The sequence below is a fragment of the Phyllobates terribilis genome, unplaced genomic scaffold (genome assembly GCF_046119375.1).
Source record: "Phyllobates terribilis strain yellow unplaced genomic scaffold, ASM4611937v1 Scaffold_1077__1_contigs__length_431683, whole genome shotgun sequence".
NCBI lineage: Eukaryota > Metazoa > Chordata > Amphibia > Anura > Dendrobatidae > Phyllobates > Phyllobates terribilis.
This window is the reverse complement of record NW_027363837.1, coordinates 196,592-268,680: the sequence shown is the minus strand read 5'-3', so window position 1 is coordinate 268,680 and position 72,089 is coordinate 196,592. Positions and strand designations below refer to the sequence as shown.

At 44.0% G+C, this 72,089-nt stretch overlaps 1 protein-coding gene across 1 annotated transcript; it reads left to right on the top strand.

Moving 5' to 3' along the window:
• The first annotated feature begins 32,962 nt into the window (after nucleotides 1-32,962).
• LOC141242786 (general transcription factor II-I-like) lies at nucleotides 32,963-69,601 on the top strand. Its single transcript, XM_073668868.1, has 5 exons — nucleotides 32,963-33,082; nucleotides 38,600-38,699; nucleotides 41,369-41,507; nucleotides 41,635-41,754; nucleotides 69,414-69,601. Exons 2-5 carry the CDS (start codon nucleotides 38,604-38,606, stop codon nucleotides 69,599-69,601), a joined length of 543 nt encoding a protein of 180 aa, XP_073524969.1. The 5' UTR covers nucleotides 32,963-33,082; nucleotides 38,600-38,603.
• Nucleotides 69,602-72,089: the final 2,488 nt, after the last annotated feature.

Genomic DNA, 72,089 nt, shown 5'->3' with positions numbered 1-72,089 from the left:
TCTGGCAGGATTTGTTGTATCTTCTGTATATGCTCCTCTTATTCTAGTCGATCATGTAGATAATATTGGCTGGAAGAAATATCTACACTCATTCATGTCTTTTTATCAGATTCTATGCCGCTGAACTGGTCTGTGGAATCCAGTACCTCCACTCCAAGGGCGTCATCCACAGAGACCTCAAGCCCGAGAACATCATGGTGGCTGAAACGGGCCATATTAAGATCACAGATTTCGGTCTCGCAATTGACAACATGCACGGAGACCGAACAGCCACCGAATACGCTGGAACAGCAGGCTACATGGCTCCTGAGGTGGGACAATAGTGCTTTCCTATTTAGTTTTCACAAAAATTACAGTCCATGGGAATGTTAACATTTTGACCTTTTTGTTCTCTCTTCCGTGATAGATTTTTGCTGGCGAGGAGTATAACGCCGGAGTAGACTGGTATTCTCTTGGTGTCATCTTAAAAGATATGGTTACCAGTGAGTGTACGTACCATCTGACACTCGATGAGGCATCCTCCGGCATTGATGACATCATTAAACAGGTCAGTATAATTCCAGGTTATTAGTACAATGGGTTGTACAATATTCATTTAAATGGTGATGTTGTGAGAATGTTTTATTGTCTCTACCGCTTACCTTCATGGGTTTTACTTTATTGTTTTTAGCTCCTACAGAAAGATCCTGCCAGACGCTTAGGAGCCCATGGTAACATCAGAGAGCACATGTTTTTCCAGTGTATTGACTGGGTCTCTGTGGAAGCCCTGAAAGTGCCTCCACCACACATCCCTGTAGTAAGTATATGGCCAGATCACATTGCACCATCATCTCTGTACAGGGGAACACTGATGGGTAGAGAACACTTATTGAAAGCTGATAGTTGTTTCTATCATTTTTTGGTGTTGACTTTCTGTTAAGTATTACTTACCGCTGACACTAACATTGGAAAATCAACATCATCCAGTGCTGCTGGTCCTTATCTGATGATTCAGATCATTTCACTTTAGCTGTATGCAAGTTAATGTGGACATCATACTTCTCCAGAAGGTTTAAGATTTTGGTCATTTTAGTTCAGCTTAAAACAAGGACTGTAATAAAAAGTCATAATCCCAATGTTATAATTCTTTTTTTTTTGTTTTATAGCCAACTAAAGCTCATCACAGTTCTCAACCACTCCATCTGGAGAATTTAGAAGCAGCAGAGGCCCAAAGGTCACCTCTTTCAGCAAAGGACCAGGCCATGTTCAAGGGATTTTCTTTTGTCAACTTGGAAACCCTTGACAAGACACCAGCTCTATAGTCACCAGAGCCAGCTGTCTTCCTCAGCCTCCAGAAGACCGAGAAGAACTGAAGATTGGACATCACTTCGATGATCATCTGGAAGCACTGCTGGAATGAAGATGACCATGGACATGACAACGGGGGGACCCCAAAGACAGATCCTAAAGATGGAGAAGCCAGATAGTGTAATCATATTCTGGCGGTAAGTATAAGCGCCACAACATCTGCGCTTCCCTATACTCCTAGGCATGTGCAGAACTTTTTACACTAACCGGTAATTGGATTTCCTCTTGCTCATGACAGCTCCATTTTTCGGTGCTGTCTTGGGCTAAGAAGAAATAACATGGTGCGCGATGGCCGGCTATTAAGGGGAGGAAGGAGGCCGGATTTTTATTTTTTTAAATAAACATCATTGCACATGTCTATGATCATTTTTAACATTACCGGTAGTAAGATTTCCTCACACTCATGAAAATTCTGTCATGGGTGTTGGGAAAAGGTGTGTGATGGCCGGCTATTAAGGGGAGGAAGGAGGCCGGATTTTTTTTTTTTTTTTTTGTTACAGGTGAGCATAAAGAAGACAGCAGATCCCAGTGGAAGACATGGAAGATAGAGATGCCAGCAGATCTACTCATACGCTGGCGGTAAGTATAAGCGCCACAACATCTGCGCGTCACTATACTCATAGGCATGTGCAGAACTTTTTACACTAACTGGTAATTGGATTTCCTCTTGCTCATGACAGCTCCATTTTTCGGTGCTGTCTTGGGCTAAGAAGAAATAACATGGTGTGCGATGGCCGGCTATTAAGGGGAGGAAGGAGGCCGGATTTTTTTTTTTAAATAAACATCATTGCACATGTCTATGATCATTTTTACCATTACCGGTAGTAGGATTTCCTCACACTCATGAAAGTGCTGTCATGGGTGTTGGGAAGAGGTGTGTGATGGCCGGCTATTAAGGGGAGGAAGGAGGCCGGATTTTTTTTTTATTACAGGTGAGCATAGAGATGACAGCAGATCCCAGTGGAGACATGGAAGATAGAGGTGCCAGCAGATCTACTCATACGCTGGTGGTAAGTATAAGCGCCACAATATCTGCGCTTCCCTATACTCATAGGCATGTGCAGAACTTTTTACACTAACTGGTGAATAGATTTCCTCTTGGTCATGACCGCTCCAGTCTTTGGTGCTGTTTTGGGCTAAGAAGAAATAACATGGTGTGCGATGGCCGGCTATTAAGGGAAGGAGGAGGCCGGATTTTTTATTGTAACTAACATTGCACATGTCTATGATCATTTTTAGCGTTACCGGTAGTAAGATTTCCTCACACTCATGAAAGTGCTGTCATGGGTGTTGGGAAGAGGTGTTTGATGGCCGGCTAATAAGGGGTGGAGGAGGCTGGATTTTTTTTATGCAGGTGAGCATAAAGATGACAGCAGATCCCAATGGAAAACATAGAAGATAAAGGAGTCAGCAGATCTACTCATGCACTGGCGATAAGTATAAGCGCCACAATATCTGCACTCCATTATAATAATAGGTATGTGCAGAACATTTTACACTGTCAGTCAGTGCCAGGGTGCAGTTACAGCAACCCATTACTATGTACTGAACAGTGGCTTTATTAAGCCCCGGGACGCCAGTCACTCACAGCCGCAGCTACTTACATTGTATGGCCGCTGCAGAGGGGGCCGGCCGCATCCTACATCAGTGAAGTCAGACGCTGCCGGCCCTCCTTTTGTTCCTAGGCTGTCGGCGCGATAGATGCAAATGACTCGCCCCCTGGGCCGTGGGGCACTCGGATCCGGGCAGTAGGGGAACGATGGGAATAGTAGTGGCAACCCGGTTCCGTGGCTCAGGGTGGTCAGGCCAGTGGTAGTCCGTTATGTGCTATTGATTATGTCCGACTACGCCACCCGTGGATTGCGGTTATTAGGAACCGCCGCTGCATGCAGACCGCTGGGGCTGATGAGGTGTGCAGCTAGGGTAGTATGACTCCCCACGGGAAGAGTGCGGCCCCAGGGCAGTATAATGGATGGTGGGAGTGATGGTGGTGAGAGTCCCAGTACCGGTAGTGCTGGAGGAGCAAGGAGCACGCAGACAACAGGTTGCAGTCCAGGGTCTTTACTAGAACAGGTAAATTGACCCACAAACAGTCCCAGCTAGGAGGGGACCTGGATGTCTGAGAGCAACGGGGAAATTGGTGAGGGTGTAGGCCTACCGTGCTTTCTGTGCTCCTTCTGGCTATCTCCTCGTTATAGGGTAACAGCCCACGCTTCCGAGCTTTCCGTGTATTCTCGCTTGTATGGCCTGCGACGTGGGTTCCTTTCTGCTCCCAGCCTTGTACGACTTTGCTGGTCCCTTCTGTTGTGGCAGGGCCTCCAGGCTTCTTAGGCCAAGGAATATACCGTCCCCTGCAGACTGGTTATCTGCTGGGGGATGTGGAATCCTCCCAGCCTCAGACACCAAAGTCTGGTAAATTAAGTCCGTTATCTGCCAAGACAGGCTCTCTTCGCCTCTTGTCTCTGGCTTGTGGCTCTCCTCCTGCCACACTTCCTCTTAGGTGCAATACAACTGTCCCTCTCTGCTCTGGGACCTGAATCCTGAGACAGGTCATCCAGCTCTCTCTAACCCTGCCCCCAGTACCAGCTTTTATAGGGGCAGCCAGCTCTCCCTACTGGCCTGAGACAGGAGGCATTGCATGCTAATGTTCCCCTGACTAGAGAACCTCCCCCTTGCTCTCAGACACAGCTTTATTACATTTTGTGGCATCCAGGCCAGGGTGACACACAAACGTCTCATCAAATGCTTGAACATACTGCTTCATCCAGTGAAGTGGCTGCCCCTTCAAGCATTTCTTCAGTAATGGAAGAAGAGGCTGCAACTATACCAACTGGTGCGGTAACAGAAGAATCTGCGGAAACACGGTCCAGTACCATGTCACCAAAGAGTCCTTCTCACAAAAAGCTCCCTCCCACTGTTTTTATAGACATGGAAGAAGTGCCAATGCCTTCATGTTCAAGTTCCATTTTAGAACATGTGTATGAAGAGCCATCTTGCGGCCAGAGTGCAGAGTGTCTTTCTCCAGAGGAGTGCACTCATGTAATATTACAAGAAGAAGAAATCGATTGGAAAGACCCAGCAATGTGGCCAGATGTCCTCATGGATAAGGAATGGGAGAAGATTGCTCTTTCAAGGCATTCTAATGAAGAAGAATTGAAGCAGATGGTACAATCTCTTCCTAAGGATGATGATGACCATACTTCTAGTGACTTTCTCCTGTATGCCAAGTCATCTAATCAGCATGAAAATTTTTCAAGGGATTGGCTAAGATGGAGCCCAAGTAGGAAAATATTGTAATGTGTAACGTGCATGGAGTTGGAGTTGGAGAACACTCGAAAAGGCCCTAGGTGGCCATGCTGTTGACTTTGAGATGCAAAGAAGCAGCCTTCTTGTGGCAATGGACACTATAATTTCTGATTTTTAACAGCACTTCAGATCAATGGAAGATGTCTGCAAGTTGTTTGCTCCAGTTATTAAGATGAGGACAATTAGTGAAGAAAATCTGATGGCATCCACTGAAGAATTGATCTCTGCATGCCTTGAAGATCTTACATCATCGTTACTTTCGGAGTTGCAACATCTTCGGAAAGTTTATGAAGCTACATTTACAGAAAACATGGGTCCACTGGATTTACTAAACGCCATCTACAAATTTGTGCTTCAAGGAATATTTGGAGAGGAGTGTATTGCACTCAGAATTTTTATCACCCTACAACTTTCATTAGCAGAAGGAGAGATAGCATTTAGCAAACTCTCTTTGGTCAAGAACTATCTGCATTCTAAAATGACGGAACAACGGTTGAACAGCCTAGCCCTTCTGTCAATTGATTATGAGCTCGCCAGATGCCTGAATTTTAAAGACCTGATTAAGGATTTTGCTAACCATAAGGTAAGATGACTGCCTGTTCCACACATGTAAATTTGCACTTCACATCTTCTACATGTAGCCTGTTTTACATTAGTGTATTATTGCCATGTACACGCGTGGTCAAAATTGCTGGTACCCCTCGTTTAATGAAAGAAACACCCACAATGGTTGAATCTGACAAAAGTAATAATAAGTTAAAAATCTATGCGACATGGTGTGTACCACACTCAACATGGACCAGAGGAAGCAAAAGAAAGAGTTGTCTCAGAAGATTAAAAAGAAAATTATTGACAAGCATGTTAAAGGTAAAGGTTATAAGACCATCTCCAAGCAGCTTGATGTTCCTGTGACTACAGTTGCACATATTATTCAGAAATTTAAGATCCATGGGACTGTAGCCAACCTCCCTGGAGGTGGCCGCAGGAGGAAAATTGATGACAAATCAAAGAGACGGATAATACGAATGGTAAAAAAAGAGCCCAGGATAACTTCTAAAGAGATTAAAGGTGAACTTCAAGCTCAAGGAATATCAGTGTCAGATTGCACCATCCGTCGTTCGTTGATCCAAAATGGACTTCATGGGAGACGACCAAGGAGAACACCATTGTTGAAAAAAAATCATAAAAAAGCCAGACTATAATTTGCCAAACTACATGTTGACAAGCCACAAAGCTTCTGGGAGAATGTCCTATGGACAGATGAGACAAAAATGGAAGTTTTTGGCAAGGCACATCAGCTCTATGTTCACAGCCGGAAAAATGAAGCATATCAAGAAAAGAACACTGTCCCTACTGTGAAACATGGAGGAGGCTCTGTTATGTTCTGGGGCTGCTTTGCTGCATCTCGCACAGGGTGTCTTGAATCTGTGCAGGGTACAATGAAATCTCAAGACTATCAAGGGATTCTAGAGGGAAATGTGCTGCCCAGTGTCAGAAAGCTTGGTCTCAGTCGCAGGTCATGGGTCTGGCAACAGGATAATGACCCAAAACACACAGCTAAAAACACCCAAGAATGGCTAAGAGGAAAACATTGGACTATTCTGAAGTGGCCTTCTATGAGCCCTGACCTAAATCCTATTAAGCATCTTTGGAAAGAGCTGAAACATGCCGTCTGGAAAAGGGAACTTTCAAACACGAGACAACTGGAGCAGTTTGCTCATGAGGAGTGGGCTGAAATACCTGTCGAGAGGTGCAGAAGTCTCATTGACAGCTACAGGAATCATTTGCAGTGATTGCCTCAAAAGGTGGTTCAACAAAATATTAAGTTAAGAGTACCATCATTTCTGTCCAGGCCTATTTCATGAGTTTAATTTTTTTTTAAATTCTGTGGAAGCAAGGTTGAAAAGCAATGTCTGACTTTCATTTGTTCATTTTCATAGATTTTTAATTTATTATTACTTTTGTCAGATTCAGGCTATTTCTGTGACCATTGTGGGTTTTTCTTTCATTAAAGGAGGGGTACCAACAATTTTGACCACTTGTGTATGTTCTCCCGTCTTATGGATGAGTGTCCTAGCCTGACTATGGGTTTACTGACCCAAAGTCATAGCATTAGAGATGTAACAGATCAGTTAGTAATGTTTCAGTTGTGGGACCTGCACCTGACTGACCCTGCGATGCACTGTCAGTACCCCAGATGACAATATACCCATTTAATATTAGGACTCAGTTCTTAGGATAGAGCGTACTATTGTTTGTTGTTCTTAGATATATGGAAATACGTCTTTATTATTATGGTTCAGCTCCTTAGATCGTGAGCAATACTGTTTGTTGTTTTTATATTATGTTTTTCTGACCTCACAATATGACCTTATTTTCATTGTATTAATCGTTTATAGATGTTGTCTTTGTTTTTTGTGTGTTTGGTTTGTTTTTTGTTTGTTTTGTTACTGGCACTATAATTTTGCACTTTACATAATTGACCAAAAGATTTAACTAAATGACTCTTATGAAAAATAGATTTAGTTAGTGAAATGTTTAGTGGGAATGTTTTTACGAAGCTTTTATGTTAAGGGCATTGACCACTCACTGGTTATTGTTAAGCAATGTGTTTGCAAGATGATTAAAAGGCACTTAGTGCAGAAATTCAACAAAGCCCATATTTCTATTTCCCATATTTCGTATTTAGTGCTGAAGTTCAAGAAAGGCCATAATAGTAAGTGCATTCTCATCATCTCATACACACTGGTCAACAATAACCAGAAAATTGCCAATCCTTTTAATCATAGTTTAATGTTTTGGAAGAATTTACTTTAAAGTTTGTCACTCCTTATATCATAAATAATAAATAAACAGAAACTGCTTTTCTAATAGACTAACAGGTCCAGAAGAGATTCCTTTGCAGCAGTCACCTCATTATCATAACAAGCAGGATTACAATGAGAGATAACAGAGTCCACCATTCACATTAGGTCGTGTCACAGCTCACCTCTTCCCTCTTCCTGCACAATGACATCTGCATGTCACTAAACATGAGAACATGTATAGAAAACTCTCCCTAGGAATTAGAGTCCCCTATTTTGTCTTGTGATATATATACATCCATATATCTAATGTTCACATCTCCAAACAAGCAAGAAAGCAGCTTCCATAAATGTACAGAAAACAGAATACAATAATCTGAAGAAATACAGATTATAAAAAAGTTATCACAGTCTGGTTTCAATTAGTTTAAAAAATGTATGTGACTCATTCCCTTAAAGAAAAATAAGTAAAATATACCTAAAAACAGTATTGTATATTTTAAGAAATATGTAATAGGATAGAGTAGAGTAGGGCCCTGCCAAAAGAGTCTACCTTGTCGTGGTGGCCGGCTTAAAAAATCTTTTGGCCAAAACAAAAGCTGATGGCTATGTATGTGATATGGTGTTCGATGGGAACTGTTAATGTGCAACCCTTTGGCACCCCACAACCACGATGTAAGGGCGATGATGGGCAGTTAGAACAGTGCGACCCACCTGGGCCAGTCGCTGTAAATGCTGCCGTCAGAGACTGTTAGCGGCATTTAACAGTATAACTGCCGCAGGTGGAACTTCTCTCCACTCACAACTTTTAGAGGCAGATGATGGCTGAATAACGCTGCCATCATCTGCCGGCTCAGTTCCCAAGTCCATATCAAAGAACGGGACCTGGGACGTATATATATATATTTTTTTATAAACCATTTTGCTTTTTACTTTTTTTATTTTAGTCCCATTACAGAACGTGAACCTGGTGGAGCTTCATTGCATGATCCTGCGAGGCATGATTTAACATTGCTGCTGTGGGGGCCATTGTGTGAGTTGGCTGACTAAGAGAGCCCCATACTTTTATTTGACAACCTAGATGCCACTGGTATGTAGGTTGTGGCATCAAAGGCGTTAATTAAAGATAACAGCTAGGATCAAAGACATTGACTGCTCAGTTCCTGCAGGAGCCCCTCAGTGATCCAACTGGAATGGCACCAGCATCGGAGGTGAGTATAGCTGTTCCTACTTTACTTTGTGGAAACATAGTGATTGAGAAGGGTTGCTCCTAGTAGTGAACAACCCTTCACGTCAGAGAGAGACATGCAGCCTAACGGGAAAGCCCGGTGACCCCTGCTAGGGACAGAGCTTCAGAGAGAACTTATGTGGTGACTCCCACGACTGGGCGCACCACCTTTGTGAAGAGAACATTAACGTTAAATGGTGAAAGACTTTCTCTGCTATTGCATCCAGACACCTACATTACATCAACATGCTCACTATACATCTAAATTAATAGAAGGGTACAGCTATTTTTTTTAAAATGGGGTAATTTGGGGGGGGGGTTCTTCTTTTCTGGTACTTCAGAGGTTCTTCTGATGTGGCAAGGCACCCCAAACCATTCCAGAAAAGTTTGCACTCAAAATTGACACACCTTATCTTTGCAGTGGCCGAATAGTATTATCTTGCCACATATTAAAGATTTGCATTTTCAGGAGAATTTGTGTTATGATTTCCATGGTTCAATTTCTCTTGATGTCCTTGTCAAAATGCTAAATTTGGGGCTAAAAAAACATTTAAGTGGAAAAATGTAATTTTTCAATTTCACCTCCAAGTGTTTAGTGAATCGTCACCCAGTTGAAGATGCTCACTATGCACAGAAATGAATTCCTTGAGACATACAGTTTCCAAAATGGGATAAATTATGGGAGTTTCTGTGGTTTTCTCACCTTAGGGGCTCTTCAAATGTGACATGTCATCTACAATCTATTTCAGGTAAAACTGAGCCAAATGTTTTATAAAGCTTCTTCCCTTCCGAGCCCTTCCATGTGCCCAAAGAGTAGTCTCTGACCACATATGGGGTATTGACGTACTCAACGTTTCCCTTGTAAAAACTAAAAAAACATATTAGTGGAAAAAAAATATATTTTTCTTTTTCACGGCCCAGTGTTATAAAATTCTCTGAAGTGAATGTGGGTTCAGGATGCTCACTACACCCTTAGATGAATTCATAGTAGGGCGTAATTTCCATAATTTGGATCATTGTGGGAGTTTTTTGCTATTTTGGCACTACGAACAGAGGCTCTACAAACATGACACGGCTTTACAATCTATTACTGACAAAATAGAGCATCAAAAGCCTCAAAAATAGCTTTGAGTCTCTTATGTGGTATCAGAGTACTAGGGAGAAATTGTTCAACACATTCTGGGGTCCATTTTCTACTGTTACCCTTATGAAAATGAGAAATTTGATGCTAAAGTAACATTTTCATGGAAAACATTTTTCACGTCCCAAAGTTATTAATTTTTGTGAAGCATCTTTGGATCTAAAATGGCCATCACACCCCTAGATTGATTCCTTGAGGAATGTAGTAACTAAAATTGGTTCTTTTCTTGGGGCTTTCTGTTGTTTGCGCAACTCAGGGGCTCTGCAAATGTAACGTGGCATATGGAAACTATTCCAGCCAAAATTGCCCTCCTAAGTAAAATTGCCCTCCTTAGTAAAAATTTTGCTCCTTGCCTTCCAAACCTTGCCGTTCATCCAAAAAGTATCTTCCAGCCACAAATGGGGTATTGGCCTACTCAGGAGAAATTTCACAACAAACTGTATTGTCCATTTTTTTCTGCTCCCTTATTGAAATGACAAAATTTGGAGCTAAAGTAACATTTTTGTGCATAAAAAGTAATTTTTCATTTAGCTATGAATCCCTGTGGGGTATACAAAATGGTCCCGAAAAACTGAGGGATGGGAAATTTCATTGGCATACAAAATTCAAAGTTCAGAAATTGAGAATTTTTCTAAATATTTGTAAAATTTCCAATATTTTTTATATAAATGTCTATCATATTGACCTAAATTTACCACGAACATAAAGTACAATGTGTCAAGAAAAAAATGATTACCACATAAAATGACACATATTAGTTTAAAAAATTTGGCCTGGTCAGGAATGTAAAAACTAACAGGTGGGAAGGGGTTAAAGAGTTATTCCCAATATATGTAATAACTCTGAAGTGGAGCAGACTCAACAATACAAACGGTATATATTATTAAATAAATTTCTTAGACCTGATGAGGCTTGTTTGGTTACATTGAAAATCCACTTGCTTTTGAGCTGAAATATTTGTACCTGTTCACACGGGCCAATAAATACACCATTTTTTATGTAATTTTCTATTAAGTACTATCATCTTTTTGCTTACTTACAGGTGCATATCACAAAATTAGAATATCATCAAAAAGTTAATTTATTTCAGTTCTTCAATACAAAAAATGAAACTCATATATTATATAGAATCATTACAAACAGAGTGATCTATTTCACGTGTTTATTTCTGTTAATGTTGATGATTATGGCTTACAGCCAATGAAAACACAAAAGTCATTATCTCAGTAAATTAGAATACTTTATAACAACAGCTTGAAAAATTATTTTAAAATCCGAAATGTTGGCCTACTGAAATGTATGTTTAGTAAATGCACTCAATACTTGGTCGGGGCTCCTTTTGCATCAATTACTGCATCAATGCGGCGTGGCATGGAGGCAATCAGCCTGTGGCACTGCTGAGGTGTTATGGAAGCCCAGGTTGCTTTGATAGCAGCCATCAGCTCGTCTGCAATGTTGGGTCTGGTGTCTCTCATCTTCCTCTTGACAATACCCCATAGATTCTGTATGGGGTTAAGGTCAGGCGAGTTTGCTGGCCAATTAAGCACAGTGATACTGTTGTTTTTAAACCAGATATTAGTAGTTTTGGCAGTGTGGACAGGTGCCAAGTCCTGCTGGAGAATGAAATTTCTATTTCCAAAAATCTTGTCTGCAGAGGGAAGCATGAAGTGCTCTAAAATTTCCTGGCAGACGGCTGCGCTGACTTTGGTCTTGATAAAACACAGAGGACCTACACCAGCAGATGGCATGGCTCCCCAAACCATCACTGATTGTGGAAACTTCATACTAGACCTCAAGCAGTTTGGATTGTGTGCCTCTCCACTTTTCCTCCAGACTCTGGGACCTGGATTTCCAAATGAAAATTGGAACTCTGGGACCTTGTGGAGTATGTCAATGACTGCCTTCTGGACATCTGTCAAGTCAGCAGTCTTCCCCATGATTGTGGAGCCTACTGAAACAGACTAAGGGACCTTACACTTAGGAAGCCTTTGCAGGTGTTTTTTGTTAATTATTCTCATTTACTGAGATAATGACTTTTGTGTTTTCATTGGCTGTAAGCCATAATCATCAACAGTAACAGAAATAAACACTTGAAATAGATCACTCTGTTTGTAATAACTCTATATAATATATGAGTTTCACTTTTTGCAATGAAGAACTGAAATAAATTAACTTTTTGATAATATTCTAATTTTGTGAGATTCACCTGTATGTGCCATAGCTTGGTGGGTTGCAGTCTGTGTGCTGGAGCCAGGTCCGGTCCGGGGTCCCCCTTCTTGTGCTTCTGCTCACCGTGCTCCAGGGTATCGTGTGCCGGGGCCTGCCGGCAGTGGCATACATCTCCTCGGCGCAGGGAGCCTTGGAGCTCTCACAGCCGTCAAAACTGAACGGCCATGCAGCTCCAAGGGAGTCCTCCGCCTCTTTTGTGACGCGTTGGTGAAGGTGTGTACGCGATAATGTCATCGCGTACGCGGCTACATAGAGCACCAGGATGCCAGTACAAAAGTGCCGCTGCAGGGGATCATATGTGTTATGTTCTGCTACCAGAGCTAAGGAAAGAGAGGAGATCTGTCCCTACGATAGAACTCAGCTGAATCCCTACGATGTAACAGGGGACCTGATCCTGCGATCAGACCTGCTAAAGTCCTAAGCTAGTCTGTACGGAGACCTATAGATGTGGGAAGGAATCCCTACAAGTACTAAGGACTGGGAGGAAAATGGACACCTCCTAACAGAAATAGTAGCAGACAGACGAACAAACAAAATATATAGAACATAGAGGTCCGTAGACCAAGCAAACTAACAGAGTTAGATACAGAGCACAGGCTAGCTAGAAAGTAGTTATACAATGAAGTCCAGCAAAGCCAGAAGGGCGGAGCAGGATTAAATAGGCCAACAAGGTCATGTGACCAGCAAAGGAAAAAAAACCTAAGAGCAAGGTTCTAACAGTACCCCCCCTTCTAAGAGGATCCTCCGGATCCCCTAGGACCAGGCTTATCAGGAAATCTCCTGTGAAACGCTCTGATAAGTCTGGACGCGGAAACATCATCTGACCTCACCCAAGAGTTATCCTCGGGTCCGAAACCTTTCCAGGCCACAAGATACTGCAAACTACCTCTATATCGTCTAGAGTTAAGGATGCGAGAAATTTCATATTCCCCGTCCTCCACCACCGGAGGAACAGAGGCAGAGGCGTCACCATCCGACACAACAGCTTTTTTTAACAGAGAGACATGAAATACCGGATTAATTCTCCAGGAGGTAGGAACCTCCAACCTAACAGCAGATTGGTTGACAACCTGAAGCACCTTAAAGGGCCCTACAAACTTGGGACCCAATTTCTTAGAAGAAATCCTCAACCGCAGATTCCTAGAGGACAACCAAACCATGTCACCAACAGCGAACAAAACCTCCTGTCGTTTCCTATCAAAGTAGTCTTTAGATTTTCTGTTGGCCTCCTGAAGATTACCACGCACATCCGTCCAAACTCTCTCCAAATCACCGGAAAAATTCTCCTCCTCAGGCACGGCAGATCCCAACTTGGAGAACGACCCAAGCGACGGATGTCTCCCAGAACAACAAAAAAAAGGCGAACAACCAGCAGAAGAAGATGTATGATTGTTCAGAGCAAATTCAGCAAGTGGCAGAAACTCAGACCACCCCTCTTGATTGTCTGCCACAAAACAACGCAAGAACTGCTCAACATCCTGGTTTTTCCTTTCTGTCTGGCCATTAGATTCAGGATGATATCCGGACGAGAACGATAAAGGAACTCCCAACCTGTCACAAAAGGCACGCCAAAAACGAGCCACGAACTGAGGACCCCTATCAGAAACAATGTCAGTAGGAACGCCATGAAGTCTGACAATTTCCTTGACAAAGGCCTTAGCGAGAGTTTTAGCGCAGGGCAGTTTGACGAAGGGAACCAAGTGACACATCTTGCTAAAACGGTCCACGACCACCCAGATGACAGTAAAACCCTCAGAGGGGGGAAGGTCAGTTATAAAGTCCATAGCCAAATGTGTCCAAGGAGCACTGGGAACCTCCAAAGGACAAAGCAACCCCGCAGCAGGAGTATGTGAGGACTTAGATCTAGCACATATAGTACATTGACGCAACCACTTAATGACTTCCTTCTGCCATCCAGGCCACCAAAAACTGCGACCCACCAATCTCTTGGTCTCAGAGATTCCGGGATGACCTGCCAACCGAGATTCGTGACACTCAACAAACAAATCTCTCCTAAAGGTCCCAGGCACAAACAACCTCCCATGAGGAGTGTTAGATGGGGCATTCTCCTGTGCTTTAAGAATCTCATCTTCCAAAACGGAGTCCAAAGCAGCTATCACAACACCTTCTTGTAAAATGTTCTCCTCTTTCTCAGCACCGATTATGGGAGAAAAACTGCGAGACAAGGCATCCGCCTTAACATTCTTAGTACCAGGGATGTAAGTAACGGAGAAATTAAACCGCGAGAAAAACAGTGCCCACCTAGCCTGACGGGCATTCAGGCGCTTGGCAGCATCAAGATATATCAGATTTTTATGATCCGTAAGAACCTGAACGGGAAACTCCGCACCTTTCAAGAAGTGGCGCCAGTGTTCAAATGCGAGTTTAATAGCCAATAATTCCCGATTACCAATATCGTAATTCAGTTCAGTCTCCGAAAAAATTTTTGAAAAAAAAGGCACAGGGATGTAATCCATCCCCGTTATCCTGAGACAATACTGTGCCAACCCCCACAGAGGAAGCATCAACCTCAACCAAAAACGGCTTAGTCACATCAGGCTGCATAAGGATGGGAGCAGAGGTGAACCTCTCCTTGAGATACACAAAAGCTTCAATAGCCTCAGAAGACCACTGAACCGCATCAGCCCCTTTCCTGGTGAGATCGGTCAGAGGTTTGACAATACTAGAAAAATTTTTTATGAATTTTCTGTAATAATTGGCGAAACCTAAAAACCTCTGTATCGATTTCAAACCAATAGGCCTAGGCCATTCCTGTACAGCTTGAACTTTAACTGGGTCCATCTCAAAACCTTCGCTGGAGATAATGTAACCCAAAAAACTAATTCTCTGTACAGCGAACTCACATTTCTCCAGCTTAGCAAAAAGCGAATTGTCCATTAACAACTGTAATACCTCACGTACGCTCCGCCAATGAGACTCCAGATCCGGCGAATAAATCAAAATGTCATCCAAATACACAACCACATTTTTGCCGATCAAAGGTCTAAGGATGTCATTAATAAGATTCTGAAAAAATGCAGGAGCATTGGTAAGACCAAAAGGCATCACCAGATTCTCAAAATGACCCACAGGAGTGTTAAAAGCAGTCTTCCATTCGTCACCCTCCTTCATGCGCAACAGATTGTATGCCCCCTTAAGGTCAATTTTAGAGAACCACTTGGCCCCCATTAACTGGTTAAATAAATCAGGAATCAATGGCAGTGGGTAAGGATTGCGTACAGTAATTTTGTTAATCTCACGAAAATCCAGACAAGGACGTAAACCGCCGTCCTTTTTTTTTTACAAAAAAAAATCCAACCGCCACAGGAGACTTAGAAGGCCTAATGTGACCGGCGGCCAAACTTGTCTGTATGTATTCCTCCAAAGCCTTCCTCTCAGGAATAGTAAGGTTAAATAAACGACTTTTAGGAAGAGTCGCTCCAGGGACAAATTCAATAGAACAATCATAGTCTCTATGGGGAGGCAAAACCTGCGATTCCTTCTCAGAAAAAACTCTCCAAAAATCCTGAATAGGAACAGGCAATTCTCCCCTATCCAAAGCTGCAATACGCCCGTTACAACACTTGTCATAACATTTATGGCTCCAGGATTTAATTTCACTGGTAGACCAATCCAGTACAGGATTGTGAAATTTTAACCAGGGCAATCCCAATATTACTTGAGAAGGCAAGTTATTCAACACTACCAAATCCAATTTCTCATGGTGAACACCATTAATAGTGAGAGGAAATTCACAGACCTTGAGAGTAATATTCTTCAAAGGGGAACCATCCACAGAAACCACAGCAATGGGGGATGATAAAGGTTCGGGTTTTAAATTGAGTCTTTCCAAGAATCCCCCATCAATTACATTCAGAGTAGACCCACAATCGACAAACACCCGAAATTCCATTAATTTTTCCTGAGCAATCGTGGAAGCAGCTAAAAATACACCCTTGGAATTTAAACAGGCAATATGGGCATGACTGACCATTTTTTTTTCTTTCTTCATACGAAGCTCACAGCCTTTAATCAAATGACCAGATTTTCCGCAATAGAAACACAAGCCTTCAAAAAGTCTACGGTCTTTTTCTTGAGAGCGAGGTGCCACCGATCCAATCTCCATCGGTTCACCACTGTTAGTACACACATTCTTATAACCAGAAACTGACATAGCAGAGAATTTGCTCTCATTAACCCTTGCACGCAGTCTTCTATCCACCCGTATAGCTAATTGCATAGCCTGTTGCAAATCTTCAGGTGTAGGATAAGCAATTAGCAGGTCTTTAACCCTTTCATTGAGCCCAGCAAGAAATAGACTTTTCAGAGCAGAATCGTTCCACCCTGTTTGAGTAGACCATCGACGGAAATGAGTACAATATTTTTCCACATTACCTGATCCCTGTCTCAAACGTCTTAACTCAGTCTCAGCTGATGCGACACGGTCAGGATCATCATATAATAGCCCCAAAGCAGAAAAAAAACTATCCACTGATCTGAAGCATGTATCACTAGGTTGCAAAGAAAAGGCCCACTCCTGAGACTCTTTGCGCAAAAGTGACATTATGAACCCTATGCGCTGGGATTCATCCCCAGAGGACTTGGGTCTCAAACGAAAATACAATAAGCAAGCATTTTTAAATGAAAAAAATTCTTGGTGTTCACCAAAAAATAAATCCGGCAAACATACCTTAGGCTCCAAGAAATGTGCTCCAGGACAGTTACTCACGTGCTGACGGAGCTCGGCCACCTCCAGAGAGAGTCCCTGCAGGCGATGAGCCAAATCCTGAACCGACACCATGATGGAACAGAAAAATCTTTCCTTAGAGAATTTGCAGGCTGGACTTACTGTTATGTTCTGCTACCAGAGCTAAGGAAAGAGAGGAGATCTGTCCCTACGATAGAACTCAGCTGAATCCCTACGATGTAACAGGGGACCTGATCCTGCGATCAGACCTGCTAAAGTCCTAAGCTAGTCTGTACGGAGACCTATAGATGTGGGAAGGAATCCCTACAAGTACTAAGGACTGGGAGGAAAATGGACACCTCCTAACAGAAATAGTAGCAGACAGACGAACAAACAAAATATATAGAACATAGAGGTCCGTAGACCAAGCAAACTAACAGAGTTAGATACAGAGCACAGGCTAGCTAGAAAGTAGTTATACAATGAAGTCCAGCAAAGCCAGAAGGGCGGAGCAGGATTAAATAGGCCAACAAGGTCATGTGACCAGCAAAGGAAAAAAAACCTAAGAGCAAGGTTCTAACAATATGAGAGGTAAGTATGAAAACTTTTTTTTTTTATAGAATTAATTAAATGGTCTTGGCGGAGAGCAAATGATGAATTGGGAGTGGGGGTGGGGAGAGCAAATAGTGAAGTGTGGGATGGGGAATGCACATGATGAACTGGGAGTTGGGGGTGGGGAGAGCACATGGAGAATTGGAAGTGGGAGGTGGGGAGTGCACATGGTGAACTGGGAGTGGGAGGTGGGGAGAGCACATGGTGAACTGGGAGTGGGGGTTGGGGAGAGCACATAGTGAACTGGGAGTAGAGGTTGGGGAGAGCAAATGGTGAATTGAGAGTGGGGTGGTGAGGAGAGCAAATGGTGAATTGGGAGTGAGGGGTGGGGAAAGCACATGGTAAATTGTGGGTGGGGAGAGCAAATGATGAATTGGAAGTTTGGCTTGGGGAGAGCAAATGATGAATTGGGAGTTGGGGGGAGAGCAAATGATGAATTGGGAGTGGGGGAGCTGGAGCTGGGGTGGAGCCTGGGCAGAGTCTCAAGGGGGCCCGAAAATTTTGCCAGGGAATAGGGACTATGGGGATGATGGGTAGGGACTGTGGGGATGATAGGTAGGGACTGTGGGGATGATGGATGGGGGCACATCCAGGGTGGTGGTTATGAAAGTCCATGGCATATCACAGCTCTTTCTTTCTCGCAGCCTATGGCATGCGCTCACATACTACGCTGCTATCTCCACTGCACTCTCTTCTTCCCGCAGTAGGATATATGTTTTCTCTTCCTCCTTCATGGAGTTGAAATCCGGGAAGAGATCGAAGGTTCTCCTGAAGTGAGTGTCCCTCACTGCTGAGCATTTGGTGTAGTGTAGCAGGAAGTGGGTCTCATCCTCCAGGGCCTCCAGGTCACAGTGTGGGCACAGTCTGTCCTCCCTGGGCTTGTAGTTCTGTATGTGCCAGCTGGATTTTATGGCCAGATTGTGGGCAATGAGTCTATACTGGCTCAGGATCTGGCGGTCTCTGGGGTCCGGGAGTTTCTCCAGATATGGAGCCAGTCTGTAATCTTTCTGTAGACTCCTGTATACGGTTAGTTTCTGTGAGGTGATGATATTGTTCCTCCAGTTACTGACATACCTCTCCTGACCCTCGTCTAGCATCCTCCTGATTCTGGCTTTTGTCAGGCTGCTGTGATTGGTGTTTTGGTCTGGATGGGTTTGGGTGAGCTGTTGCGGGGGTCTTGGTTCGTGTGGACCACCTAAATGTAGCAGGGCTTTATGGTGATGGGAGCTTGGACTTATCACTATGTAGGACAGCGTCCTCTTCAGAACTGCTAGGTGTAGAGGGAATCTGCCAAACTCAGTCCGACAGGCACTGTTGGTGGTGCTCCGATGGATCTGGAGAAGGTGCTTACAGAATTACAGGTGGAATATTTCTGTTGGGCTGAAATCCCACCTTGACCAGTCTGAGTATGTGTGAGGACCCCAGATTTCGCTACTATACAGAAGGATTGGGGCGATGATGGCATAGAAGATTTTTAGCCAGACCTTCACTGGTGGCTTCAGATGGTAGAGTTTCCTACGGATGGCATCGAAGGTTTTGCAGGACTTGTTCTTCAGGGTCTCTATGGCTTGTTTGACGATCCCCGACTGGTGAATTTCCAGGCCCAGGTAGGTGTATTTGTCCGTTCCTGTAAGAGTACAGTTGTTTAGCACAAATGAAGGATGCTGGTCCGATTTTGGCTTTCTCCTCTGGAACACTATGATGTTGGTTTTCTTTGGGTTGATTGGTAGTGCCTACGTGGAGCTGAATTTCTCCAATATTTTCAGGTAGTCTTGGAGGTCTTTTTCGGTTGGTGACAGCAGCAGTAGGTCATCTGCATACAGAAAGAATTTCACCTGGGAGTCATGGAGTGTGAGACCTGAAGCCGTGGAGGATTCCAGAGCAGTGGCCAGCTCATTGTTAAAGAGAGATGGACTAAGGCTGCGTGCCCACTATGCGTTTTTCAAGCATTTTTGATGCGGAAATTCCACAGCGAAAACGCTAGCAAAACGCTTTGTAATCAGTGCCCCATGATCCCCAATGAAAATCTGCATGTTCTGTGCCCATGCTTCGGAATTTTCCGCAGTGGATATTCCTTGCGGAAAAATCCGCAGCATATCCTTTATTTGTGCGTTTTCACATGCGGATTTGAGGTCCCAATGCATTTGAAAAACGCAAGTCAAATCCGCATGTAAAAATGCTGCAAAAACCCATCAAAAACGCGTGTAAAATCCGCAAGGGTTTTTACTGCCAAGAACATGCAGAAACGCTGCGGAAATTTTCTGCTTCAATTCTGCAACGCGGGCACATAGCCTTGCGCTGCAGCCCTGTCAGGCACAGCGACTCTGCTGGAAATCAGCCGTTCTTCTATTGATCACACGCACGCTTGCAACGGTTTACGGTGTAGGAGCTTTTGATGACATCATATGTCTTTCCTCCTATTCCTCTCTCCAGCAGTTTCAGGAACAGGCCCGAGTGCCATACTGAGTCAAAGGCCTTTTCAAAGTCTACAAAACAGGCATACATCTTCCCATGTTTTATGTTGTGGACATGGCTCTGAATAAGGCTGTGCAGGGTGTAGAGGTGGTCAGTAGTACGGTGGGTTAGCATGAACCCTGCTTGGCTTTTGCTGGGAATGTTGTGCTCGGTGAGGAAACTTAGGATCCTCTTATTCAGGATGCAGTTTTTCCAGGTTGCTGCTGACACGTATGCCTCTGTAATTGACAGGGTCATACCTGTTCCCACTCTTGTGGATGGGAGTGATGAGGCTTTGGTTCCAGGTATAAGGGAAGTATCCAGCACTCAGCACTATGAATAGTTTAACCATTGCAGCCTGTATTTCTGGTGGGCTGTACTTCAGCATTTCTGGTGGGATTCCATCCAGGCCACTGGCTTTTCTACACCTAATGGAAGAGATTTTCTCTGTAACTTCCTGTAATGTAATTAGTGTATCCAGAGGGTTTTGGAAATTGTTGACTTTTTCCTCCATTGCCTTTAATTTTGCCATTATGTTTTTCTGTTCTTGGCTTACTCCTTCCTTTGAGATGTCTTTATAGACGTCTATGAAATATTGGAGTCAGATGTTGCCGTTTTGGATATGGATGTTGTTTTTTCTTGTTTTTTGTGCCCATGTAGTTCCATAGTTCCCAGAAGGAGTTGTCTTGGAGGGCGTCTTGGAGTTGGTTATGTTTTGTAGAGATGTAACTCTGCTTCTTCCTCCTGAGGATTGTTTTGTACTGCCTTTGTATGGTTTCAAAGGCATCCCTTACACCCGGGTGGTTGGGGTCTCTGTGTTTCTTGTTTGAGGCTGTTCTCAGGATCTTCCGTACGTCTTTGCATTCTCTGTCAAAACAACCATTGATCGGTTTTTCTTTTGGCCTCTTGTAGTTGACTTTTTTAAGGTCGGATAATCTGACCATGGTTTAGAAAATCATTGAGGTCTTTTGCAGCTTGACTCATTCCTTCTGGGTTAGGCTTGTAGTCGTAGTTATAGAAGTGGTGGAGCATCTCCTGTATTCCAAGTCTGCTTGGAATCTCTTTGTATGTTATTGCCGATGTCTTGGACCATTTACAGGATGGAGGCAGGTTGAAGAGTCTACTCGGCTGAGGTTGTTGTTTGGATAGTTTCTATGTAGATTTAATGTACAGAAGAAGTTGGCTGTGATCTGACAGGTGCGTTTGTGGGGTGACTATAAAGGCGCTGATATTTGCCAGGTATATATCTGTAATGGCATAATCTACTACACTCCTTCCTACATGGGAGTTTAGTGTACACCTTCCTAGAGAGTCCTAAACTTCTACATAAGCTCAGGAGCTTTTTTCCACTTTTGTTGACTGTACTGTCATAGCTGTTTCTCTCTGTGTGTACTGAGTCATGGCCGTCAGTCTCTGCTCCAAATATATAGATGTTTCCATCCGTGGTCAAAAAGTCTTTTTCTCTCCCTGTTTTTGCATTGAGCTCTCCAAAGATGAGAACTTTGCCCAGGACCTCATAATAGTCTTCTCCTTGTAAGATCTCAAAGCTGTCTGGATTGAAGTAGGGTGACTCTGGTGGTGGTATGTAGGTGCCGCAGAAGTAAACATCAGACTGAGAGGTGAGGATGGAGCTGCTGATTCTGATCCATATGTGGCTTTCTCCTCTATCACTGATTTGATGTACTGGTGGAGCTCTTCTTTATATCAGATCAATATTCCTCCTGAGCAGCGGCCCTGTTTGATGTTTTTATTTTTCTGGGCAGGGACAGAGATTTCCCTGTATCCGATGGGTATCAGGGATTTGTTTTCAGCTCTAATCCATGTTTCCAGGAGGATCTGAATGTCTATAGGTTCAGTCTTTGTATAAAGTCGGGGTAATTTGTTTTACATCCAAAGGCCTTGGATGTTCCAGCTGCTGATTGTAAGTGAAGTCTTTTTTTTCTTCTATATACTTTGTGTATATATACCTTGGAATGAGTGTGGCTGTGTAGGACCCACCGCATTTCTGACTGGTTTATTAATGACGTTGGTTACATCCAGTCACATTAGTTTCCTGCACAATGTATTGAGCAGGGTCTTTATCTCCTCTATATCTCTAGTCTGCATACCTCGGCTCTGGATGCCTCTGTTTTGCATGGCTCTGTTTGTCCCCTCCATGGTGGTCTCTTCCTCTGATGGCTAGATTTTGGGTGAAGGGCTTTGTTTCCAGTTTCCTGTGATAAATTGGGGTTTCCTGTCTTTTCTCTGTTGGTGGTATTTCCATGGGATTTTGCTTGCTGTTGGATCCAGTCCTAGGGTCTCTGTTTAATACGATGTCCTTCAGTTCTTTGGCCAGAAGGCTGATCCTTAGTTTATTCAGGTGCTTGTTGTCATACAGGTGATGGTGATTTATAGAGTGTTGGGCCAGAGTCACGTCTGGCACTGACATTATTCTTGCTGTCAGATCCATGTTGATGCTCTGGATGGTTTTACTGGATACATCCTTTCTTCGGAGCAGAGGTGATTGAATGATTTTGCTGTCCGGGAATTTTAGTTTTGCCATCATTGCTAGTTGGGTCAGTTGTCCTACAATCTGCTGGTGCTGGTCTGGCAGATTGTTTGTACCTGTGTGTATAATAATATGGTTTGGGTTGGTGAACCGTGTATTACGGCATATACAGTGCAATTTTGCTCCTATTGAAGACCCTTACTGTTATCACTTCCTTTTTATGGCCCCACAAAGTATGATGCTTCCAAAAATGCATCTAACACATTGCATGATACACACACAGTACATTGACCCCATTGTCTCCAAAACAGTATGACAGCCCCACAAGTAAATAAGTCCACACAAAATGAGACACCCATATCACCTCGAACAGTATAATAGCCCCATCAGTACAATTCCCCCCACACACACTGTATGAGCGCTCCCTCAATGACCCTCACCACAGAGTATGATGGCCCCCTATAAGTACTTACTGATAAAAGGAAAATACTACTTGCCTAGACATGTTCCACTCTTGCGCTGCTCCGCTCTGTGCAGCTTGTGGACTGAGGCTGACCCACCCGCTGCCAGTGTCACGCGGTTACAGTGACAGGTTGGAGTCAGGAGACCTCAGCGCCGGGCGACTCCTGCTCCAGCTCAGAGAAGAAGCACTTCTCCGTCATTTTAAATGTATTTAATGTATTTATTTTATTCTTATTTTTACACCAGGACACAGTGGGAGCCGCCTACTACTCTCAACATTGTCCCCTGCTGGCTCTGATCACAGAGCCGGCAGCGAACAATGATGAGAGCAGCATTCAGCACCCGGCGCTTGGGAACAGCGCAAACTGTACAGTGATTCACAAGCGCCGGTACGTGTCACTCTGATGATCCGTGGATGTCATCCACGTGTCATCAGTGTGGGACGTTTTGCCACCCCGGAAATAATTAAAAAAAAATTGACGTGGGACTTCGCACTATATTTGTGCCCAGCCAGGTACAGCAGGCAGGAACGGGCTGCGCCCAACCGCCAGCTGCCTATTTGTACCTGGCCGGACACAACAATATAGGGAAGCCCTTTTTTTCTTTATTATTTCATGAATTTCATGAAATAATTAAAAAAAAAAATACGTGGGGGTTCTCCCTATTTGTGTGTCCAGCCAGGTACAACTAGGCAGCTGGGGGATGGAATCTGCAGCGCAGGGAGGCCCAAGCTTTCTGCCCCCCCCCGGTGCAAATTGCAGTCCGCAGCCACCCCGGAAAATGGCGCGTTCATAGAAGCTGGATGCTGTACCTGGCTGGCATACAAAAATATGGCAAAGCCCACGTCAAAATTTTTGGGAAAAATTAATTAAAAAATAAATAATAATTTAGGGACTGCATCTTTATTAACTCCTCAAATGTCATTTAGTGTTAAAATAAAGGATTTATTTAAAAAAAAATTGGCGTGGGATCCTCCATAATTTTAGGCTCTAGCGGAGGTTAAGCAGACGGCTGGGGCAGATGTTTGAAGCCTGGGAAGTGGGTAATACCCACGGAGCTTCCCAGACTACTAATATCAGCCCCCAGCTGAATACCTAGCCTTTACTAGCTATTAAAATGGGGGACCCCCCAAAAAAAATGACGTGGGGTACCCCCTATTTAATAGCTAGCAAAGGCTAGGCAGACAGCTGGGGGCTGATATTAATAGCCCAGGAAGGGTGCCATGAATATTGGCCCCCTCCCAGGCTAGAAACACCAGTCGTCAGCCGCCCCAGAAATGGCGCATCCATAGGATGCGCCAACTCTGGCACTTAGCCTCGCTCTTCCACGCTGCCCTGGTGCGGTGGCAGGGGGTAATAGGGTTGGGGTTCATGTCAGCGCCAGCTGCCATGAAGCCCAGGTTAGTAATGATGGGCGTCTATAAGACACCCCCATTACTAACCTACAAAGTATTAAAAAGAAAAAACACACTACACCCAGAAAAAAATAATTTATTTGAAATAAAACACACAATTTTATTTATTCTTAGTTTACTAAAAAAAAATAGTTACCTGTCCACGTTCCAGCGCTGATCTCCCATGCACAGCTGTCACATCTGGAGATGGTGACAGCTGTGCATGGCTGCTGTAAGCTCACACTGCCGGGAACACGTCCGCTCCCGGCAGCGGGAGCCACTGACTGAGGTCACCGGAGTGCATTCAGGCAGCGCAGCTCCGGAGACCTCCTTTACGGCACTGCTGTACCGTGGGAATTTCTCACGATACAGCAGGGCCGTAAAGGAGCTGACCGGAGCAGCGCTGCCTGAACTCCGGCGAACCCGCTTATGCAATGACGGGGCTGCTTTACGGCCCCATCATTCTAGCGGCGGCAGCGGTTCAGAGCGGTCACATTCTATGTGGCTGGTCTAAACTGGAGATCATCGTGGGACACTCGTGGACTACTACGGAGGGGTAAGGATAAGGTTGTGGTTTATTATTTTATATTTTATTACAGGAGATCGATGGCTTCGGGGAATTAGGTGTCTAGGTGAGTATAGGTGTAGTTTTTTATTTTTTACTTTATTTTAGGTGGCGATCGGCGGGGACAGGTAATGTATGAACTAATTTATTGTAGGTAACCACTGGCCACCAATGACATGTATTTAAAATTTATTGGGGAAACAGTAGGGCAATTTAAATAACAGGATCAGGCTGATGGGAACTACTGCTCCCATCGAGCTGATCCTGCTGGCACGAGTGGACGGGGGACAGACATAGGCCGATGGGAGTAATAGTGTCACATCGGCCTGCACCACACACCCGCACACACTCGCAGACATTGCACAGACACCGCACACACCCGCAGACATCGCACAGACACCGCACACACTCGCAGACATCGCACAGACACCGCGCACACCCGCACACATCGCACAGACATCGCACAGACACCCCGCACACACTCGCAGACACACGCACAGACACCCCGCACACACTCGCAGACACACGCACAGACACCCACACACACCAATCATGACGGGCTGATCGTCTGGGAGGTGAGGCTGACCTGCGCGGCCGTGGGAAAGTTCATGTGAGTTCGTGCAATGCAGTCAAGCATGAACTCACGTGAACCCTCTGAGGGCACTGCGGCTACTTCAAATGAACAGCTGATCAGCATCACCTGATACCTCAGCTGTTCATTTGAAATAACCGTCGGGAAAGCGCAGCACAGAACGGGAAAGCCGGCGGTGAAGTCTTTTCACTGCCGGCTTCCCCGCCCGGGTCCTTCGCTCCCCGCTCCTTGGTGCTGCGCTCCCCGCCCGGTCCTAACTTACGATCGGGATGGGAGGTGGCGAGGGGAGCGGAGGATCGGGGTGGGAGGCTGCGGGGAAGCAGTATGGGGCTGTGTGATTGTTTAAAAGCCGGCGGCTTTTTACCGCCCGCCGGCTTTTAAACGATCAGGAGAATTCTCCCACGCTGGGATGGCATTCTGATGACAGGCTGGATCGCAGCTGAGCGCTGCCATCCAGCTTGTCATCCTTCAGAGACACTGCAGAGCGCAGGCATTATGGGAACTTCCGATTCCGGTATTCGATATTGTAAAAGTATCGGAATTAAGTATCAGAATTCCGATACAGCGAATATCGGCCGATACCCGATATTTCAGTATCGGAATGCTCAACACTACTCCTGACCCATAAATTGTAGGCTTTCAGCCCAGGAGAGGTGACAAAACAGGACAGGGACCCAACAATGAAAGACGACCTTGACGCTAGCTGTTGGGCACACATATATTGGCCAATGTATGCACTAAGTGCTTTCCTTTACTGTAATTTTTCATATTAATATTACAGTAAATGTCATGTGCACATTTTGTAGCGCTTTCTTATGTTTCTATTGTAGTAATTCAGTTTCAATGTCTTAGAGCAATCACTCTTAGCAATTTAGGAGACAACGTTGACCTTTTTTATATGAGATATGTGTTCATTCCCCAATTACCTACATATATTCCATGTACATTCCCTACCTACCAAGTACAAGGAATATAATATACACCTGTTTCTATGGGATATGTGTTCATTCTCCTATTATCTACATATATTTCATGTTCATTCCCCTCCTATCAAGCACATGGGATATAATATACACCTGTTTATATGGGATATATGTTCATTCCCCTATTATGTACATATATGTTCATTCCCCACCTATCAAGCACAGGGAATATAACATACACCTGTTTCTATGGGATATCCGATCATTCCCCTATTATCTACATATGTTATATGTTCATTCCCAATCAAGCACAGGGAATATAATCTACACCTGTTTATATGGGATGTGTGTTCATTCCCCTATTATCCACATATATTATATGTTCATTCCCCTCCTACCAAGTACAAGGAATATAATATACACCTGTTTATATGGGATATGTGTTCATTCTCCTATTATCAAGATATATTATATGTTCATTCCCCATCAAGCACAGGGAATATAATCTACACCTGTTTATATGGGATGTGTGTTCATTCCCCTATTATCCACATATATTATATGTTCATTCCCCTCCTACCAAGTACAAGGAATATAATATACACCTGTTTATATGGGATATGTGTTCATTCCCCTATTATCTACATATATTATATGTTCATTCCCCTCCTACCAAGCACAGGGAATATAATATACACCTGTTTATATGGGACATGTGTTCATTCTCCTATTATCTACATATATTATATGTTCATTCCCCACCGATCAAGCACATGGAATATAATATACTCCTGTTTATATGGGATATCTGTTCATTCTCCTATTATCTACATATATTATATGTTCATTCCCCATCAAGCACAGAGAATATAATATACACTTGTTTCTATGGGATATCTGTTCATTCTCCTATTATCCACATATATTATATGTTCATTCCCCTCCTATCATGAACAGGGAAATATAATATACACCTGTTTATATGGGATGTGTGTTCATTCTCCTATTATTTACATATATTTCATGTTCATTCCCCACCTATCATGAACAGTGAATATAATATACACCTGTTTATATGGGATATGTGTTCATTCTCCTATTATCTACATAGATTTCATGTTCATTCCCCATTTATCAAGCACATAGAATATAATATATACCTGTTTATATGGGATGTGTGTTCATTCCCCTATTATCTACATATATTATATGTTCATTCCCACCTATCAAGCACAGGGAATATAATATACACCTGTTTATATGGGATATGTGTTCATTCCCCTATTATCTACATATATGTTCATTCCCACCTACCAAGCACAGGGAATATAATATACACCTGTTTATATGGGTTATGTGTTCATTCCTCTATTATCTACATATATTATATGTTCATTCCCCTCCTACCAAGCACAGGGAATATAATATACACCTGTTTATATGAGATGTGTGTTCATTCTCCTATTATCTACATACATTATATGTTCATTTCCACCTATCAAGCACTGGGAATATAATATATATCTGTTTATATGGGTTATGTGTTCATTCTCCTATTATCTACATATATTATATGTTCATTCCCCACCTACCAAGCACAGGGAATATAATATACACCTGTTTATATGGGATATATGTTCATGCTCCTATTATCTACATATATTATAGGTTCATTCCCCACCTACCAAGCACAGGGAATATAATATACACCTGTTTATATGGGTTATGTGTTCATTCCCCTATTATCTACATATATTATATGTTCATTCCCACCTATCAAGCACTGGGAATATAATATATACCTGTTTATATGGGTTATGTGTTCATTCTCCTATTATCTACATATATTATATGTTCATTCCCCACCTATCAAGCACTGGGAATATAATATATACCTGTTTATATGGGTTATGTGTTCATTCTCCTATTATCTACATATATTATATGTTCATTCCCCACCTAACAAGCACAGGGAATATAATATTCACCTGTTTATATGGGTTATGTGTTCATTCCCCTATTATCCACATATATTATATGTTCATTCCCCACCTATCAAGTACAAGGAATATAATATTCACCTGTTTATATGGGATGTGTGTTCATTCCCCTATTATCTACATATATTATATGTTCATTCCCCACCTACCAAGCACAGGGAATATAATATACACCTGTTTATATGAGATGTGTGTTCATTCTCCTATTATCTACATATATTATATGTTCATTTCCACCTATCAAGCACTGGGAATATAATATATACCTGTTTATATGGGTTATGTGTTCATTCTCCTATTATCTACATATATTATATGTTCATTCCCCACCTACCAAGCACAGGGAATATAATATACACCTGTTTATATGGGATATATGTTCATGCTCCTATTATCTACATATATTATAGGTTCATTCCCCACCTACCAAGAACAGGGAATATAATATACACCTGTTTATATGGGATATATGTTCATGCTCCTATTATCTACATATATTATAGGTTCATTCCCCACCTACCAAGCACAGGGAATATAATATTCACCTGTTTATATGGGATATGTGTTCATTCCCCTATTATCTACATATATTATATGTTCATTCCCACCTATCAAGCACTGGGAATATAATATATACCTGTTTATATGGGTTATGTGTTCATTCTCCTATTATCTACATGTATTATATGTTCATTCCCCACCTAACAAGCACAGGGAATATAATATTCACCTGTTTATATGGGTTATGTGTTCATTCCCCTATTATCCACATATATTATATGTTCATTCCCCACCTATCAAGTACAAGGAATATAATATATACCTGTTTATATGGGTTATGTGTTCATTCTCCTATTATCTACATATATTATATGTTCATTCCCCACCTACCAAGCACAGGGAATATAATATACACCTGTTTATATGGGATGTGTGTTCTTTCCCCATTATCTACATACATTATATGTTCATTCCCCACCTATCAAGCACAGGGAATATAATATACACCTGTTTATATGGGATGTGTGTTCTTTCCCCTATTATCCACATATATTATATGTTCATTCCCCACCTATCAAGCACAAGGAATATAATATTCACCTGTTTATATGGGTTATGTGTTCATTCTCCTATTATCTACATATATTATATGTTCATTCCCCACCTATCAAGCACAGGGAATATAATATACACCTGTTTATATGGGATGTGTGTTCATTCCCCTATTATCTATGTATATTATATGTTCATTCCCACCTTTCAAGCACTGGGAATATAATATACACCTGTTTATATGGGTTATGTGTTCATTCCCCTATTATCCACATATATTATATGTTCATTCCCCACCTATCAAGCACAAGGAATATAATATTCACCTGTTCATATGGGTTATGTGTTCATTCTCCTATTATCTACATATATTATATGTTCATTCCCCACCTAACAAGCACAGGGAATATAATATTCACCTGTTTATATGGGTTATGTGTTCATTCCCCTATTATCCACATATATTATATGTTCATTCCCCACCTATCAAGTACAAGGAATATAATATATACCTGTTTATATGGGTTATGTGTTCATTCTCCTATTATCTACATATATTATATGTTCATTCCCCACCTACCAAGCACAGGGAATATAATATACACCTGTTTATATGGGATGTGTGTTCTTTCCCCATTATCTACATACATTATATGTTCATTCCCCACCTATCAAGCACAGGGAATATAATATACACCTGTTTATATGGGTTATGTGTTCATTCCCCTATTATCCACATATATTATATGTTCATTCCCCACCTATCAAGCACAAGGAATATAATATTCACCTGTTTATATGGGTTATGTGTTCATTCTCCTATTATCTACATGTATTATATGTTCATTCCCCACCTAACAAGCACAGGGAATATAATATTCACCTGTTTATATGGGTTATGTGTTCATTCCCCTATTATCCACATATATTATATGTTCATTCCCCACCTATCAAGTACAAGGAATATAATATATACCTGTTTATATGGGTTATGTGTTCATTCTCCTATTATCTACATATATTATATGTTCATTCCCCACCTACCAAGCACAGGGAATATAATATACACCTGTTTATATGGGATGTGTGTTCTTTCCCCATTATCTACATACATTATATGTTCATTCCCCACCTATCAAGCACAGGGAATATAATATACACCTGTTTATATGGGATGTGTGTTCTTTCCCCTATTATCCACATATATTATATGTTCATTCCCACCTTTCAAGCACTGGGAATATAATATACACCTGTTTATATGGGTTATGTGTTCATTCCCCTATTATCCACATATATTATATGTTCATTCCCCACCTATCAAGCACAAGGAATATAATATTCACCTGTTCATATGGGTTATGTGTTCATTCTCCTATTATCTACATATATTATATGTTCATTCCCCACCTAACAAGCACAGGGAATATAATATTCACCTGTTTATATGGGTTATGTGTTCATTCCCCTATTATCCACATATATTATATGTTCATTCCCCACCTATCAAGTACAAGGAATATAATATATACCTGTTTATATGGGTTATGTGTTCATTCTCCTATTATCTACATATATTATATGTTCATTCCCCACCTACCAAGCACAGGGAATATAATATACACCTGTTTATATGGGATGTGTGTTCTTTCCCCATTATCTACATACATTATATGTTCATTCCCCACCTATCAAGCACAGGGAATATAATATACACCTGTTTATATGGGATGTGTGTTCTTTCCCCTATTATCCACATATATTATATGTTCATTCCCCACCTATCAAGCACAAGGAATATAATATTCACCTGTTTATATGGGTTATGTGTTCATTCTCCTATTATCTACATATATTATATGTTCATTCCCCACCTATCAAGCACAGGGAATATAATATACACCTGTTTATATGGGATGTGTGTTCATTCCCCTATTATCTATGTATATTATATGTTCATTCCCACCTTTCAAGCACTGGGAATATAATATACACCTGTTTATATGGGTTATGTGTTCATTCCCCTATTATCCACATATATTATATGTTCATTCCCCACCTATCAAGCACAAGGAATATAATATTCACCTGTTTATATGGGTTATGTGTTCATTCTCCTATTATCTACATGTATTATATGTTCATTCCCCACCTAACAAGCACAGGGAATATAATATTCACCTGTTTATATGGGTTATGTGTTCATTCCCCTATTATCCACATATATTATATGTTCATTCCCCACCTATCAAGTACAAGGAATATAATATATACCTGTTTATATGGGTTATGTGTTCATTCTCCTATTATCTACATATATTATATGTTCATTCCCCACCTACCAAGCACAGGGAATATAATATACACCTGTTTATATGGGATGTGTGTTCTTTCCCCATTATCTACATACATTATATGTTCATTCCCCACCTATCAAGCACAGGGAATATAATATACACCTGTTTATATGGGATGTGTGTTCTTTCCCCTATTATCCACATATATTATATGTTCATTCCCCACCTATCAAGCACAAGGAATATAATATTCACCTGTTTATATGGGTTATGTGTTCATTCTCCTATTATCTACATGTATTATATGTTCATTCCCCACCTAACAAGCACAGGGAATATAATATTCACCTGTTTATATGGGTTATGTGTTCATTCCCCTATTATCCACATATATTATATGTTCATTCCCCACCTATCAAGTACAAGGAATATAATATATACCTGTTTATATGGGTTATGTGTTCATTCTCCTATTATCTACATATATTATATGTTCATTCCCCACCTACCAAGCACAGGGAATATAATATACACCTGTTTATATGGGATGTGTGTTCTTTCCCCATTATCTACATACATTATATGTTCATTCCCCACCTATCAAGCACAGGGAATATAATATACACCTGTTTATATGGGATGTGTGTTCTTTCCCCTATTATCCACATATATTATATGTTCATTCCCCACCTATCAAGCACAAGGAATATAATATTCACCTGTTTATATGGGTTATGTGTTCATTCTCCTATTATCTACATATATTATATGTTCATTCCCCACCTATCAAGCACAGGGAATATAATATACACCTGTTTATATGGGATGTGTGTTCATTCTCCTATTATCTATGTATATTATATGTTCATTCCCCACCTATCAAGCACAGGGAATATAATATACACCTGTTTATATGGGATGTGTGTTCATTCCCCTATTATCCACATATATTATATGTTCATTCCCACCTATCAAGCACAGGGAATATAATATACACCTGTTTATATGGGATATATGTTCATTCTCCATTATCTACATAGATTTCAAGTTCATTTCATGTCCAAGATGCAGAAGCTATCTGTAATGCCTCTCCATATGTTTGGACCTATAAGTTATTAGGTTCATTCTTATTTATTCCTTTTCTTCATTCCTTTTAATATGTCCCCATACCAAGAGCTGTAATGCATTGAATATTAGAGAAGCCGCTTATCCCCAGCAGCCCTGTGTATAGGCCACAGATGGGAGTCGTACTTCGGTACTACGCCCCCCACCGTACACGACCCAGCAGAGCGCCCGTGCAGTGTGTGCACAGCCATATCACAGCTGAGGCCGCGGCAGCTCCGGGTGCTTTGTTCTCTAGCACCGCAGGAGGTGAGTGTGTACAGTGACAGGAATACAGTGTGAGCCCTGGCTGCCATGTGCACGTAGTGGAGGGCGCGGACAGCGGCACCACAGCAGCTTCTTCACATCCCTGACAGCCGCTGCAGAGCTCCTGGTGCAGGTAAGACATTGGGGGCTGTCTGGTAACATGTGGTCATGCACTGACATTAGCCTTAGTGTCACCAGGCTCAGAGCTAGGGCCGGGAGCCACAAACCTCCTGATTGGATGTCAGGATCTGCATGGGCGGGGCTTAATCTTACAGCAACCAATCACTGTCCAGTGGTTTTTGGTTATGAAGCTGTAATGTAATAATCACCATGAAGCACATTATTGGACAATGTTACATTTACTGCAGGCATATTTCTAAAGGTTCGTGATTTTTATCTAATATTTATTTTACTTTGATAGATCTGTGTATTTATTTCTACATTTATAAGAAATGTTAAAGGGTTACTCTAAGTATTATAAATGGCTAAAATTGCAAAGTGTTTGCAATTTTTTTTTAAATAAAAAATCTTTTCTATTCTCAAAAACAGTTTTTTTTTTATTTTATTATTTACTGATTGTAGCATAGGGAACTTCTGATAGCGGTGATCAGGTTCCAGACAAGGCGCTCAGCACTTGTAGGCTCTTTTCTGTCCAGCTTGTAAGCGCTGGCCTTATTGCTTAGCTTCAGTGACCTCTGCACTCCTCCAATGCTGCAGAGACAGCGCTGCCTCTAGTGGCAGCATGGGAAAGTGCAACGTTCGGACCAGCAGCTGAACGAAACCTCTTGTCCAATCTGTCAATCAAGCATAATCGCACCACCCCGAAGTAGGTAGGAAGCCAGGAGGTAGGGGTGCAGTACACTGCTGAACATGCAGGATCAGGTAACAGCTTAAGCTCCAAATTTGTAAAAATATTCTTAGTCTTCAACCACTCAACTAAAAACATTTTCCTGCTCATAAATCAATACTAACCACATTGGAACCAAATATGTATTTTTTTTTAAATCTTTACTGTCTTAAAGAAAATGTTTTGTCCAAATTGTCTTGATTAAAAATAACTTAAAGGGAACCTGTGATCAGTTCACATCGAACACCATATCACATATATAGCCAGCAGCTTTTGTTTTTGTTTTGGCTATGCTGTCTCCCACTCTCAATCCATCATTATCTGTGCTCCCCCACTGCACCCTCAATACATCATCATTCACTGTCCCCAGTCACCCACCTTCAATCCATAATTATTTGCTGCTTCCTAACCCCAATCCTCAATCCATCGTTATTTGCTGTCCCCGTCACCCATTCTCAATCCATCATTATTTGCTGTCCCGGTCACCCATTCTCAATCCATCAGTATTTGCTATCCCCCACCCTCAATCCATCATTATTTGCTGTCCTCCGCCCCCAATCCATTATTATTTACTGTCCCCCATCCCACACCCCCAATCCATCATTATTTGCTGTCCCCGGTCTCCCACACTCTATGCATCATTATATGCTGTCCCTGGTCCCCCACCACCAATCGATCATTATTTGCTGTCCCCCGTCCCCCACCCTCAATCCATCATTATTTGCTGTCCCCCGTCTCCCACCCTCAATCCATCTTTATTCGCTCCCACCACACCCATTTAATTAGTTTTATTAAAAAAAATCACGATCCCCTGCAGGTGCAGCTCCTCTTCTGATATCCTCCTGGCGAGTGGAACACATACATGCCGGTGTGTATGCAATAACGTCATCGCGCACGCGCTGTTACCAGTGTGTCACAGAATAGGCGGAGGGACTCCCTTGGAGCTACACGGCTGTTCCATGGAGCTCTAGAAAGGCAGAAAGGCTCCCTCCGCCTAGATCTGCGCCGCCTACATTATTATACCCTGGGGCCCGGTGAGCAGAAGCACAAGAGGGGGAAACTGGTCTTGGCCCGGGCCCCCCCCCCTTTGTTTCAGCTCACTGGGTCCCATACAGTAGTAAGGGCAGTAATGCCCTGATAGCGGCCCTGGACGTAATGAAGACCTTACTGAGCTTGCACCTTTTTTGCCACCTAATCTGAAAGCAGTACGATGTAGAGACAGACTGAGACCCTGATTCCAGCAATGTGTCACTTACTGGGCTCCTTTCTTTGGATATAATCACTGTTTTATCAGTAGGAGATTATCATTAGAGGACTAGTAAACTTGTTGCCGTATAGTTCTCCAGATTCACGAGATCTGTATAAACTCACACCCATCACTGACTGGCAGCTTTTTGAGCACACTGTGCATAGGCAGAAAGCTGACAATCAGTGGTGTGGGTGGATTTATACAGAGCTCAGCATTCAAAAACAGCAGAGAAAACATTCTTATCAAAACTACAGCAAGCAGCCCTGTAAGTGATACATTACTGGAATCACAATATCTGCCTACACATTATGCTCCACTCAGATGGGGTAGCAAAAACCTGGTGACAGATTCCCTTTAAGCCCTTACATGTAAGGAGCCAGTCAATAGCAGGTGTATGGAATGGGATCACAGGGTGAGGCCGCCCCATACCTGGCAGGTAATGGGTTGTGTGTTACAGCCAGGACCTGCCTCTAACAAGCGCTGCCTGCGATTGTTACCCTCTAAATGCGCCAGCAGGAGGGAACGTCATTTAATGTAATATGGGGTGTAAACACTTTCAGAAAAGTCTGATCTATCAAAATATAAAGTAATTAACCCAATCAGTAAAAATAGATTTTTTTTTCACAATTTCACTGCACTTGGAATTTTTTTCCTGTTTTCCAGTACACTATGTGGTAAAATGAATGGTATCACTCAAAAGTACAACTCGACCCGCAAAAACCAAGCCCTCATATGTCTATGTGGACAGAAAAATAAAAAAGTTATGAGTCTGGGAAAAAGGGAGAAAAAAAAACAGAAACGCAAAAACGGAAATTGCTTTGAGTAGGTGTTAAAAGACCTTTGCATAAATGGCATTAATTTGGGATATAAAATCCTGATGACAGGTTCCTTTAATGTTTTCTGTCAGCTCTCATACAGGTCTCTTATGTAATCGTTTTATATAACGAGATTGCTAACTAGGCCGGGTTTAGACGAGCGTATGAAAAATTGTCGGCTTTTCATCTAGGAAAAAATGGCTTTTTCATCCATATGGTTTTCTGTATGTCTGTTTTATACATCAAAAATGAAAAAAATATACAAGGCCAATAAAGTTTCCTACCTTATCAATTGCAGTGGATCCAGTAAAACCAGATGGCACATGGATGGTGTCCATATGGTTAGTCATTTGTTTGACACCCCAATTAGATTTAAGGGGTCAGATTAGCGTATGCTTCAATTACCGAGGACCATCGATCCCTGTATAAAAAACAAACATTTATTCGAGGTACGCCGTGACGGCTAGATTGTGAATGTCACAACCCCATTGTATGCCTGTAGAGTATACAGCTGCTGGTGTCACGGCTGCGGAGTGAAGGCAATCTTCATCTGCGAATGTATTGAGGAGTAATAGGAGATGGACGTTCCTGGTAGACCGCGCTGCTGCTGGAATAGTAGTCGTTCCACGCATTGGCAGTATTAAATAGTAGCTTTATTACCCGTTTCAAGTTCATATCGAACTTAATTTTAAAAAATAGAATACGTACATCTGTGAAAAACGTCTTGATGATTCAGGGCTATAGGGTTTTGCCTTTACGGAGAGAGGTCAGATTGCAACCAGAAGGGATCTAGAGGTATCAATACAAAAGTGCTCGTTATATCAACAGTGCAGTGATGAAAACCAGGTCAGTCTTACCTATCTGGTCCATAAGAAAAGGCCAAGTCAGGGAAATACTGCATTAACCCTTCTTTATTTTAAAGGGGCCCTCAACTGTAACGTAGCCCTAAAATTACACTGCCTCAGTGAAAGATGTCATCTAACAACACAAGAAATGTGCAGCTATCTTGACTTGTAAAAGAGTTTGAACTAGTCGGTCCTTTCTTTTAAAGGATGTAACAATTCAAACTATTTTCCAAATGAAGCTATCTGCAAATTTCCGTGACATGACATTACATGAGGCGTCAATGGGTTGTTCTAACGTTCTCTTATCGGAAGTGCACCACTCCCACCCCCTGATTTTCTGCTTTGCTCCTGAAAATAGACAATTTGGATCAGTGGCATAGTCGTGCTCCTGGACCTAACTGTGCGCTCTCCAAGGCTGCTACCATCGTTAGCTTTACCTGTGCTGTAGGGGAGAAGCTGTTGGATCCAGCTATCCAGCAAGCTTCAGAGCGGTGCAAGGAGGCACTAAAGCGTAGCGCTCTTTACAACTGGGTAACCGGCCTCTCTGAGACTGCAGCGTGGCTGATAACCTAGGCAATGAGCTGTATAAAATTAAAAATCCCTCCGTTTTCGAGACCCTAGAGCATTTCTAGTAGAAAGTTAATAATAAAGTTGCTTGTTTTACCAGCACTTTGCAATTTTGCCTATTTAAGAATGTAATGTAAGCCCTTTAAAGGGAACCTGTCATCACGATTTAGTATGTTAATATAAAGTTATGGCCATAATGGTGCTTTTATACTGGTTTAATAGATACCTGTAGGGAAGAAATCCGGATCCTGATTCTTGTTTAATTCATGTTAGAAGTTTTGGTGCAATATCCTGTTCGTGCATCAGGGCAGGACTTTGGGGTGGGACTGTGGGTAGGGTTTTTGGCTCTTCTGCGGCCCCTCTGCACTTGTACGAGCCTTCTTTTTTAAAGTTCGCACTAGCACCTCCCTTGCTGCTGTTGGCGCTTCAGCACATTCATCTCCCAGTGTTTTTCAGCAAAATAGTGGCGGTGGTGGCGCATGCGCAGATTGAGATCTCGGCTCGTAATTGAGCTGAGGTCTGAATCTGCGCATGCGCCGTACCCGGCTCCATTTTACTGAAGACATTCAGATGTCGATCTGCGCATGCTCTGCCATTGGCGCCATTTTGCTGACTACAACTGGGAGATAAATATGCGCAGGTGCCGCCAGCAGCAGGGGCGGCGCTAGCGCAAACTTTAAAAAAGGAGGCTCGTACAAACAGAGAGGTCGCGGCAGATATGAAAACCCTACCCACAGTCCCGCCACAAAGTCTCGCCCTGATGCACGAAGAGGATATTGCACCAAAACTTCTAACTTGAACTAAACAAGAACCAGGATGCAGATTTCTTCCTTACAGGTATCTATTAAATCAGTATAAAAGCACCACTAAGACCGTACCTTTATTTTAACATACTAAATTGTGATGACAGGTTCCCTTTAAAGGGATTTTGTCACCCTGAATCTTCAGGAGCACACTGCTCTCCTGCCTCCCGACTTCCTGCAGCACTCCTCATTGACAGATCAGAGCAGCGATATCATTGAGCCACCTTGCCTCTCCAGGGCAGCAGCGGCACAGGGGCACGGTGACTGGCCAGATCCAGCGATTTGACCAGCTCATACAATGCAGCAGTGGCAGGTAACGTAGGCGACGAACAATAAACAATAAAATTAGGGAGCCCTTCATTCTTGAGAATGAAGAGGACTTTTAATAAGGAGTACATTGCAGAGTTGCTTGTTTTTATAAGCACTTTGTCATTTTATCAATATATGATAATAAGATTAACCCTTTAGCAACTGTGACTACTTTTAGTATATAGTGTAATCTTTGGGTTTTTTTTTTTGAACAGGGAAATGGCGAACTTCCCATCAGCCATACTGTCTATGTACAATGAAACGCTGGAAAGGAAAGAAGCAGTTAAACATTTCATCTCATCCTTGGAGTCAATGGTAAACCATATTCCTATGATGCATTACAGAAAAATGTGCTTGCCTGTCTACGAGTCCTAATGCAGATTTTCCATAAGGGCCTCCAACTATCACTGATCTTTTTTATAAATTCGTTTTTTTGAAAAAAATTCTTCATAATAAAAATTACAGTTATGCAATGAATGGTACAAATTCTGATCTTGTTACAGATATCTGCAGATATTAATTACACTACAATGTCTTATATCATATATTAACCAATGATAACTACTATACAGTAGAATAGATTAATGTACAAATCATTGCAGTCATCTGATGCATCGAACTTATATAGATGTAATGGAGATCCAAGTACACATTAATCAAACACAAGGGTACACTGTTTAATCCATGAAAAATCATGGATCTCATCACATATATGAATGAACCTGGAGCACACTAGGGTATATAACGCGAAAGTGAAGAAGTCAGTGCATTAGGACATAAAGTTTGTTAGAGGTGAGCTACACCATTTCCACAGACTTTATGGAACTTTTGGGGACACCCCTATTTCTATATACAATATTTTCATATGGTATGGCATGGCATGTCAGAGTGAGGAGACTTATATGCCTTTCATGCTGTTCTGAGAAATTAAATATGCAACTTGCCTCTTCCGAGAAGAAGAGGAGTAGAACTCTAGTGCCACCTATTGGAAGTAGTCAATATTGACCTTTTAACGGACCTTGCTATATGACTTACTGCAGGATAAAAGCCAAACCATAATCTCAATTTGCAGACATGGTGTTTCGGTATATTGCCCCTCATCAGTGGACCATCCATGGCGTATAAGTCTCCTCACTCTGACATGCCAGGCCTGGCTTGTCACTCTCCACAAGGAGAAACGTTACCCCTTAGATCCCAGTCTTAAGGCTATCACCTAGTCAAATCAGATCTCATACTTTGCACTGACGAGGGGCAGTACCCCGAAACACCGTGTCTGCAAATTGAGATTCTGGTTTGGCTTTTATCCTAAGTCACATAACAAGGATTGTTAAAGGGTCGATAGTGACTACTTCCAATAGGTGGCACTAGAGATCTAGTCCTCTTCCTCTCTGAAGAAGTAATTTGCATGTTAAATGACAATAAAACTTCATTTTCAATAACATGGTCTAGCATTGCTATGTGACATCGTATCCAGAATATAGGGTCCTGTAGTATTTTAAACTGCAGAAATTCGGGGATATCCCACAACTGAGTCTCACCCATTTGGTCAGTAAACTTTAGGACATGTTTATTCTCTTTCCATACCTGTATCGCCTGGCTGTGTGCATTTAATAAGCCCTGAGGTGGTTTCTAGCATCCTTCTAGTATCACCCACACAGAATTCCCATTCTAGAATTGAATGAGATGGGCCAACTATCACTGATATTTAAAGGGGTTGTCTGATACATTTATTGCCCTTTATAAATATGTATCTTTAAGCCCTAACCACTTTTATATCACCTACTGTTTCGGGATGGGGGATAGAAGCTGTGGGAAAGTCGTTGTGGGGCCATCCTCCTGTGATATCCCATTTAAACTTCCCTCAAACAAAACTTCAACGGAAGTAAAAACATTAGCGAATAGCAGGATAGGGAGAATGGTAGGGAATTTTATAATAAAGCTAAATGCAAAAGTGGTTAGTTCTTAAAGATAGATATTAGAGATGAGCGAGCGTGTTCTGTTAACCCTTTCGGCGAGCATGCATCGGTGCTTGCCGAGTATTTGCGGCGTGCTCGAATGTTATGTTTGAGTCACTCCGTGTGCATGATTTGCAAATGTTTGACAGCTTTATATGCATGTGAGGAATTCCTAACAAACAGGCATTCCTCACATGTATTAAAGCTGTCAAACAGTCGCAAATCGTGCACACGGGAGTGACTCAAACATAACATTCGAGCACATCGAAGATACTCGGAAAACACTCGCGCATGCTCGTAAATCTCAAGTAACGAGCATGCTCACTCATCACTAATAGATATTTATGAAGGGCATTATTGGTATCGGACCACCCATTTAATAGTTGTTTTTATTTGGGTCTTAGGGACCTTTTAGGCCCTCTCTAGCTGCTTCACTGTATTACAGGATTATTTGAATAGAAAAGAATAGCTCTAGAACATAATGGATCATGTTTCCTGCATAATCAGCACTGCATCTGCGCCAGACTGCTGGGATCAGTATCCGGCAAGGACATGAATACTGCAGCCAATCAGCATTGCTGACTGGCTGCAGAGTTCACATTTCCTCCTATTGGAACAAACAGTGTTCTTTGTGCTCTGACAAAATTTGAACGCTGCAGGCGATCAATGGATGACCTCCCCAGAAGTTGATCCCAACAGAATGGCTGACGGCGCAGTGTTATTGGTCTGTGATGTGAGTATATTTTTATCACCTCCATGGGCCCATTAAAAGGGGTTATACAGTAGTGGAAATCACCCGTAAAGGAGTACAGAGAGTAGTCAGGAACTTTTTACACTGTTGGCTCATATTAAGATCTGAGAAAAGTGAAGGAAAGCATAGCTAGCTGCAGGCAGATACTTGCAGCCCCCCCCCCACCACACAATGGATATATGTATGACAAATGATAACTGTTATAAATGTTTTCACATATATAACATATTGCTGTATTCTTTTACAGTTAATCTGAATTTTTCCACTTTTCTCTGCAGTGCAAGCAGTTTGCCAGGGTGAAGGCAGAAGTAGCATGCATTGCTGTATGTGATTCAGAAGCGTTGGTTGTTGGCAGCAGGAAAGGAAAAGCCTTATTTGATTCCAGGAAGGATCTGCAGAACGATTTCATACAGTATTGTGAGTATTTTGGAACATTAAATGCAATGATGCTCCATAATTCTTCTCAAAAACTTTTGTGCACAGTAAAAAAAAAATAACACATATGGTAGAAATTCTATGCTTCTTATCCTTGGATTTCTTGCAGGCAATTTGGATGAAGTTTGTGTTTCAGAAACTGTAAAGAAGACGCTTAGATTGAGATCGAATCACGCAGAGATTGAGTCACTCCAGAAATGTGTTGAGGATTTGTTCTGTCTTTGTTATGGTATGATGCATTACTGTGCTTCTTTGTAATGTCTATTATATATAGTTTATGTATAGTTAATCTTAGCAGTGGTCACCATTTAGTTTCTCCCACTTTCCTCTGTTGCTTGTAAAATATGATATCTGAGAGCCGCTGTTGGTATCTTCTCCAGACTGTAATGGACATAAACGTCATATTCATGTTATTGCCCTATTTGTCTAAGCAGATCATAAATGACCCACAGATTCTAGTTGAGGAATTGTAACCAGAAACCTCCAAAATAAAATAAATTTGTTTTTATTGAAAAAATATATTAAAAACACCATAATATACAATTAGAAATGATCTCAAAAGAAGAAAGAAAGTACAAACACCCATGGTACAACGGGAAAAAAGCAATTCACATCAATTTCATAATTGTGGTTATATGAACACAACCTCAGCTAAGTCTATGAAGAGTAAATAAGTGCACATACGTATCCTAGTAAACATGCGCAAATCAGTGTCTAATATATAACTTACCGATGATGCCAGAGGTGGAGAATCCTCCTTGCTGCACCGACGCGCGTTTTGCTTGTTACTTTCCTAAGGGATAGTGCACTGTAGGATGCCTTGCTCTAGTTAATATAGGCTCCTTCATTATTGCCAATTAATTGGCACATCAGCACCGCAGACCAGATATAATGCTTCCGCCTTCAGTCATCTTTACGGCGCGCGCATGTGGGTTAAAACTGACTCGGTGACGTCATTTCCATGCGAGCGTCGCTCTACGGATGTTCCAGGCGGAAGCAAACATGGTGAGGGTTACAACGCGCATGCGCACATCGGCAGCCATTTTACAGAAGATCAAAGGGCACATTCATATTCATACCACTATTATGAAATTGATGAGAATAGTTTTTTTCCTAATGTACTATGGGTGGTTGGATTTCCTCTTGTACTTTCTTCCTCCTTTTGAGACTATTTCTAATGGTATATTATGGTGTTTTAAATATATTTTTCAATGAAAACTAATTTATTTTATTTTAGTGGTTACTTCATAGTCGTTCTTTGGTATACATAATTTTGGGCGTACTCCATCCCTTATCCAATTATGTGCATTGATTGGGGGAACTTAGTGTTGGTATGTTCCTAGCCTGGAAATATTATTGGTGCTATATGGGATTGTTCAATTAATCATTTGTACTCATAAAACATTTCTTCTTATGATTTACTAAGGTTCTGTTCACATTGCTGTCAAGAGACTAAAATAGCGGGCACCACAACAACACCCTGACAGCAAGAAGCACTGTAAGTCATTGGGGGCTGTCAGATGCAGCAGCTATGTATAGGAGCCACAACACAAATGTGAACACAGCCTAAACCATTCATTTTATTTAATAGAATAATTCTTGTTATTCCGTACACTAAAGAGATGACTGCCACTCATATACAAAAACCTCTGGCTGCGTACACAAAAAACTGTAACCTGCCTGAAAAAGCGCTAAATAACGGCTATAAGGAATGAACCTATGCACTGCAGTGTATAAATGACTTGCTGTTCTTAGGTTCATACTTTTGAGCTTTTTTTAATTGCTTCATGTTTCCAAAGCTATGATGTGACCTGACCATTCTTCTCCTCTTGGAAACCGCTCAATAGTTTATACAGGACAAGTAAAAAAAAACATTGGTGGCCAAAGACATCACAATAAACACTAAGAAAGTGACCTAAAAAGCTAAAAAAAAAGATGCTTCAGGACAAAAGTCTTCGGCGTGTCCTGAAGAGTCTTCTGAGAAACTCATGGGGCTTGCACACATCTTATAGACGTCTTGTGTAACATAACCTAACTTCCCTTTCTGCATTTTTTTACGCAACGTAAATTGACTTGCGTTGCTGTTACGGGTCCAGGTGGTGGAACCTCTGTGCCGAGGTGCAAGGAGGGACCCAGAGGGGCGTGACTAAGTATCCACCCGAACCGACCCTGGTCGTACGGCAGCTAACGACACTGTGACCAGGGAGGATCCGGGCTGAGGGACCAGGTGCTACTCTGGGGACGACCTTGTAAGAGAGCAGGTGGCTCCCACGGGTCAGATGGCTGGGACTGACCGGTATGGCGGATGGACACGGCAAGTAGGCGGAAGTCTCTGGTAGCTGACAGGTGGTCACAGTTCGAGAAAGCAGGGCAAGAAGCAGTCTTTAGGTTTACCAGGAAGGTGGTCACAGCAAGTGACGGCAGGGTCTCCAGGCAGGCTGGCAGGAAACAGGCGGGTGCTCCCAGGTGAGCGGGCAGACAGACGAGGCAGGTAACTGGCAGGTAACTGGTGGGCGCTCCCAGGTGAGCGGGCTGACGGACACAGCAGGTAACAGGCGGGTGCTCCCAGGTGAGTGGGCAGATAGAAGAGTTCTCTCCTCAGGACCAAACCCCTTCCAATCTACCAGAAAAAAAGGTCTTTCCTCTTACCCTCTTGGTGGCCAGAATACTCTCTACTAGAGATGAGCGTTGTTCGACTCGAACTGTTCGCCAATCTCAAATTCGAGCTGTTTTGGGCAGTGTTCGAGCTGTTCGGCGAACACGAACGATTTGAGAAAAATTCGGCTGTTCGAGGTTATGTTCGATAACTGTTCGTGCACCAAAATCATAACTGGATTTTTTCTCAGTAATGATGAAAATTAATGTTAATACGCAGTTTGAGTGTACAGCGGGGTGGGGGGAGGGGCAGGAGATAGATCTCTGCAGGAATAATGAAGATCTCCATTTTTTTTTCTCTTTCCCGCATTTACAGTGGGCAGGTGCAGTCTGTCAGCCTATCAGCAGCGCACACACGGAGCGAAGTGCTTTTTTTCACACAAGCAAGGGCATGTGTCATTGGCAGTGTATGTCACATGTCCTTGCCCTATAAGACCAAGCCATTTTCCCCGTCGCCACCATTTTCTCACTGCTGCAGCTGCGTGTTAGACGGCACCGCTGTTGCTGTGTGCGCTATACCTTGTTAATTTCAAGCCAATTATCGCACAAATCTACAGATAGCTTGGGAGTAGGGAATAGTTGTGATTGCAGTCCTTTTAAGGACTAGGTTACAGCATTTCCTACGACTTTTATCAGGCTGGTCTGTGCTCTTAAATAGATAGGTTGGGAGTAAAGACTAATTGTAATTGCAGTCCTTTTCAGGACTAAGTTACATCAGTTCCTATCAGTTTTTGCCAGGCAGGTCTGTGCCAGTGCTGTGCAAGTTTTTTTTCACAGCATTTGGCTGAATCTAGCAAAGCTAATCCCTTTTGGCCTATTGCAGAGTGTGTTAGTCAGTGGAGTAGCCTATCTGTGTTGCAAGATACACCACCTGTGTATAGAATACCAATTTTTTTACTGCACCTAGTGAAGTAAAACCTTTTGGGCATAGCATCATTCTATTAGTCCATCTATACTGACCTCCATAAGGTTGCAAATTGAATATCATTTTTTTCTGCATCTAGCTCTGAAAAAATATTTGTCCTTCTAGCAGTGTGTGGGACTTGTTCTACTAGTCCATCTATACTGACCTCCATCAGGTTGCAAATTCAAAATATTTTTTTGTCTGCATCTAGCTCTGAAAAAATATTTGGCCTTCTAGCAGTGTGTGGGACTTGGTCTATTAGTCCATCTATACTGACCTCCATCAGGTTGCAAATTAAAAATATTTTTTTGTCTGCATCTAGCTCTGAAAAAATATTTGGCCTTCTAGCAGTGTGTGGGACTTGTTCTATTAGTCCATCTATACTGACCTCCATCAGGTTGCAAATTAAAAATATTTTTTTGTCTGCATCTAGCTCTGAAAAAATATTTGGCCTTCTAGCAGTGTGTGGGACTTTCTCTATTAGTCCATCTATACTGACCTCCATCAGGTTGCAAATTAAAAATAATTTTTATCTGCATCTAGCTCTGAAAAAATATTTGGCCTTCTAGCAGTGTGTGGGACTTGTTCTATTAGTCCATCTATACTGACCTCCATCAGGTTGCAAATTGAATATAATTTTTTTCTGCATCTACCTCTGAAAAAATATTTGGGCTTCTAGCAGTGTGTGGGACTTGTTTTATTAGTCCATCTATACTGACCTCCATCAGGTTGCAAATTAAAAATAATTTTTATCTGCATCTAGCTCTGAAAAAATATTTGGCCTTCTAGCAGTGTGGGGGACTTGTTCTATTAGTCCATCTATACTGACCTCCATCAGGTTGCAAACTGAATATAATTTTTTTCTGCATCTACCTCTGAAAAAATATTTGGGCTTCTAGCAGTGTGTGGGACTTGTTTTATTAGTCCAGCTATACTGACCTCCATCAGGTTGCAAATTAAAAATATTTTTTTGTCTGCATCTAGCTCTGAAAAAATATTTGGGCTTCTAGCAGTGTGTGGGACTTGTTCTATTAGTCCATCTATACTGACCTCCATCAGGTTGCAAATTAAAAATATTTTTTTGTCTGCATCTAGCTCTGAAAAAATATTTGGCCTTCTAGCAGTGTGTGGGACTTGTTCTATTAGTCCATCTATACTGACCTCCATCAGGTTGCAAACTGAATATAATTTTTTTCTGCATCTACCTCTGAAAAAATATTTGGGCTTCTAGCTGTGTGTGGGACTTGTTCTATAAGTCCATCTATACTGACCTCCATCAGGTTGCAAATTAAAAATATTTTTTTATCTGCATCTAGCTCTGAAAAAATATTTGTCCTTCTAGCAGTGTGTGGGACTTGTTCTACTAGTCCATCTATACTGACCTCCATCAGGTTGAAAACTGAATATAATTTTTTTCTGCATCTACCTCTGAAAAAATATTTGTCCTTCTAGCAGTGTGTGGGACTTTCTCTATTAGTCCATCTATACTGACCTCCATCAGGTTGCAAATTAAAAATAATTTTATCTGCATCTAGCTCTGAAAAAATATTTGGCCTTCTAGCAGTGTGTGGGACTTGTTCTGTTAGTCCATCTATACTGACCTCCATCAGGTTGCAATCTGAATATAATTTTTTTCTGCATCTACCTCTGAAAAAATATTTGGGCTTCTAGCAGTGTGTGGGACTTGTTCTATTAGTCCATCTATACTGACCTCCATCAGGTTGCAAATTGAATATAATTTTTTTCTGCATCTAGCTCTGAAAAAATATTTGTCCTTCTAGCAGTGTGTGGGACTTGTTCTACTAGTCCATCTATACTGACCTCCATCAGGTTGCAAATTCAAAATAATTTTTTGTCTGCATCTAGCTCTGAAAAAATATTTGGCCTTCTAGCAGTGTGTGGGACTTGTTCTATTAGTCCATCTATACTGACCTCCATCAGGTTGCAAATTGAATATAATTTTTTTCTGCATCTAACCCAGCCAATACTTTTGGGCTAATACCACAGTTTGGCCACTCAGCTCTGCTTGGTTCCCATCCATTGTTTTTTTGTGCAAACAACTCCAGAGTTGTGAATTAGTTAACCACCAAAATGAGTGGAAAAAGGCCTGCTGCTGGTGGAAAGGGGAATAGGCGTGTTGGGAAGGGGAAAAAAGGTTGTGTCTGTGGGGTAGGTGTTAAAGCAACAATAACTTCTGCAGAAGAAAGACCATCTTCCAGCCAAACTAAAATGTCTACTTCTTTTAGCGGACAATGTGATAAGATCCCTTTCTTACGGCCACGCCAATCGCTACAAATTCCAGATGAGGCACAAAAACAGCAGGTGCTTCAACGGATATCAAGTGTTCCTTTAAGTGAGCTCTCCTCCACATCAACTTCAACATCACAAATACTCCAGTCCTCAAAGGTGTCACCCCAATCGCACTTGCTTCCTCACAGCTCCCAAATCTCCAGCTGCCCGTCTGAGTATGAGGTAGAACAGATGGTTGAGTCTGCAGAGCTGTTTACTCATACTATAGCCTGGGAATCAGAGGTCGGCTCCAGCGCTTCTGTGAATCCAGTAAGGGAAATGATCTGCACTGATGCCCAGAATCTTTATGAGTCGGATCCATGACCAGACGCTGAAGGTTCTGACCATAATGTAGACCCTCATTCCCAAACTGTAACTCCTGTTGGTGGAGACAATGAGGAAGACGATGATGAGACTCAAATACCTGATTGGAGCGACAACTTTAGTTTTTTGTCATGGCAGGAACAGGTTGGCTCTGAGGACGACGGGTGTGATAACGCACAGGGTGATGATGATGAGGTTGGAAATCCCACTTACTGTCAACCCACAGTCAGCCAATAGATGAGGTCAGCAGAGGAGGTGGAGGAGAATGCTAGTGACGACGAGGTCAGGTTGCGCCTTCCTGGACAGAGAAATAGTACTGGAAGCACGTCAACAACTGCATCCTCAAACACAACTCTGCCTCTCACCACAAGTCGTGGTGGCTCTTTAGGTCGCATGGGTGCTAAGTAGTGTTGAGCGATACCTTCCGATATCAGGAAATATCGTATCGGATTGGATCGGGCCGATACCCAAAAAGTATCGGATATCGCCGATTCCTATACCGGAAACCAATGCAAGTCAATGGGACACAAATATCGGAATGAAAATAAACCCTTTCTTTCCTTGTAGGTTAATTCTACATGAAGTAAAACAACTAAGAATAATGTAGAATGACATGAAAAGCCGGCAATTCATCAGCGGCATTCACCGGTACCCGACAATTTACAACAGAAAGAATAGAGCATCACACATAGATTAGGTAGATAGGACCATGTCAGTCACATATATATGAAGTACAGTGACAGTGTTGCTTACTGTACTTGTCATTTAGTGTAAAGGATTTATTTTAAAAAATATTAGTGTTTTCGTGCACCGTCTCTTTAAAAAAGCCGGCCGGCAATTCAGCAGCGGTACCCGACAATTTATAACAGAAAGATAGAGCATCACACATAGATTAGATAGATAGAAACATGTCAGTCACATATATATGAAGTACAGTGACAGTGTTGATTACTGTACTTGCCATTTAGTGTAAAGGATTTATTTAAAAAAATATTAGTGTTTTCGTGCACCGTCTCTTTAAAAAAGCCGGCCGGCAATTCAGCATCTGTACCCGACAATTTAGAATAGAAAGGATAGAGAATCACACATAGATTAGATAGATAGAAACATGTCAGTCACATATATATGAAGTACAGTGACAGTGTTGATTACTGTACTTGTCATTTAGTGTAAAGGATTTATTTAAAAAAATATTAGTGTTTTCGTGCACCGTCTCTTTAAAAAAGCCAGCCGGCAATTCAGCATCTATACCCGACAATTTAGAATAGAAAGGATAGAGAATCACACATAGATTAGATAGATAGAAACATGTCAGTCACATATATATGAAGTACAGTGACAGTGTTGATTACTGTACTTGTCATTTAGTGTAAAGGATTTATTTAAAAAAATATTAGTGTTTTCGTGCACCGTCTCTTTAAAAAAGCCGGCCGGCAATTCAGCATCTGTACCCGACAATTTAGAATAGAAAGGATAGAGAATCACACATAGATTAGATAGATAGAAACATGTCAGTCACATATATATGAAGTACAGTGATAGTGTTGGTTACTGTACTTGTCATTTAGTGTTAAAATAAAGGATTTATTTAAAAAAAAATTGGCGTGGGGTTCCCCTTAATTTTAGGCTCTAGCGGAGGTTAAGCAGACAGCTGGGGCAAATGTTTGAAGCCTGGGAAGGGGGTAATACAAACGGAGCTTCCCAGGCAACTAATATCAGCCCCCAGCTGAATACCTAGCCTTTACTAGCTATTAAAATGGGGGAACCCCCCAAAAAAATAACGTGGGGTCCCCCCTAATTTAATAGCTAGCAAAGGCTAGGCAGACAGCTGGGGGCTGATTTTAATAGCCCAGGAAGGGTGCCATGAATATTGGCCCCCTCCCAGGCTAGAAACACCAGCCATCAGCCGACCCAGAAATGGCGCATCCATAGGATGCGCCAATTCTGGCACTTAGCCTCGCTCTTCCCACTGCCCTGTAGCGGTGGCAGTGGGGTAATAGGGCTGGGGTTGATGTCAGCTTATAATGCCAGCTGACATCAAGCCCAGGTTAGTAATGGAGAGGCGTCTATAAGACACCCCCATTACTAACCCCATAGTCAAAGTTAAAGAAAAACACAAACACCCAGAATAAAGTCCTTTAATTGAAATAAACACACAATTCTTTATTGTTCTAAATTAAACCATACTTACCATCACGCCCATTCCAGCTGAAGCCAACGATCTCCTGGAATAAAAGAAAAATAATAAAGCAACCTCATCCTTACCTTTCCATGGTTCCCACGACAGCTTCAGCTCTGCTACATCGAGATGACAGGCTGGACCGCAGCAGAACGCTGCCATCCAGCCTGTCATCCCGCAGACACTGAGAAGCGCAGGCATGCTTGCGCTCCTCAGTGTCTCTCTGTGACGTCATCCAGATGAGCCGAGTTCATGTCCAATGAACTCAGCTCACCTCATGCACGTCACTGACAGCGTGGGAAAATTCTCACGCTGAAGCGCTGAGTGCAGGAGAATTTTCCCACGCTGTCAGTGACGTGCATGAGGTGAGCTCATGTCCAATGAACTCAGCTCACCTCATGCACGTCACTAACAGCGTGGGAAAATTCTCCTGCACTCAGCGCTTCAGCGTGAGAATTCTCCCACGCTGTCAGTGACATACATGAGGTGAGGTCATGTCCAATGAACTCAGCTCACCTCATGCACGTCACTGACAGCGTGGGAAAATTCTCACGCTGAAGTGCTGAGTGCAGGAGAATTTTCCCACGCTGTCAGTGACGTGCATGAGGTGAGCTGAGTTCATTGGACATGACCTCGGCTCATCTTTATGCCGTCACAGCCAGACACTGAGGAGCGCAAGCATGCCTGCGCTTCTCAGTGTCTGCGGGATGACAGGCTGAATGGCAGCGTTCTGCTGCGGTCCAGCCTGTCATCTCGATGTAGCAGAGCTGAAGCTGTCGTGGGAGCCATGGAAAGGTAAGGATGAGGTTGCTTTATTATTTTACTTTTATTGCAGGAGATCGTTGGCTTCAGCTGGAATGGGCGTGACGGTAAGTATGGTTTAATTTAGAACAATAAAGAATTGTGTGTTTATTTCAATTAAAGGACTTTATTCTGGGTGTTGTGTTTTTTAAAATACTTTACTAGAAATTCATGGTGGTCATGTCTAATATTGGCGTGACCCCATGAATTTTGGGCTTAGGGCCAGCTGATAATGCCAAGCTGGCCTTAACCCCTTTATTACCCAGTGAGCCACCGCACCAGGGCCCTGGATGAGTTGGGTACAGCGCCAGAAGATGGCGCTTCTATGAACGCGCCATTTTCCGGGGTGACTGCGGACTGCAATTTGCAGCGGGTGGGGCCCAGAAAGCTTGGGCCTCCCTACGCTGCGGATTCCAGACCCCAGCTGCCTAGTTGTACCTGGCTGGACACAAAAATAGGGCGAAGCCCCACGTATTTTTTTTTTTTAATTATTTCATGAAATTCATGAAATAATTAAGAAATAAAGGGCTTCCCTATATTGTTGTGTCCAACCAGGTACAAATAGGCAGCTGGTGGTTGGGGGCACCCCGTTCCTGCCTGCTGTACCTGACTGGACACAAATATAGTGCGAAGCCCCACGTCAATTTTTTTTAAATCATTTCAGGAAATTCATGAAATAATTAAAAAAAATTGATGTGGGGCTTCGCCCTATATTTGTGTCCAGTCAGGTACAGCAGGCAGGAACGGGCTGCCCCCAACCACCAGCTGCCTATTTGTACCTAGCCGGACACAACAATATAGGGAAGCCCTTTTTTTCTTAATTATTCCATGAATTTCATGAATTTAAAAAAAAAATACGTGGATCTTCGCCCTATTTTTGTGTCCAGCCAGGTACAACTAGGCAGCTGGGGGCTGGAATCTGCAGCGCAGGGAGGCCCAAGCTTTCTGGGCCCCACCCGCTGCAAATTGCAGTCCGCAGCCGCCCCGGAAAATGGCGCGTTCATAGAAGCGCCATCTTCTGGCGCTGTACCCAACTCATCCAGGGCCCTGGTGCGGTGGCTCACTGGGTAATAAAGGGGTTAAGGCCAGCTTGGCATTATCAGCTGGCCCTAAGCCCGAAATTCATGGGGTCACGCCAATATTAGACATGACCACCATGAATTTCTAGTAAAGTATTTAAAAAAAACACAAACACCCAGAAAAAAGTCCTTTAATTGAAATAAACACACAATTCTTTATTGTTCTAAATTAAACCATACTTACAGTCACGCCCATTCCAGCTGAAGCAAACGATCTCCTGCAATAAAAGTAAAATAATAAAGCAACCTCATCCTTACCTTTCCATGGTTCCCACGACAGCTTCAGCTCTGCTACATCGAGATGACAGGCTGGACCGCAGCAGAACGCTGCCATCCAGCCTATCATCCCGCAGACACTGAGAAGCGCAGGCATGCTTGCGCTCCTCAGTGTCTGGCTGTGACGGCATCCAGATGAGCCGAGGTCATGTCCAATGAACTCGGCGCACCTCATTCACGTCACTGACAGCGTGGGAAAATTCTCACGCTGAAGCGCTGAGTGCAGGAGAATTTTCCCACGCTGTCAGTGACGTGCATGAGGTGAGCTGAGTTCATTGGACATGACCTCACCGCATGTATGTCACTGACAGCGTGGGAGAAGTCTCACGCTGAAGCGCTGAGTGCAGGAGAATTTTCCCACGCTGTCAGTGACGTGCATGAGGTGAGCTGAGTTCATTGGACATGACCTCGACTCATCTTTATGCCGTCACAGCCAGACACTGAGGAGCGCAAGCATGCCTGCGCTTCTCAGTGTCTGCGGGATGACAGGCTGGATGGCAGCGTTCTGCTGCGGTCCAGCCTGTCATCTCGATGTAGCAGAGCTGAAGCTGTCGTGGGAACCATGGAAAGGTAAGGATGAGGTTGCTTTATTATTTTTCTTTTATTGTAGGAGATCGTTGGCTTCAGCTGGAATGGGCGTGACTGTAAGTATGGTTTAATTTAGAACAATAAAGAATTGTGTGTTTATTTCAATTAAAGGACTTTATTCTGGGTGTTGTGTTTTTTTAAATACTTTACTAGAAATTCATGGTGGTCATGTCTAATATTGGCGTGACCCCATGAATTTCGGGCTTAGGGCCAGCTGATAATGCCAAGCTGGCCTTAACCCCTTTATTACCCAGTGAGCCACCGCACCAGGGCCCTGGATGAGTTGGGTACAGCGCCAGAAGATGGTGCTTCTATGAACGCGCCATTTTCTGGGGCGGCTGCGGACTGCAATTAGCAGCGGGGGTGGCCCAGAAAGCTTGGGTCTCCCTGCGCTGCGGATTCCAGCCCCCAGCTGCCTAGTTGTACCTGGCTGGGCACAAAAATAGGGTGAAGCCCCACGTATTTTTTTTTTAATTATTTCATGAAATTCATGGAATAATTAAGAAAAAAAGGGCTTCCCTATATTGTTGTGTCCAACCAGGTACAAATAGGCAGCTGGTGGTTGGGGCAGCCCGTTCCTGCCTGCTGTACCTGGCTGGACCCAAATATAGTGCGAAGCCCCACGTCAATTTTTTTTTAATTATTTCATGAAATAATTTTTTTAAAAAAGGGCTTCCCTATATTGTTGTGTCCGGCCAGGTACAAATAGGCAGCTGGTGGTTGGGGGCAGCCCATTCCTGCCTGCTGTACCTGGCTGGACACAAATATAGTGCGAAGCCCCACGTCAATTTTTTTTTAATTATTTCATGAAATAATTTTTTTAAAAAAGGGCTTCCCTATATTGTTGTGTCCGGCCAGGTACAAAAAGGCAGCTGGTGGTTGGGGGCAGCCTGTTCCTGCCTGCTGTACCTGGCTGGACACAAATATAGGGCGAAGCCCCACATCAATTTTTTTTTAAATAAATCCTTTATTTTAACACTAAATGACATTTGAGGAGTTAATAAAGATGCAGTCCCTAAATTATTATTTATTTTTTAATTAATTTTTCCCAAAACTTTTGACGTGGGCTTCGCCATATTTTTGTATGCCAGCCAGGTACAGCATCCAGCTTCTATGAACGCGTCATTTTCCGGGGTGGCTGCGGACTGCAATTTTCAGCAGGGGGGTCAGAAAGCTTGGGCCTCCCTGCGCTGCAGATTCCATCCCCCAGCTGCCTAGTTGTACCTGGCTGGACACAAAAATAGGGAGAAGCTTCACGTATTTTTTTTTTCTAAATTATTTCATGAAATTCATGAAATAATTAAGAAATAAAGGGCTTCCCTATATTGTTGTGTCCAACCAGGTACAAATAGGCAGCTGGTGGTTGGGGGCAGCCCGTTCCTGCCTGCTGTACCTGACTGGACACAAATATAGTGCGAAGCCCCACGTCAATTTTTTTTAAATCATTTCAGGAAATTCATGAAATAATTAAAAAAAATTGATGTGGGGCTTCGCCCTATATTTGTGTCCAGTCAGGTACAGCAGGCAGGAACGGGCTGCCCCCAACCACCAGCTGCCTATTTGTACCTAGCCGGACACAACAATATAGGGAAGCCCTTTTTTTCTTAATTATTCCATGAATTTCATGAATTTAAAAAAAAAATACGTGGAGCTTCGCCCTATTTTTGTGTCCAGCCAGGTACAACTAGGCAGCTGGGGGATGGAATCTGCAGCGCAGGGAGGCCCAAGCTTTCTGGGCCCCACCCGCTGCAAATTGCAGTCCGCAGCCGCCCCGGAAAATGGCGCGTTCATAGAAGCGCCCTCTTCTGGCGCTGTACCCAACTCATCCAGGGCCCTGGTGCGGTGGCTCACTGGGTAATAAAGGAGTTAAGGCCAGCTTGGCATTATCAGCTGGCCCTAAGCCCGAAATTCATGTGGTCACGCCAATATTAGACATGACCACCATGAATTTCTAGTAAAGTATTTAAAAAAAACACAAACACCCAGAAAAAAGTCCTTTAATTGAAATAAACACACAATTCTTTATTGTTCTAAATTAAACCATACTTAGAGTCACGCCCATTCCAGCTGAAGCAAACGATCTCCTGCAATAAAAGTAAAATAATAAAGCAACCTCATCCTTACCTTTCCATGGTTCTCACGACAGCTTCAGCTCTGCTACATCGAGATGACAGGCTGGACCGCAGCAGAACGCTGCCATCCAGCCTATCATCCCGCAGACACTGAGAAGCGCAGGCATGCTTGCGCTCCTCAGTGTCTGGCTGTGACGGCATCCAGATGAGCCGAGGTCATGTCCAATGAACTCGGCGCACCTCATTCACGTCACTGACAGCGTGGGAAAATTCTCACGCTGAAGCGCTGAGTGCAGGAGAATTTTCCCACGCTGTCAGTGACGTGCATGAGGTGAGCTGAGTTCATTGGACATGACCTCACCTCATGTATGTCACTGACAGCGTGGGAGAAGTCTCACGCTGAAGCGCTGAGTGCAGGAGAATTTTCCCACGCTGTCAGTGACGTGCATGAGGTGAGCTGAGTTCATTGGACATGACCTCGACTCATCTTTATGCCGTCACAGCCAGACACTGAGGAGCGCAAGCATGCCTGCGCTTCTCAGTGTCTGCGGGATGACAGGCTGGATGGCAGCGTTCTGCTGCGGTCCAGCCTGTCATCTCGATGTAGCAGAGCTGAAGCTGTCGTGGGAACCATGGAAAGGTAAGGATGAGGTTGCTTTATTATTTTTCTTTTATTGAAGGAGATCGTTGGCTTCAGCTGGAATGGGCGTGACTGTAAGTATGGTTTAATTTAGAACAATAAAGAATTGTGTCTTTATTTCAATTAAAGGACTTTTTTCTGGGTGTTTGTGTTTTTTTTAAATACTTTACTAGAAATTCATGGCGGTCATGTCTAATATTGGTGTGACCCCATGAATTTCGGGCTTAGGGCCAGCTGATAATGCCAAGCTGGCCTTAACCCCTTTATTACCCAGTGAGCCACCGCACCAGGGCCCTGGATGAGTTGGGTACAGCGCCAGAAGATGGTGCTTCTATGAACGCGCCATTTTCCGGGGCGGCTGCGGACTGCAATTTGCAGCGGGTGGGACCCAGAAAGCTTGGGCCTCCCTGCGCTGCGGATTCCAGCCCCCAGCTGCCTTGTTGTACCTGGCTGGACACAAAAATAGGGCGAAGCCCCACGTATTTTTTTTTTTAATTATTTCATGAAATTCATGGAATAATTAAGAAAAAAAGGGCTTCCCTATATTGTTGTGTCCGGCTAGGTACAAATAGGCAGCTGGTGGTTGGGGGCAGCCCGTTCCTGCCTGCTGTACCTGACTGGACACAAATATAGGGCGAAGCCCCACATAATTTTTTTTTAATTATTTCATGAATTTCCTGAAATAATTAAAAAAAAATTGACGTGGGGATTTGCACTATATTTGTGTCCAGCCAGGTACAGCAGGCAGGAACGGGCTGCCCCCAACCACCAGCTGCCTATTTGTACCTGGTTGGACACAACAATATAGGGAAGCCCTTTTTTTCTTAATTATTCCATGAATTTCATGAAATAATTAAAAAAAAAAAAAACGTGGAGCTTCTCCCTATTTTTGTGTCCAGCCAGGTACAACTAGGCAGCTGGGGGATGGAATCCGCAGCGCAGGGAGGCCCAAGCTTTCTGCCCCCCCCCCCCCTCGCTGAAAATTGCAGTCAGCAGCCGCCCCGGAAAATGGCGCGTTCATAGAAGCTGGATGCTGTACCTGGCTGGCATACAAAAATATGGCAAAGCCCACGTCAAAAGTTTTGGGAAAAATTAATTAAAAAATAAATAATAATTTAGGGACTGCATCTTTATTAACTCCTCAAATGTCATTTAGTGTTAAAATAAAGGATTTATTTTAAAAAAAAATGGCGTGGGATCCCCCATAATTTTAGTCTCTAGCGGAGGTTAAGCAGACGGCTGGGGCAGATGTTTGAAGCCTGGGAAGGGGGTAAAACCCACGGAGCTTCCCAGGCTACTAATATCAGCCCCCAGCTGAATACCTAGCCTTTACTAGCTATTAAAATGGGGGACCCCCCCAAAAAAAATGACGTGGGGTCCCCCCTATTTTAATAGCTAGCAAAGGCTAGGCAGACAGCTGGGGGCTGATATTAATAGCGCAGGAAGGGTGCCATGAATAATGGCCCCCTCCCAGGCTAGAAACACCAGCCGTCAGCCGCCCCAGAAATGGCGCATCCATAGGATGCGCCAATTCTGGCACTTAGCCTCGCTCTTCCACGCTGCCATGGTGCGGTGGCAGGGGGTAATAGTGGTGGGGTTCATGTCAGCGCCAGCTGCCATGAAGCCCAGGTTAGTAATGATGGGCGTCTATAAGACACCCCCATTACTAACCTACAAAGTGTTAAAAAGAAAACACACACTACACCCAGAAAGAAATAATTTATTTGAAATAAAACACACCATTTTATTTAATTCTTAGTTTACTAAAAATAATAGTTACCTGTCCACGTTCCTGCGCTGATCTCCCATGCACAGCTGTCACATCTGGAGAAGGTGACAGCTGTGCATGGCTGCTGTAAGCTCACGCTGCCGGGAACACGTCCGCTCCCGGCAGCGGGAGCCACTGACTGAGGTCACCGGAGTGCATTCAGTCAGCGCAGCTCCGGAGACCTCCTTTACGGCACTGCTGTACCGTGGGAATTTCTCACGATACAGCAGGGCCGTAAAGCAGCTAACCGGAGCAGCGCTGCCTGAACTCCGGTGAACCCTTACGGCCCCGTCATTCTAGCGGCGGCAGCGGTTCAGAGCGGTCACATTCTATGTGGCTGCTCTGAACTGGAGATCATCGTGGGACACTCGTGGACTACTACGGAGGGGTAAGGATAAGGTTGTGGTTTATTATTTTATATTTTATTACAGGAGATCGATGGCTTCGGGGAATTAGGTGTCTAGGTGAGTATAGGTGTAGTTTTTTATTTTTTACTTTATTTTAGGTGGCGATCGGCGGGGACAGGTAATGTATGAACTAATTTATTGTAGGTAACCACTGGCCACCAATGACATGTATTTAAAATTTATTGGGGACCATGGGGCAATTTAAATAGCAGGATCAGGCTGATGGGAACTACTGCTCCCATCGAGCTGATCCTGCTGGCATGAGTGGACGGGGGACAGACATAGGCCGATGGGAGTAGTAGTGTCACATCGGCCTATGTCTGCCTGCACGCACAGACACCGCACACACCCCGCACAGACACCCCGCACAGACACCCCGCACACACACCTCGCACACACACACCCGCACACACACCCCGCACACACACACCCGCACACACACACCCGCACACACACCCCGCACACACACCCCGCACACACACATCCGCACACACACCCTGCACACACACCCCGCACACACACCCCGCACACACACACCCGCACACACACCCCGCACACACACACCCACACACACACACCTCGCACACACACTTCGCACACACACTTCGCACACACACACCCCGCACACACACCCCGCACACACACACCCCGCACACACACACCCCGCACACACACACCCGCACACACACCCCGCACACACACACCCGCACACACACCCCACACACACACACCCGCACACACACACCCCGCACACACACTTCGCACACACACTTCGCACACACACCCCGCACACACACCCCGCACACACACTAATCATGACCGGTCTGATGGTCTGGGAGGTGAGGCTGACCTGTGCGGCCGTGGGAAAGTTCATGTGAGTTCATGCAATGCAGTCAAGCATGAACTCACATGAACCCTCCGAGGGCACCGCGGCTACTTCAAATGAACAGCTGATCGGCATCACCTGATACCTCAGCTGTTCATTTGAAATAACCGGCGGGAAAGCGCAGCACAGAACGGGAAAGCCGGCGGTGAAGTCTTTTCACTGCCGGCTTCCCCGCCCGGGTCCTTCGCTCCTTGGTGCTGCGCTCCCCGCCCGGTCCTAATTTACGATTGGGATTGGAGGTGGCGAGGGGAGCGGAGGATCGGGGTGGGAGGCTGCGGGGAAGCAGTATGGGGCTGTGCGATTGTTTAAAAGCCGGCGGCTTTTTACCGCGCGCCGGCTTTTAAACAATCAGGAGAATTCTCCCCCGCTGGGATGGCATTCTGATGACAGGCTGGATCGCGCTGCCATCCAACTTGTCATCCTTCACAGACACTGCAGAGCGCAGGCAATATGGGAACTTCCGATTCCGGTATTCGATATTGTAAAAGTATCGGAATTAAGTATTGGAATTCCGATACCGCGAATATCGGCCGATACCCGATATTACAGTATCGGAATGCTCAACACTAGTGCTAAGCCTTGCATAGCCTGGGCATTTTTTCAGATCGATAAAGATGACCCAACTCGTGTTATCTGTAACATTTGTCAGCAAAAGCTAAGTAGAGGCCAAAAAATACATAGTTTGAGTACTTCATGCATGAACCGGCACATGGACATGAAGCATAAGTTGCAGTGGGAAGTTCACTGTGCTACAATGCGGCCTAGCCGACCGGGCCAACCACCGTCTGCCATATCTTGTGCATCCACGGCCTCTTCATCCTCTGTGACTGGGGGGACAGCAGTCACACCTGTTTTGGGGCGCAGACCTGCCACCTCTTTACCCGCAACAGCCAGCGTGATTGGCAGGTCATCATTTTCTTTGGAGGTGGTAACACCAGCTGGTGTTGAGCGCTGTCCGACATCGATAGCACCACCTTTGGATCAAGGCAACCTAACATGTCCGCCTGCATCTTCCTCACAGACCGGCAGTTTGCGGGGACACCCTTATCAACCCCATCTAAGCACAATAGCCAGCCCTCAGTCCCTCAGATGTGGACAAGTAAAAGACCATTTCCTCCTAGCCATGAGAAAGCTAAGAGGTTGAATTTCACCATCTGCAAGCTCTTGGCTACAGAAATGCTGCCTTTCCGCCTGGTGGACACAGAGGATTTTCGAGACCTTATGTCCGTCGCAGTGCCCCAGTACCAGATGCCCAGTCGGCACTACTTCTCAAAGAAAGGTGTGCCTGCGCTCCACCAGCATGTCGCACACAACATCACCGCTTCTTTGAGAAACTCTGTGTGTGACAGGGTGCATTTCACCACAGACACTTGGACGGGTAGGCATGGACAGGGGCGTTACATGTCGCTGACTGGGCACTGGGTAACTATGGTGACAGCAGGACAAGGGGCTGCTGTCCAAGTCTTGCCGTCCCCACGAGTTGTGCGTCAATCCTCTTTATCTCAAAGTTCCTCCACTGCTTCTGCCTCCTCAACCTCCTCTCGGTCCTCCACCTGCACCCAAAGCCTGTCTGGTCATGCCACAAGCTTTCTAACTGCGCAGAAGGGATCCTGCACACCTCCTTACTATGCTGGCAGTAGGGCTCAACGTCATCAGGCGGTTTTTACTTTGAAATGTCTGGGAAATGTGAGTCACACAGCTGAGGAATTGTGGTCAGCTCTGGAGAACCAATTTGATGAATGGTTGTCTCCACTGGACCTGAAACCAGGGAAGGCCGTGTGCGACAATGCTGCAAACCTGGGTGCGGCCCTTCGCCGGGGCAATGTCACACACGTGCCTTGTATGGCTCACGTGTTGAACCTGGTTGTCCAGCAATTTTTAGCCCACTATCCCGGACTAGATGGCCTTCTGCAGAGGGCACGGTCGCTGTGTGCTCACTTCCGCCGTTCGCATCCCGCAGCTCAGCGACTTACATCTCTACAGAAGTCGTTGGGCCTGCCACTTCACCGGCTAAAATGCGATGTGCCTACCCGGTGGAATTCAACTCTGCACATGTTGCAGCGACTGAGGCAGCACCGACAAGCCCTGGTGCAATACGTTCTGACTTATAGCCTGGGCCAAAGAGATCCAGAGGTGGGGCAAATCACGCTGGAGGAGTGGTCTCAGATCAGGGACCTATGCACCCTTCTGCACAGTTTTGAAATGGCGACGAAGATGTTTAGTGCTGACGATGCCATTTTCAGCATGACTATTCCGGTGATTTACATACTGGAGCACATGTTAAACAGAATTCGGAGTCAGGTGGTGGCACAAGAGGAGGTGGAGGAAATAGAGGAGGAGGAGTTGTATGCGGAAGGGCTAACATCTGCAAGGTCCAGACGGTCGGCAGCACCAAGGCGGCAGGCATGTGAGGGTGGGGGAGATGGTTTTACCAGGGCGCATGGTAGCAGCCAAACTAGTGAGGAAGGTGCAGGAGCCCAGGAAGAAGTGGAGGACGAACTGATGGAAGACTCATCAGATGAGGGAGACCTTGATCACTTTTCTGTTGTGCGAGGTTGGGGGGAGAGGACAGAGGAAGGAAGCATGATTGTTACCTCGCCACCAACACAACAGGGACTTGGTGCTCCTGGATGCGCAACACACATGAGTGCCTTCTTGCTGCACTACCTGCAACATGACCCTCGAATTGTGAGAATTAGAAATAATCCTGACTACTGGGTTGCCACACTGTTAGATCCCCGGTACAAAAGTAAATTTGCAGAAATTATTCCTGCCATAGAAAGGGATGCACGCATGCAGGAGTATCAGCAGAGACTGTTGCAGAATCTTACATGTGCTTTTCCACAAAACACCAGTGGTGCACGTACTGAATCTCACAGTTCCAACTTGCCAACCGTGGGACCGTCGAGTGTTCAGCACTCAAACCGTAACAGAAACACAGTATCTGCTGGTAACATCAATTTTGCGGAATCATTTCACCACTTTTTTAGCCCATCCTTTGCAAGGCCACAGGAGACAAGAAGTCTGACACATAGTCAACGCCTAGAGACGATGGTACAGGAGTATCTCCAAGTAAACATTGAAGCCATGACTGTGTCACTGGACCCTTGCTCTTTTTGGGCTTCCAATCTGGATAAATGGCCGGAGCTAGCCACTTACGCCTTGGAGATCTTGTCATGCCCCGCAGCCAGCGTTCTGTCTGAACGTGTGTTCAGCGCTGCTGGTGGTGTGCTGACAGATAAGCACACGCGGCTCTTCACTGATAATGTAGACAGACTCACGTTTATAAAGATGAACAAATCATGGATCCGAAACGACTTTTATACCCCTGTGTCATTCTGGGGAGAGTAAAAGCTTGATGATTGGTTAAAATCACCTCACCAACCATTTTAAGCTTTCAAATTACTAATCATGTTTATCTGTATCTTGGCTGGAAAATTATTTGGGCTTTGTAGCAGTGTGCAGTACTGATTCTATTAGGCCATCTATACTAAGCTCCACCAGATTTAAAATTACTAATCATGTTTATCTGTATCTTGGCTGGAAAATAATTTGGGCTTTGTAGCAGTGTGCAGTTCTGATTCTATTAGGCCATCTATACTAAGCTCCACCAGATTTAAAATTAATAATAATTTTTAGCTGCATCTAGCCCGGAAAATAATTTTGGGGCTCCGAGATGCGCAAGACACATAAGTGCCTTCTTGCTGCACTACCTGCAACATGACCCTCAGATTGTCAGAATTCGAAGTAATCCTGACTACTGGGTTGCCACACTCTTAGATCCCCCACACTCTTCGATCAACCTTTTCATTTTAATAAAGACCAAAAAAATGGTCATTTTTTAAATTATAAGCATTAGCAGGTTATTAGAAACTGAAATCAAACAGTTTTCAACTCAAAACTTTATTCTAGGTGATGTTACATTTGCACATAGGACCCCTTGTTCGAAAGGAGCTTCTGAACTCTCTCGTCCATTGAATTTGTCAGGTTTTGGATGGTTTCTGCTTCAATTGTTTTGCATGAGGACAGAATACCCTCCCAGAGCTGTTGCTTAGATGTGAACTGCCTCCCGCCATCATAGACACTCCTTTTGATGATGCTCCAGAGGTTCTGAATGGGGTAGAGGTCAGGGGAGCATGGGGGTCACACCATAGGTTTGTCCCCTTTTATGCCCATATCAGCCAGAGATGCAGATGTGTTATGTGCAGCATGAAACGGTGCATTATCATGCATGAAATGATCTTGCTGTGGAATACACGGTTCTTCTTCTTGAACCATGGCAGGAAGTGCTGTTTGAGAAACTCCACATACATTATGGAGTTCATCTTTACCCCTTCAGGGATCCTAAAGGGGCCGACAATATCTCTCCCCATGATTCCAGCCCAAAACATTACTCCACCTCCTCCTTGTTGGCTCTGTAGCCGTGTTTGCGTGGGGTGTCCATCAACCAGCCATCCTCCACTCCATCCATCTGGACCATCGAGCGTTGCACGGCACTCATCCGTGAACAAAACAGTTTGGAAATCAGTCTTCATGTAATGTTTGGCCCACTGGAGCCGTTTCTGCTTGTGTGAAGTGGATAGAGGAGGTCGACAGGATGGCGTATGCACAGCTGCAAACCTCTGAAGGACCCTGCATCTTGTTGTTCGGGGGACGTTGGAGGCACCAGCAGCTTCAAAAACTTGTCTGCTGCTATGACAAGGCTTTTTTGCCACTGCTCTTTTAACCTGACGTAATTGCCTGTAGGAAAGAGTCCTCAATTTGCCCTTATCAGCACGCACACGTGTGTACTGTGAATCAGCTACATACTTCTTGATTGCCAAGACACTTCATCCTGATCATCGCACAATGTTGATTGTAGTCATGCCTTGACCTAAACACTCCACAATTTGTTGCTTCTCAGCAGCCGACACATCCTTTTTCTTTCCCATTTTGGCAGAAAATGTAGGCTGCTTAGTAATGTGGGACAGCCTTCTTAAGTAGACTTGCCTTTCATTGGACACACCTGCCAAACTAATTAGCACAGGTGTCTGCAATTGCTTACAGTGATATAAAGAGCCCTGACACACATCACCATCAATGAGTTTAACTGACAAACAAACAAATTCTTCCCTTATCACTCCTAAACACTTTTTGCATAATAATTTGGAACACAGTGTACATGTGCTTTTCCACAAAACACCAGTGGTTCACATAGTGAATCTTACAGTTCTAACTTGCCAACCGTGGTTTGTATGGAGTTGTTCAATAAAGGGCCCAAAATTAAGATAACATAGATGGGAGAGGTCTCTATGAATAGGAATTCCTAAGTATTTGATACCCTGTGAGGGCCAGGCAAAGGGAAAGTTGGACTGGATGGAATCCTGTATGGATTTGGGGAGGGAGACATCGAGGGCCTCAGACTTCGCTGCATTGATTTTAAAATTTGACCATGTAACAAAGTGATCTATTTCAGCCATAACAGCAGGGATGGATATATGTGATTGAGTGATATATACTAGGTCATCATCAGCAAATAGAGAGCACTTGTACTCGGTGCCTCCCACCTCAATCCACCTAATATTGGGGTTATGGCGAATTGATGAGAGCAGGTGCTCCGTCACTAGGATGTATAAGAGAGGGGACAGAGGACATCCCTGCCTTGTCCCATTGGTGATTATGAAAGGTGATGAAAATGTTCTGACGCGCCCTCTGGGCCTTGGGACACCCGGAGCCGGACCCTTTTTGGTGGATGCTGGTGGTTGTAGTCTCCATGGCGGCGACCCGGTTCCGTGGCTCAGGGCGGTCAAACCAGTGGCGGAACTATTTATGTGGTTTTGATGTTTAAATGTCCGACTACGCCACCCGTGGTTTGCGGTCAGAGTGAACCGCCGCTGCAGGGCAGACCGCTGAGGCTGGTGTTGTGGGTGCAGCAGAGCGTAGCATAACTCCCCACGGGAGGAGTATAGCCTCAGGGCAGTGTATGCGGAGGATGGGGGTGATGGTGCAGGGCAGCAGCAGTAACGACACGGAGTCAGTGATGCAGTCCAGGGCCTTTACTCACAGTTCTTATTATCCAGACCACGTCTGCAGGTAACGGCTGCCCACGTCGTACTGTGCTCACCAGGTGAGGGGCTCAGACAACTCCCAGATAACTTTGGAGCGCTTCACAGGACCCCCTTTGTGTGTCCTTTGTCTGGCCTTAATTACCAACCCTTCTGTCCGGCTGCCTCGGGCCTCCTCTTGGTAAACTTGGCGCCAGTTTCTCTGACCCTATGTGGTGCCTTCCTAGCGGGTGTAGCGAGGGGCTGCGCCACATAAAATGTCAAAGCCTCCGGTTTCTAGCTGAGGGTCGTTTCCCGCCTCCACTAGTTTCGGGGACCGGTCTCCCCCTTTGGCCTGACCCCTCCACGCAGGTGGATTCGGGCGTGCGGTGGCGACTCGCCCGTCCGCACCCCTGGGATCCCTTCGTTCCTCGTTCCTGGAGCCTTCTCCGCTCCTCTTCCTTCCTTCTCCCTCTTCCAGGCCTGGGCCTCTGTTACTATGCCCGCCTCCGGAGCAGAGCTCATGCAGAGCCCCTGCTCCCTGTCACTTCTGCTCAGACTTCTCTGCACTGAACTAAGATGGTGCCCACCTTTTATACTCCCTTCTCAATGCACCCAGGAACTGCTTCCTCCCTGCTCCTGCACTACAGGGTTCCCCTTCCTCAGTGTTCCCTCCCCCCACTCCAGCCAGGGACAGGGACTGTCGTGCCCATCTCAGGGGCATATTGGTCGCCCTGCCCCACGGAAATGTGGTGTAATGCATGCAGGTGTCGGGTCCTGATCCACACTCCATCCTTACCTGAGAGTGAGATATCACACCTCTGGGTGAGGTGCAATACCTCTGTAGCAACCGAGCCCTCAGGGTGCTACAGTTCCATTTATCTTCAGCCTAGGTGACGTATTGCGATACAGGGCCGTGATTTTGGCTATAAAAGGGTCCCCTAGACCTCTACCCCAAACATTTTAAGAGAATAATATATGGCGTGCCAGGAGACTCTATGGAATGCTTTCTCAGCATCCAACGAGAGTATCTAATTACAAATTTTTAACTGCATCTAGCCCAGGAAATACTTTGTGCCTAGTAGCAGTGTCTGCTAGTCAGCGGATTATCCCGGCTGTTAAGCAAGCTACACCACCTGTAGTTTGGACACTTAATTTTTTCAAAGGAAATGCTTCGGGACCATGGGATAGTCAGTGAAGAGCATCAGGAGGCACCCCAAGGCATAGGGGCTGGGACTGGCAGTAGGATTCCTTGCGGTGGACAGCCGAGCTCGATCCTTATAAAAGCTTTTTAACTGCAGCAGCTTTAGTGGACACTACTGGAGCTGGAATTACGCGGCTGCTGGCATGAGACTTGCCCTCCAATAGATCCTTGTAAATGGATTTAAAGTGTATTCATTCAAATTAGAGAGACAATTTAAATTAAAAAGCTTAGAGCTGCCTCCACCACAGGGGGGCTCGCTCGACCCACCAGCGGACAGGCACCAGTATTGGGAGAGGGGGGCTGGCCGTCAGGGTTCACCGCGGCTCTGGCACAAACCCGGCGACACGGAGGTGGCACGGGCAGGAGCGGACTGGCCGTGTCGGCTTCTCACTTTTTGGATTTTAGAAGGGCATGACATGCCTATATCTGTGTCTCCCCCGCCTTTTACTCCTCCACCTCTTTTCTTTTCGCATGACTATATGTACTTGTCACTTTTCCATGTGTTAGTTATGTCTTCTGAGCAGTTTGTCAGCTTTTGGACACCTTTGAAGGTGTTTTCTATGTGTTTCTATGTGTTTTTGTTTGCCTGCCATTGGTTTTAACGGTGTTCGAAGGTGTTCGACGAACAGTTCGGCGAACACACGGGTGTTCGACGAACCGAACCGAACTCGAACACTACGGGGGTGGCTCAACACTACTCTCTACCTCAAAGACGTCTTCAGCGGAAACCGGAGCAGAGGAAGCACCTGGATTGTTGGAAAAAGAGTTAAAGACAACGGGTTTGAGGAGAGATACGTGGAAGGAGTTGGGAATCCGTAGGGTGGCCGGGAGTTTAATTTGTAGGCCACTGGATTAATTTGCTTGAGGATTTCGAACGGGCCGATGAAGCGAGGACCTAACTTGTAGGAGGGTATCTTGAGCCGCACATGTTTGGAGGAGAGCCAAACCTTGTCTCCCGGACGGAATTGAGGCGGATCCAGACGTCTCTTATCAGCATATCTCTTCATCCGCTCGGAGGACAGAAGAAGTGCGGACCTAGTACTCTCCCAAATGGTAGAAAACTCGCTGACAAGAGACTCTGCGGCAGGATTGTCCACAGAAGCAGAGACGGGAAACGGAATCCGGGGGTGTTGGCCATAGACAATAAAGAACGGGGATTTGGAAGAGGATTCGCTCTCGTGGTTATTATAAGAGAATTCCTCCCAAGGAAGGAGGTCCACCCAATCAGAATGGTGGGCATTAACAAAGTGCCGGAGGTAGCTGGTAAGGATCTGATTGATCCGCTCCACTTGACCATTGGACTGAGGGTGGTAAGCGGAGGAGAAGTCCAGGGTGACGTCCAGTAGTTTATATGTGGCTCTCCAGAAGCGTGAGGTGAACTGAACCCCTCGATCCGACACGATGTGGAGGGGTAGGCCATGGAGACGGAAGATATGGCGGATAAAGTCCTTAGCCAGCTCAGGTGCAGACGGGAGACCAGGCAGGGAATGAAATGAGCCATTTTAGAAAAGCGGTCCGCGACCACCCAAATGACAGTACACCCGGCGGAAACAGGGAGATCGGTAATGAAGTCCTTGGCGATGTGTCGCCAAGGGGCAACAGGTACGGGAAGCGGCAGGAGATGGCCGGCTGGTAAGTGTCTGGGAACTTTGTTGCGGCCACAAGATGAACAGGCAGAGACGAAGTCTACCACATCCTTATGCAGGGTAGACCACCAGGAATGCCGGGAAATGAGCAGAAAAGTCTTCTTTTGGCCGGCATGGCCAGCTAGTTTAGAAGAATGACCCCAGCGAAGAACCCTCTCACGGTCAGGAACCGCCACGAATGTCTTGCCGGGTGGAAGACGAGTCAAATCCAAGGGGACCACATTCATCACCGTGGAGGGGTCGATAATGTGCATAGGCTCCTCCTCTTGGTCGGAGGACAGGAAGGATTGAGACAAGGCATCAGCTTTGACATTCTTGTCCGCCGGGCGGAAATGAAGGATGAAATCGAAGCGGGCAAAAAACAAAGACCGCCGGGCCTGACTTGGATTAAGTCTCTGGGCATTTGGGAGATATGCCAGATTTTTGTGATCCGTGTAGATGATCACCGGGTATAGAGCCCCTTCAAGCAGATAGCGCCACTCCTCCAGCGCCAATTTGAGGGCCAGCAGTTCTCGGTCTCCTATGGAATAATTGCGCTCAGAGGAGGAAAAGATTTTGGAGAAAAAGCTGCAGGTTACCATTCTCCTGGATGAAGACTTTTGGGTGAGCACCGCTCCGGCTCCAGAGGAGGAAGCATCAACCTCCAGGTAGAACTGTTTGTTGCAGTCTGGACGGTGCAGCACAGGGGCAGAGGAGAAGGCTTGCTTCAGGGAAAGGAAGCTTCGGGCAGACAGACGAGGCAGGTAACTGGCAGGTAACTGGTGGGCGCTCCCAGGTGAGCGGGGTGAGGGACACAGCAGGTAACAGGCGGGTGCTCCCAGGTGAGCGGGCAGACAGACGAGGCAGGTAACAGGCAGGTAACTGGTGGACTCTCCCAGGTGAGCGGTCTGACAGACAGGGCAGGCGGATGCTCCCAGGTGAGCGGACAGATAGCCAAGGCAGGTAACAGGCAGGTAACAGGTGAGCGATCCAGGTGAGCAGGCTGGCAGGCTCGGCAGGTAATGGGCAGATAACAGGCTGGCAGGCAGGACGAGAAGTCAGGCTAGCAGCTTGACCTGAGGGCTGAAGCACAGATCAGACACAGTGCAAACAACTTTGCTCGGGCACCTCCATTTTGGAGGAGGTGCCTTATATATGGGAGGTCCTCCTGCAATTGGCCGGGGACTCCTTAGGACTGCAGCAGCGTGGAGAGAAGCGCTGGAGGACGCCGCGCCAGGAGCGGGGAGGTGAGAGGGACGGCTTCTCTGCCTAGCAAGGGGCAGAGACGCCGATGCTACAGTTGCGTTTTTGAAATCCACAACGTATCAGTTTTTCTTCTTGTAAAAATGTTTTATATTTGCAGATTTTCCCTATAGATTTGAATGAGTTGAGCAAAATCCAGATGTAAAAACCATGTGTTTTTAGTGCGTTTCCGCAATGGAAATTCACAAAAAATGCATATAATTCGCACATGACTTTATCAATAAAGTTCTATGAAATCCAAGTAACAGGAAGTATCCAAAACAAAGCGGTTTTATTTATAACATGACGTACCAAAAAGAGAAAAAATGTGACGTATGTAAAAAAAAACCTCAAAAACGTAAGTAGCCTAATTTAACTAAATGGTGTAGAAATGCTGCAAAACATCTGCAACCTCAAAAATGAACCAAATACTCATTGTGGGAACTTAGCCTAATACTTCATTGTAATCCGGTCTGTGATGATAATAAGACTGCTGAAAAGTTTCTGTAACAACCTGGAAGTAACAGTCTGATATTAGACCTAGTGGCCAATGTGAAAATTACTAAATTTCAGATTTTTTTATGTAGATAGTTATATGAAAATATATATATATAGTCAGTTTTTTTAAAATATGTGTAACATAAAAACCTGATTTATACAATCGAATTTGTCTGATGGCAAATTACTATTAAGCGTAAACCAGTCATATTTTCTATTTCCAGGCAATTTCTGGTCTTTTACAGTGTGTGTGTTGTTAAAAGAGACTCCATGTTTCCAAATTAGAAACTATGTAAAAGCTGCAACTGATATATTTTAAAATTTGGCTCAAAAGTAAAAAATTTGCAAAACTTCTCCAAGTGGTTTTGAATGCATTTCAGTCATACTAGTTATTCTGTATTATTTTTCCTTTTAATATTCCAAATAAGGTAAGGCATTAGGAAGAACAACGCCAGTACCCATCCCATATGAAAAGATGGCTGGAGACCCCACTGCTGTTGTGGTATGTGGCCTCCCAAATGATATAGTCATTAAAAATCCATCAACATATGACCTTCACACTATCAAGCAAATCTTGGAAAACAAGTCGAGCATATATTTTACCATAAAAAGGTGAGTATTTGATTACTTGCTGCTATGATAGAGCACCCATGTCCAGGGGGTGTCACCTCACCAGAGCAGTCCGGCCTCAGATGCTGTAATGAAGACCCCTGGGCACGATTAACGTCCTCCTCACTGCACTGCAGAGATGACAGGACCAGTAAGGAGGACGTCAATCATGCCCACATGAAGGCTGAGGTAAGACTCTTCTGGGTAAATCAAACCCCCCAGGACTAGCACTAGTCCAAGTTAATTAGCATCGTCCAGGACAGCAATAGCCATATATTAACTATTGTCTGTGTCTTCAAGGATTTGACATGGGTGCAGGATTGGAGCACTAAATGAAAATGGGTCTGTTTGGGGGACTTGAAAGGGTATCTTTAAATCAGTCCAAAATATACTTTAGAACAGGGATGTCAAACTCAAACACACAGAGGGCCAAAATGTAAAACTTGGACAAAGTCGTGGGACAACCAATATACAATATAATGGGCCCCACATAGTCCTCCATACAGAATAATGGTCCCACATAGTCCTCCATACAGAATAATGGCCCCACATAGTCCTCCAAACAGAATAATGGGCCCTGCATAGACCTCCATACAGAATACTGGGCTCCACATAGTCCTCCATACAGATTAATGATCTCCACATAGTCCTCCATACAGAATAATGGCCCCACATAGTCCTCCAAACAGAATAATGGGCCCTGCATAGTCCTCCATACAGAATAATGGGCTCCACATAGTCCTCCTACAGATTAATGGGCCCCACATAGTCCTCCATACAGAATAATGGGCCCCACATAGTTCTCCATACAGAATAATGGGCCCAACATAGTCCTCCATACAGAATAATGGCCTCACATAGTCCTCCATACAGTATAATGGCCCCACATAGTCCTCCATACAGTATTATGGCCCCACATAGTCCTCCATACAGTATAATAGGCCCGACATAGGGGTGGTGGTTCTGGAGTCACTGGACAAATAAAACCACCTTGAGGGCCAGATTTGGAGTTTGACGTGTATGCTTTAGAACGAACCAATTAATAGAAGTGTAGCTGCATACTAGGCCGCATTCACAATGCAGTGTTAAGGCCCCTATACAAATTAGATGGCTCTCAGCTGAATGATGGTTTGGCCGGCAGCCATCTCGGCCAGCTCTCTCATAGATTGAGGCGCTCCTGTGTTTTCTATGAAACAACTGCCGCCAGACACCACTGCCAACAGCTTATCTCAAGGAGAACAAAGCGATCCTAAATCGGAAATGCCCAATCGACATGTACCCCGACCATCAGTTAGCTGGCGCACCCATACACATTAGAGTGTCCACTGAACCCGTCAATATCGGGCACCTGTGGCGGACATCCTAATGCGCATGGAAGGGCTTTAGTAGAATTTTTGATGATTTTTGCTACGTTTATCTTCTATGCTTCTTCCCCATTTAGATCCAGTATTGGTGTTAAAAACACCCACAGTTTTTAATTAACGTTACGTTAAGACTTTTTTCACAATGCATTTTCCTTCCATTAAACGCATATGAGGGAAAAGCTTCCAACGTATTCATCTAATGAAAGGCTGTCATGGATGTCGTACAGTGGCATCCATTGCCCATGGTACTCCATTGTAAAAAATGTATACTGTGCCACATGTGTTTTTTATACTGGATGCCATAGTACGCATTAGTGCCGCCTGCCGAACTGTTCAGTACCTTTGTATACTGTGGACTGGAAGTACAAGGTGGAGAAGGAGGACCAGTGCTCAGCCCATTCATTCTAGCACCTGCTGGCAATTTCAGCACCAGAATACATATATATATATACATATATTCACTATGTTATTGTATGTTTTTTTAATCAGGTCCTTTCCTGATAGGTACTTACCTAGTGAAGATATTCTAACTATGAACTTTTATTTCTTTCTTTCATCCCCAGATACAGTCATATGAAAAAGTTTGGGCACCCCTATTAATCTTAAGCTTAATGTTTTATAAAAATTGGTGTTTTTGCAACAGCTATTTCAGTTTGATATATGTAATAACTGTTGGATACAGTAATGTTTCTGCCTTGAAATGAGGTTTATTGTACTAACAGAAAATGTGCAATCTGCATTCAAACAAAATTTGACAGGTGCATAAGTATGGGCACCTCACCAGAAAAGTGACATTAATATTTAGTAGATCCTCCTTTTGCAAAAATAACAGCCTCTAGTCGCTTCCTGTAGCTTTTAATGAGTTCCTGGATCCTGGATGAAGGTATTTTTGACCATTCCTCTTTACAAAACAATTCCAGTTCAGTTAAGTTTGATGGTCGCCGAGCATGGACAGCCTCTTCAAATGATCCCACAGATGTTCAATGATATTCAGGTCTGGGGACTGGGATGGCCATTCCAGAACATTGTAATTGTTCCTCTGCATGAATGCCTGAGTAGATTTGGAGCGGTGTTTTGGATCATTGTCTTGCTGAAAGATCCATCCACTGCGTAACTTCAACTTTATCACTG

Bases quoted from the DNA above. Each gene is read 5' to 3' on its own strand.
- LOC141242786 (XM_073668868.1), top strand. From the start codon at position 38,604: ATGGCGAACTTCCCATCAGCCATACTGTCTATGTACAATGAAACGCTG. The intron at 38,700-41,368 runs GTAAACCATATT...TTTTCTCTGCAG, and splicing joins TCTCATCCTTGGAGTCAATG to TGCAAGCAGTTTGCCAGGGT. The intron at 41,508-41,634 runs GTGAGTATTTTG...GATTTCTTGCAG, and splicing joins GAACGATTTCATACAGTATT to GCAATTTGGATGAAGTTTGT.